The sequence below is a fragment of the Phyllobates terribilis genome, unplaced genomic scaffold (assembly GCF_046119375.1).
Source record: "Phyllobates terribilis strain yellow unplaced genomic scaffold, ASM4611937v1 Scaffold_247__1_contigs__length_2908721, whole genome shotgun sequence".
In the NCBI taxonomy this organism is placed as follows: domain Eukaryota; kingdom Metazoa; phylum Chordata; class Amphibia; order Anura; family Dendrobatidae; genus Phyllobates; species Phyllobates terribilis.
This window is the reverse complement of record NW_027363007.1, coordinates 306,853-378,941: the sequence shown is the minus strand read 5'-3', so window position 1 is coordinate 378,941 and position 72,089 is coordinate 306,853.

Here is a 72,089-nt window from a genome sequence, read left to right as displayed (position 1 = left end):
TTGTAATAGCTACAAAAAGTTTGTGATACTATCGTTATTACATCTTCAGGCACATCCAGTGTCTTTTTGTGACAAAAAAAACCTAAATAAAGTTCACCAAACACTCCACTTTACAGTTGTGTAGGCCACATTAGCTCATATTAAAGTCTAGTCCACACTTTATAAAATTAGTGTTTCTTATACCTGTTAGCAGCTGTTCAGGAATAAGCACACTAAGCCCTTAGTACTTTTCTGCCTATTTTTATCAGTCTACCAAGATGAAGAAGGCAGGGAGTAAGGCATGTGATCGTGGGCGTGGGCGTGGAGTTTCTGCAGGGAGAGGACGTGAGGATTCTGTGCCTGCAGGGAGAGGACGTGGGGATTCTGTGCCTGCAGCGGGCACCAGTGACTCAGCATCCCCCAGTTTTACCAGGGAACAGTCCTTTATGCGCAGCTTTGTAGGAGCTAGCCGTACCCCACTGCTGCGGGAGGACCAAATTGAAGCCGTTGTCGGATGGATGGCAGCTAATGCATCGACTTCAATTAGTTCCAGATCCTCTCAGGTCCTGAGCACTGAAGAGCACCCATCTGTCTCTTCACCACCTGCCAAATTGCCCAGGCAGTCAAAGAGCCCTGGACAGGAGCCATCTCTACTTCTGTTCTCTGAATCTCTTGGCTTGGAAAGAGGGGGCCAGCCAAGCAGAATTCGAGAATTTGAAGAAGAGGTAGTATGCAGTGATGCACAACCGTTTTGTCTCTCTGAATGTGAAGAGGCGGGTGGGCCAGTGCCTATGGTCAGCAGCACACCTCAGTACGCATCTGATGATGAGACTCTTTCTGGTGCGTACTGTGCTGTCGAGACTACCCAGGAGAAGCAGTTGTTTGAAGAGGGTGGTGTAGATGATGAGGTCCTTGACCCATCATGGCGTGAGGGACAGGAAGGTGGTGGGAGCAGCTCTGAGGAAGAGATTCCCCGAACAGCCCAAAAAGGAGGGAGAGGGAGGGGGCAGACTTGGTTGCCTGTAGCCTCCACTTCGGCACCTATTAGGAGCATGGCTCTTCCAAAATCCAAAGCGGGCGCTCCCAAGACTTGCAGTGCCTGGTCCTTTTTTGACACAGTTGCAGATGACATTTGCTTTGTCAAATGCAAGCTGTGTAATCAGAAGGTGAAAAGAGGGAAAAGTGTCAGCAACCTCAATACCACAAATATGTGGAAACATGTGCGGACCAAGCATGTGGTGGAGTTACAAAAACACACTGAAGACCTAGGCCAACCTACAGCGCCACCTACCACCTCTTCAGCTCGTGTTGTAGCCTCTTCCTCCAGCTCACACACAGCTGGTTCGGCTTCCTCACAGGATCGCCATGGAAGAATCTCTGGCACTGTTGTACAGAGACACAGTGTAATTCCACCCACAGCACCACTTTCCCAGTCATCCTCACACTCCCAGGCCAGTCTACAGCCATCGTTAGCACAGGCATGGGAGAAAAGGCGCCCATACTCGGCAAACCACCCCCGAGCACAGGCTCTGAATGCTGGCATTGCTAAACTACTGGCCCTTGAAATGCTATCATTCAGGCTGGTGGAGACTGACACATTCCGTAACTTTATGGCATTGGCAGTCCCACAATACAACGTGCCCAGCCGATTTTATTTCAGCAGGCAAGCCGTCCCTGCCCTGCAACATCATGTGGAGGGAAAAATTAAACATGCGCTACAAAACGCCGTCAGTAGCAAGGTCCACCTGACCACCGATGCGTGGACCAGTAAGCATGAACAGGGACGATACCTTTCCCTCACTGCCCATTGGGTAAATGTTGTGGAGCCGGGTACAGATCTTGAGAGTGGCACTGTACGTGTTCTGCCAACTCCAAGGATTGCAGGAATCCAGTCTGTACACATTGACTCCTCCTCATACTCCAGTTCCTCTGAATCAGCGCTGCAGGAGCCGTCACGGTCTACCTCCACATCGACCCGTGAACGGTTACCTGTTATGGTGACCAATATGAGCACAGCCGTGGCCAAACGTCAACAGGCCGTATTAAAATTAGTTTCTTTGGGAAATCGAAGCCACACAGCGCAGGAGCTCTGGAATGCCATCAAGCAGCAGAGCGACGTGTGGTTTGTGCCAGCGAATCTCCAGCCAGGCATGGTAGTGTGTGACAATGGCCGAAATCTGGTGGCAGCTCTGGGCCTAGGCAACCTCACTCACATCCCATGTCTGGCACATGTGCTCAACTTGGTCGTGCAGAGTTATTTGAGGGACTATCCGGATCTTGATGCACTGCTTCACAAGGTCCGCATAGAGTGCGCTCACTTGCGGCGTTCCAGCAATGCAAGATCACGCATTGCAGCTCTGCAGCGCCGATTACGTCTTCCGGAACATCGCATCATATGTGACCTACCCACCAGGTGGAATTCAACGTTACATATGTTGGAGAGGTTGTGTGAGCAGCAGGCAGCAGTAATGGAGTACCAGCTGCAGCAGGCGCAAACAAGTCGCAGTGACACTTCACCACCACTGAGTGGGCCTCTATGAAGGACATTTGCCACGTTTTGCGTGCCTTCGATTATTCCACGCGGATGGCGAATGCAGATGATGCACTAGTCAGCATGACTATCCCCCTTATCTGCCTGCTTGAAAAAACACTGCAAGCACTAAGGGACGAGGTTTTGGAAGAGGTGGAGGATGAGGAGTCACAAATGCAATCTGCTTCTCTACAGTCTGCGCAACGTGGTTCCTCACAAAGGCCTAGGCAGGGGACACTTTGTGAGGAGGATGAGGAGGAGTCAATGGATGAGGAAGACATCTGTCCAGAGGAGGGAGGTACACAATGCTCTAGTAGTCAGTATCTAGAGCAGGGGTCTCAAACTCGGCTGGGTATATGGGCCGCACATGGAAAAAATTTGAATTTGGGGGGCCGCATTCTTTGTTCAATGTGACATTTTTAGTGATACCATTTTTTTTTGTATACACCTTTTGAACATTTTTTCCGTGTTTATTTTTTTATGGCTTGGGTCGTTATGGATGTGGCGATAATAAACATGCACTTTTTTGTGTTTACTTTAGTTTACATATAAAACAGCATTTTTAGTGCACAATATTTTTTCATGCTTTATTTTTATTTTTTTGATTTTTACAATTTTGTTTCCCCCAATTGGCCACATTCAGTAATATTGTCTTACAATTAGCATCATATAGTAATAATGGCAAACATCTTGTAGTAATGTTCCCCATCCAAGTCCCCATCTTGTACTAATGTGCCCCATCCAGGTCCCCATCCTGTGGCTATGTGCCCCATCCAGGTCCCCATCTTGTGGCTATGTGCCCCATCCAGGTCCCCATCTTGTGGCTATGTGCCCCATCCAGGTCCCCTCTTGTGGCTATGTGCCCCATCCAGGTCCCCATCCTGTGGCTATGTGCCCCATCCAGGTCCCCTCTTGTGGCTATGTGCCCCATCCAGGTCCCCATCCTGTGGCTATGTGCCCCATCCAGGTCCCCTCTTGTGGCTATGTGCCCCCTGTGCTGTTCTTCACACACATAAAAAAAAAAAAAAGATGATTCTCACCTGTCCTCCGTTCCCTCGGCGGCCTTCCTGCAGATGTGGCCCGCAGGCACCACAGAGTCCGACCCCTTGACGATCCCGACCTGGTCCAGGAGGAGCCGCCGACAGCAGCGCTGCATTGCCGCACAGAGACTGTCTCCCAGCACAGCATTTTCAATGTCAGCCGTCGGCCAATCAGAGGCCAGCAGCTGACATCTGCATATGGCAATGACGTCATACTCGCTGTGCCGACACGCAGATATCAGCTGCTGGCCTCTGATTGGCCGGCGGCTGGCATTGGAAATGCAGTGCTGGGAGACAGTCTCTGTGCGGCAATGCAGCGCTGCTGTCGGCGGCTCCTCCTGGACCTGGTCGGGATCATCAAGGGGTCTGTGCCTGCGGGCTGCATAAAGCAGCCTCAGGGGCCGCATGCGGCCCGCGGGCCGCGTGTTTGAGACCCCTGATCTAGAGCGAGGGTGGGGTGATGCAGAGCAGGCAGAGATCACGCCTCAAGCAGGGGACAGCGTTTCTTGGCCAGTTGCCAGTCTGCAGCACATGGTTGATTTCATGCTGCAGTGCCTGAGAAACGACCGCCGCATCGCCCACATTCTCAACACGGCTGATTATTGGGTGTCCACCCTCCTAGATCCTCGCTACCGGGACAACTTACAAAGCCTCATAACACCGTTGAACCGGGAGCGTAAAATGCTGGAGTACCAAGACGCACTGGTGCATTCCATCATGTTCTCCATTCCAACCGAGAGCAGTGCTGCTAGTGCTTTACAAAGCAGCTCAGTGCGTCGAGGCAGTGGAGGAAGCTCTGCACAAAGAGGGAGCAGAAGCAGCGCCTCAGCACAAGGCAAGACCAGTATGGCCGAAATGTGGCAAAGTTTTGTGTCCCCGCCGCCACAAATGTCTACACCATCACAGACGGCTCCAGTCAGCAGGAGGCAACGTTTCCGTCAGATGGTGACAGACTACATGTCTTGCCCTCTTAGTATACTCCCAGACGGCTCTTCTCCCTTCAAGTTTTGGGTCTGTAAGCTGGATACATGGCCAGAGCTTAGTCAGTATGCATTGGAGGTGCTAGCTTGCCCTGCTGCTAGTGTATTATCGGAACGCGTCTTTAGTGCCGCAGGTGGTGTACTAACAGACCGTCGCATGCGACTATCCTCCGATAACGTTGACCGGCTTACTTTTCTCAAAATGAACAAGGCCTGGATCTCTCATGAATTTGCCAGTCCTCTTCCAGAATAAATAATTGGTTGGCAACAGTATCCAGGTCTCCTGTTGTGTTCATGTTTCTACCACCTGAACTGTAATCCCTGAGCTCCAACACCGCCAGTTGGCGCTTGGAAGTGCCGTCTGCACAGTCAACACTTGCTGCCGTGTTATTGGGGTTCAGTAACGTCAGCTGTTCCCCTGCTGTGCGGACGGCAATTTCTCCTGCTCTGTCCACATTCTCACTACTACAGATTTTAAAGTTGCTCCAATTACACCTCTGACTCCTCTGTTTTCAGTATTATCCCTGAGCTCCAGCACCGCCAGTTGGCGCTCGGAAGTGCCGTCTGCACAGTCAACACTTGCTGCCGTGTTATTGGGGTTCAGTAACGTCAGCTGTTCCCCTGCTGTGAGGACGGCAATTTCTCCTGCTCTGTCCACATTCTCACTACTACTGATTTTAAAGTTGCTCCAATTACACCTCTGGCTCCTCTGTTTTCAGTATTATCCCTGAGCTCCAACACCGCCAGTTGGCGCTCGGAAGTGCCATCTGCACAGTCAACACTTGCTGCCGTGTTATTGGGGTTCAGTAACGTCAGCTGTTCCCCTGCTGTGCGGACGGCAATTTCTCCTGCTCTGTCCACATTCTCACTACTACAGATTTTAAAGTTGCTCCAATTACACCTCTGGCTCCTCTGTTTTCAGTATTATCCCTGAGCTCCAACACCGCCAGTTGGCGCTCGGAAGTGCCGTCTGCACAGTCAACACTTGCTGCCGTGTTATTGGGGTTCAGTAACGTCAGCTGTTCCCCTGCTGTGCGGACGGCAATTTCTCCTGCTCTGTCCAAATTCTCACTACTAGTGATTTTAAAGTTGCTCCAATTACACCTCTGGCTCCTCTGTTTTCAGTATTATCCCTGAGCTCCAACACCGCCAGTTGGCGCTCGGAAGTGCCGTCTGCACAGTCAACACTTGCTGCCGTGTTATTGGGGTTCAGTAACGTCAGCTGTTCCCCTGCTGTGCGGACGGCAATTTCTCCTGCTCTGTCCACATTCTCACTACTACAGATTTTAAAGTTGCTCGAATTACACCTCTGGCTCCTCTGTTTTCAGTATTATCCCTGAGCTCCAACACCACCAGTTGGCGCTCGGAAGTGCCGTCTGCACAGTCAACACTTGCTGCCGTGTTATTGGGGTTCAGTAACGTCAGCTGATCCCCAGCTGTGTGTCCGGCAAATTCTCCTGCTTTGTCCACATCCACTGTACTACGGATTTAAAACCTCCTCCAAATACACCTCTGGCTCCTCTGTTTTTAGTATTTACCCTGGGCTCCAATACCGCTAGTTGCTGCTCAGAAGTGCCGTCTGCACAGTCAACACTTGCTCCAGTGTTATTGGGGTTCAGTAACGTCAGCTGATCCCCAGCTGTGTGTCCGGCAAATTTTCCTGCTTTGTCCACATCCACTGTACTACGGATTTAAAACCTCCTCCAAATACACCTCTGGCTCCTCTGTTTTTAGTATTTACCCTGGGCTCCAATACCGCTAGTTGCTGCTCAGAAGTGCCATCTGCACAGTCAACGCTTGCTCCAGTGTTATTGGGGTTCAGTAACGTCAGCTGATCCCCAGCTGTGTGTCCGGCAAATTCTCCTGCTTTGTCCACATCCACTGTACTACGGATTTAAAACTTGCTCCAATTACACCTCTGGCTCCACTCTGTTTTTAGTATTTACCCTGGGTTCCAGCACCGCCAGCTGGTTCTCGGTAGTTCCATTTGCTCTTGTACCTTCTACTACCCATCCGGGTTCCAGTACCGTCAGCTGGTTCTCGGCAGTGACTTTGGCACGGGTACTACCTCCTGCCCAGCCTGGTTCCAGCACGCCAGCTGTTTCCGGGTAGTGTCAACGTCACTTTGCCTCCAATGCGTTGTCCTGTCGTGTTGCGGTCGGGTTAGCCGACTCTATGGTGCCTGCAGTTTAGGTGACTCCTATGTGGGCTGCGGGATCTGGCAATGAAGGCTGTTTCCATAGTGCCAATAGGACAAGCACCCCCTGTAGGACTGTGGGTTTTGGTAACTGCGGCCGGCTCGCGGCCTTGAACTTTTTTTTACATGGGTACCTTCTGCTACCCATCCGGGTTCCAGTACCGTCAGCTGGTTCTCGGCAGTGCCTTTGGATTAGGTGCCTCCTTCTCGGTATCCAAGTTCCACCAACGTCTGCTGGTCCTTGGTAGTGCTTTCTGGCACAGGTACCTCCTGCTTAGTAACCGAGTTCCAGTACCGTCAGCTGGTCTTCGGCAGTTCCATTGGCTCTTGTACCTTCTGCTACCCATCCGGGTTCCAGTACCGTCAGCTGGTCCTCGGTAGTTCCATTTGCTCTTGTACCTTCTACTACCCATCCGGGTTCCAGTACCGTCAGCTGGTTCTCGGCAGTGACTTTGGCACGGGTACTCCCTCCTGCCCAGCCTGGTTCCAGCACGCCAGCTGTTTCCGAGTAGTGTCAACGTCACTTTGCCTCCAATGCGTTGTCCTGTCGTGTTGCGGTCAGGTTAGCCGACTCTATGGTGCCTGCAGTTTAGGTGACTCCTTTGTGGGCTGCGGGATCTGGCAATGAAGGCTGGTTCCATAGTGCCAATAGGACAAGCACCCCCTGTAGGACTGTGGGTTTTGGTAACTGCGGCCGGCTCGCGGCCTTGAACTTTTTTTACATGGGTACCTTCTGCTACCCATCCGGGTTCCAGTACCGTCAGCTGGTTCTCGGCAGTGCCTTTGGATTAGGTGACTCCTTCTCGGTATCCAAGTTCCACCAACGTCTGCTGGTCCTTGGTAGTGCTTTCTGGCACAGGTACCTCCTGCTTAGTAACCGAGTTCCAGTACCGTCAGCTGGTCTTCGGCAGTTCCATTGGCTCTTGTACCTTCTGCTACCCATCCGGGTTCCAGTACCGTCAGCTGGTCCTCGGTAGTTCCTCAGCTTTCTTGTACCTTCTGCTACATTTCCAAGTTCAAGCTTTTTGAAATGGTTCTTGGTAATCACTCTAGATCTCCCTGACGAGGACCCTGAAGACGAGGACCCTGAAGACGAACCCTAAGAAGACGAGGACCCCGAAGACGACGACCCTGAAGATGAGGACCCTGAAGACCACCCCGAAGAAGACGAGGACCCTGAAGACCACCCCGAAGAAGACGAGGACCCCGAAGACGAGGACCCAGAAGACCAACCCGAAGAAGACGAGGACCCCGAAGACGAGGACCCCCGAAGACGACGACCCTGAAGACCACCCCGAAGAAGACCAAGAAGATGACCCTGAAGAAGTTGACCAAGAGGACAAAGAAGAGAAGACAAGCACCAAGATACAGAAGAACAAGAGACAGAAAACCAAGAAGCAGAAATACAAGAAGCTGCAGAACAAAAAGCGGAAGAACATTAAGCATAAGACTAAAAATCAGAGCAAAAGATAATATCTAAATTATAAGCAGAAGATGACTAAGCAGTGTATGGGGGTGAGTCCGTTCCTCCTCGTGGTGCCCCTGGAAAAGACCTGCTGCTGCAGGCCAAACTGAACGCGGACAAATCCTGTTGTAAATCTTTTGTGACGGGCAGAACGAAAGGTGTAATGTCCAACCTTTTATAGATAACAACTACAGGAATGCCTGCCACAAATAAGAATATGATGAAGAAGAAGAAGATGAAGAAGATGAAGAAGTAGAATATGAAGAATGTAAAAAAAAAGAATAATACGAAGAAGGTGAAGAAGAAGAAAATGAAGAAGGTGAAGAAGAAGTGGATGAAAAAGATGCTGAGGATGATGAAGGAGAAAGTGTGGGAGAAGTAAAAAAGAAGGTGAAGAGCATGGAAGTAGTGAAACATAAATATCTGACAAAATATAAAAATACTTAACATAGTCAATATTTCCGTAACTCAGAACGTCTTAAAAAAAAATATTAATTCCTGCTATTCCATTTGATTGGGCTAAACCTCTATGCCTTTATTGTCTCCCCCACCTCCCCCAATACATTCTACATTATTCTTCGTTGTTTTCCTCCATGTAGAATTAACCTACAAGGAAAGAAAGGGTTTATTTTCATTCCGATATTTCTGTCCCATTGACTTGCATTGGTTTCCGGTATCGGAATCGGCGATATCCGATACTTTTTCGGTATCGGTCCGATCCAATCCGATCCGATATTTCCCGATATCGGAAGGTATCGCTCAACACTAGCTGTGACTGATCCTCACCCATCCAGTTGTAAGAGTTACATTATTGTATTGTTAAGGAAGGGGTGGCGGTAGGGGGGCTGAGCGTCGGGGTTTCGTTGGGGGTCCCCACAGTCTAATTTATTCACCTCGTATCACATCAGGTACATGTCAGGCAGGTCTTACAGATACTCAAAGATAATACATTTCTCTGGTTTGACAAATAATTTATGTTCTCCATCAGGAGGTCCCTTTTTTGGGTTATTTCTTATCATTCACTGTTTTTGCATGGATCTGGCAAAAGTCCGGATGGTACTGGATTGGTATAATATTCAGGACTTAAAGGCGTTACAAAGTTTTTTGGGTTTTGCCAGCTGCTACTGTAAGTTCATCAAAAACTTTTTGGTAGTGGCCAAACCTCTGATGGACGATTTTGCCAAATAATAAACTCTTCATTTTTTTTTTTCTATTTTTCTTTCCATTCTTGTAGCTAAACACAATCCAGCTAAGTTTTAAAATTGAAATGAAGCCCCTGTACCCTCCTCTCTAGGTGCTTCTGTACCAACTCCTCCCTGGTCCAGGACAGTCTCTGTATCACGGCCTCCATCAATAACCTATTGACACATGATTGTGGCAGCCCTCACGTGCTGGTATATCACGCTGCCAATAGAAATGGGAAGCGGCACAGAAATCACAAAATAAAGGCAGTGTTTGTGGTAATGCAAGAATCCAACAAGCAGAGTAGTCCACACGTCGTACAACAGCCCAACATGGATGATGAAAAGCAGTGACCAGCCCAGGGGATGGGGATGACTCGGTACCCGGGCCTTTGCCTGGCCTTGGGGATGTCGCGGTGGTCGGCTCCCAGGCCCGTACCCTGGGGTCACTCTTTAAAAGGGTGGTTGTTTGTTAATTTTATGAACGTTCGTGACGCCACCTGTGGTTTCTGATGATAATCACCAGCGCTGCAGCAGTCCACTGAGGCCGGTGATAAGGTTGCTCGATGGTATAGCTCCCCACAGGCGGAGCTAGGCCTCAGGGCAGCGTATGCAAGGGGAATGCAGGACAGGCGAGACCCAGCCGGGTCAGAGCAAGAACGGGGACGGACACTGTAGTCACTTCAGTACCTTTTACTGATGGAAAGTCAGGCACATCCCGGAGCACTGTAGGGTGAAGGGTGCATATCAGGATCCTCCCCCATGAGCGGGTGTAGGGCTTCCTGTTTCTTGCCTCTGCGTAGTAAGTTTCTGACCTGCCTGGAGCTAGGCCTAACTTTGTCTCTGTCTTGCGCTGGCTGACCTTGTGGTAGGGCCTTTTCTTGGAGTACACGCTCCTCAGCTTGCGGGGCCTATGTGTCTCCCGGCTCTGTTACGTATCAGCACTCTAGCGATCCTGGGACCTGTAGTTCTCCAGGGATTCCGGTTATGCCTTACTAGGTCGTAGAGATCCCGCTAAGCTTCGGACCTGGTGTCCGGTAAATTCTTCGGGGTGAGCTAATTAAGCTCCTCTGCCCCCTATGTACTCACTCTCCACTCACCTTTGGTCCCGCTCGGGCCCTCACTAGGCAACACACACTGCAGCCGGGACACTGCTCTTCTTCGCCGCTCTCAGAGCGTCGGCACACTCCTAGCTCTCTATCCTGAGCTGAGTTCTAGTCTGGAATCACTCTACAGACTGTACTGAACTCTTTCTGCAGGAACTGCTAGGCTCTGGCTCGACTGCACTGAGTCCTTCTGTGTCTGAGCAGGAAACTGCTGAATCACTTTCTGGGCTGCCTGGCTCCACCTTCCCTTTATATATCCCTAGCGGGCTCCCTCTGGTGGTCTGAGGTGGAAGGTGGAGGTGTGTGAATGCTTATGAGGGCGTCTTGTGGAGGAATCCATCAATGCACACTTCTAGGATCTGTGATACCAAGCTCAGCTGGGCGTCACAGCAGCGAACGTCGCGTCTTCAGGCGTCTGTGTAAGAACATCACATTTTTGTTTTCCTCCCTGAATAAGCACCAAATGGAATAGCTGAATGCCAGGATACAGAGACCGGCGGGGGGCAGGGAGGCGCTGTCCGCTGGATTTTGTGCTGGTTTCACAAGCGGTCACCCTGCAGTTTTCTCTGAATTTGCTGTGGAGACTTTTCACAACACATCTAATAATTGTGAACCTTCCACCTCACATGTTTATTATCTTGTCAGCTGGGCGGAATGAAAGCCGGACAAGAATGATCCTTATTACATATAATGGCTGCACTGAGCGATGGGGAAAAGCCGCAGAGGACTGAGAACAGAAGGGCAGAGGGGTTTCCTCTTCCTCATAGGAGAAAGTCCACAGGGACCAGTACAGAAGCCGGTGAGAAAGGGAGACAAGGGCTGAGCCACTTACACAGACAGAAAGCTGAGGAGAGGAGGACATGTTATTACTCCAGGATCTGCTCCATTCCTTCCCTATGTGGCATTCAAGCCCTGAGCTCAGCTTTTCTGGAGCCCCATAGAGAATGAATGGAGCTGCAGTTGATCCCTGACTTTCCACTCCTTCCCGATCAGACAATGGTTCGCAGCGGTCAGACCCCACAATCAGTAAGTGATTACCGAGCCTGTGGATAAGTGATAACTTGTTTTCTTCAGACATCCCCTTTAAGCAATGGAGCATGCCAGCAGAGAAGGTGGGAGAAGGCGCTGGTTACAGGGGAGACTTTACCTCTGGAGGCCGCATATAGGACATGTGAGGGGCGGACACTTCCCGTATTCATCATTACTGAGCCCCCGCTCTGTACGGCTCTTATCTGAGCTGCAGGAGACGCAGCAGTTACTAATCAGCCGCTCTCCATTCACTTGCAGCCGTCCGAGCTCTGCTGTGCCTGTTAGGGGTGAAGTTCGGGTCCTAGGAGGCATCGTCTATGCAGCCTGCACAGCAGATCACAGCCCGGGCACCACATCTCCGGGTTAATCTCCACCTTTTGAGTTACTTCTTGTGCAGCAGCCCCATGCAAGTTGCTCTGCTCTCCTCGGCCAGCTCCTGCTGAAGACTGAGCTCCTCTGCCCAATCTAGGAGCTCAATAATAACCTGCTATCTTATTACGGTATTATTATTCTTTCCTATTGCTACTAATACTACCCTATACCTAGAGTGTTGATCCAAAAGAAGGCAAAAACCTCAGGACACCTTCAGCCAATTTGTGTCACAGCGGAAAAATTCCTTCTTGACCCCGAGAAAAGGCGATCAGTCCTAGAACCCTGGATCACACTGCTATTCTACCTACTACTATTACTACTGTTATTTTATTACTTTCTTACTATTATCACTAGTATTATTACTCAAATTACACTAATACTGATATACTGCCACTATATTACTACTATCCTGCTATTATTACTTTGGTGGATTTATACTTACCAGCCGGTATTGCCGTATGATGTTATCGGCAGAGAGGTCCCAGCAGGATGGTCCACATGATGTTCCTCTTTCCTCTCAAATACCGGTTGATGTAATGGCGGACTTTGTTCTGGTTCTGCTTCTTCCTTTTTGTTGTAGGATCGATTGTTGTCTTTTCTGGCCTTTGGCCATCCCTTTCCCCCTAGGGATCTTAAGGTGCAGTTCTGTCCTCTTCGGTCTCCTCTTCGGTTTCCTCTTCAGTGGGTCTCCTCTTCGGTGGTTCTCCTCTTCGGTGGGTCTCCTCTTTGGTGGGTCTCCTCTTCGGAGGGTCTCCTCTTCGGAGGGTCTCCTCTTCGGTAGGTCTCCTCTTGGGTCTCCTCTTCGGTGGGTCTCCTCTTCGGTGGGGTCTCCTCTTCGGTGGGTCTCCTCTTCGGTGGAGTCTCCTCTTCGGTGGGGTCTCCTCTTCGGTGGGGTCTCCTCTTCGGTGGGGTCTCCTCTTCGGTGGGTCTCCTCTTCGGTGGGTCTCCTCTCGCCCTGTACCTGTATGCCTGCCCTGTGTGCTGCACAAAAGTATATAACAAAGTGTGTGTGTACACAGATATCTATCTCCTGAATGGAATTACTGCTAGATCTCCTGTACATAGAAATATGAGGTTCTTAGCGCACATTTTGAGCAAATTGTGCGAGCCCATCTGCCAACGTCAAGGCGACCTCTTCAGATGGGTCCCTACACTAACACTACACTAACTTAGTAACTGGGACTATTTTTTTTTATTATTACCACCATTTTTACTATTTATTATTTTTGCATTAATCCAATTAATTATAACTGTTATAAAACTAATTAAAAAAAATAAATTCTAATTTTTTTATTAATCTTGTGATTCTAATAATGGTATTACTAAAATCCCTATGCCTAAAGCTGTTGATCCAGAAGAAGGCAAAAACCCCAGGACACCTAACGCCAATTTGTGTCACGGGAAAAATTCCTTCTTGACCCCGGGAAAAGGCGATCAGTCCTAGGACCCTGGATCAAACCTAATAATGTTATTACAAGTTAAATATTACACTAATTATTGTATTACTGGAGTTATTTTAATTTGTTTGTATAAATCTAACTATTTGATATGGTTATTATTAACATTGTGCTATCTTATTACGGTATTATTCTTCTTTCCTATTGCTACTAATACTACCCTATACCTAGAGTGTTGATCCAAAAGAAGGCAAAAACCTCAGGACACCTTCAGCCAATTTGTGTCACAGCGGAAAAATTCCTTCTTGACCCCGAGAAAAGGCGATCAGTCCTAGAACCCTGGATCACACTGCTATTCTACCTACTACTATTACTACTGTTATTTTATTACTTTCTTACTATTATCACTAGTATTATTACTCAAATTACACTAATACTGACATACTGCCACTATATTCCTACAATCCTGCTATTATTACTTTGTTGGATTTATACTTACCAGCCGGTATTGCCGTATGATGTTATCGGCAGAGAGGTCCCAGCAGGATGGTCCACATGATGTTCCTCTTTCCTCTCAAATACCGGTTGATGTAATGGCGGACTTTGTTCTGGTTCTGCTTCTTCTTTTTTGTTGTAGGATCGATTGATGTCTTTTCTGGCCTTGGGCCATCCCTTTCCCCCTAGGGATCTTAAGGTGCAGGTCTGTCCTCTTCGGTCTCCTCTTAGGTTTCCTCTTCGGTGGGTCTCCCCTTCGGTCTCCTCTTCGGTGGTTCTCCTCTTCGGTGGTTCTCCTCTTCGGTGGGGCTCCTCTTCGGTGGGGCTCCTCTTGGGTTTCCTCTTCGGTGGGTCTCCTCTTCGGTGGGTCTCCTCTTCGGTAGGTATCCTCTTCGGTGGGTCACCTCTTCGGTGGGTCTCCTCTTCGGTGGGTCTCCTCTTCGGTGGGTCTCCGCTTCGGTGGGTCTCCTCTTCGGTGGGCCTCCTCTTCGGTCTCCTTCGTGGGTCTCCTCTTCGGTGGGTCTCCTGTTCGGTGGGTCTCCTCTTCGGTGGGGTCTCCTCTTCGGTGGGGTCTCCTCTTCGGTGGGTCTCCTCTTCGGTGGGGTCTCCTCTTCGGTGGGGTCTCCCCTTCGGTGGGTCTCCTCTTGGGTCTCCTCTTCGGTGGGTCTCCTCTTCGGTGGGGTCTCCTCTTCGGTGGGTCTCCTCTTCGGTGGGGTCTCCTCTTCGGTGGGTCTCCTCTTCGGTGGGGTCTCCTCTTCGGTGGGGTCTCCTCTTCGGTGGGTCTCCTCTTGGGTCTCCTCTTCGGTGGGTCTCCTCTTTGGTGGGATCTCCTCTTCGGTGTGGTCTCCTCTTCGGTGGGTCTCCTCTTGGGTCTCCTCTTTGGTGGGTCTCCTCTTTGGTATCCTCTTTGGTGGGTCTCCTCTTGGGTCTCCTCTTCGGTGGGTCTCCTCTTGGGTTTCCTCTTCGGTGGGTCTCCTCTTCGGTGGGTCTCCTCTTCGGTGGGGTCTCCTCTTCGGTGGGTCTCCTCTTGGGTCTCCTCTTCAGTGGGTCTCCTCTTGGGTATCCTCTTTGGTGGGCCTCCTCTTGGGTCTCCACTTCGGTGGGGTCTCCTCTTCGGTGGGGTCTCCCCTTCGGTGGGTCTCCTCTTCGGTGGGGTCTCCTCTTCGGTGGGGTCTCCTCTTTGGTGGGGTCTCCTCTTCGGTGGGTCTCCTCTTCGGTGGGGTCTCCTCTTCGGTGGGTCTCCTCTTGGGTCTCCTCTTCGGTGGGGTCTCCTCTTCGGTGGGTCTCCTCTTGGGTCTCCTCTTCGGTGGGGTCTCCTCTTCGGTGGTGTCTCCTCTTCGGTGGGTCTCCTCTTCGGTGGGGTCTCCTCTTCGGTGGGGTCTCCTCTTCGTTGAGGTCTCCTCTTGGGTCTCCTCTTCGGTGGGGTCTCCTCTTCGGTGGGTCTCCTCTTGGGTCTCCTGTTCGGTGGGTCTCCTCTTCGGTGGGGTCTCCTCTTGGGTCTCCTCTTTGGTGGGGTCTCCTCTTCGGTGGGTCTCCTCTTCGGTGGGGTCTCCTCTTCGGTGGGGTCTCCTCTTGGGTCTCCTCTTCGGTGGGGCTTCCTCTTCGGTGGGTCTCCTCTTCGGTGGGGTCTCCTCTTCGGTGGGTCTCCTCTTCGGTGGGTCTCCTCTTCGGTGGGGTCTCCTTTTGGGTCTCCTCTTTGGTGGGGTCTCCTCTTGGGTCTCCTCTTCGGTGGGGTCTCCTCTTCGGTGGGGTCTCCTCTTTGGGTCTCCTCTTTGGTGGGTCTCCTCTTCGGTGGGGTCTCCTCTTGGGTCTCCTCTTCGGTGGGGTCTCCTCTTCGGTGGGGTCTCCTCTTGGGTCTACTCTTCGGTGGGGTCTCCTCTTCGGTGGGTCTCCTCTTCGGTGGGGTCTCCTCTTGGGTCTCCTCTTCGGTGGGGTCTCCTCTTGGGTCTCCTCTTCGGTGGGGTCTCCTCTTCGGTGGGTCTCCTCTTCGGTGGGGTCTTCTCTTCGGTGGGGTCTCCTCTTCGGTGGGGTCTCCTCCTGGGTCTCCTCTTCGGTGGGGTCTCCTCTTCGGTGGTTCTCCTCTTCGGTGGGGTCTCTTCTTCGGTGGGGTTTCCTCTTCGGTGGGGTCTCCTCTTGGGTCTCCTCTTCGGTGGGTCTCCTCTTCGGTGGGGTCTCCTCTTCGGTGGGGTCTCCTCTTCGGTGGGTCTCCTCTTCGGTGGGGTCTCCTCTTGGGTCTCCTCTTCGGTGGGGTCTCCTCTTTGGTGGGGTCTCCTCTTCGGTGGATCTCCTCTTCGGTGGGGTCTCCTCTTCGGTGGGGTCTCCTCTTGGGTGGGGTCTCCTCTTGGGTGGGTCTCCTCTTGGGTGGGGTCTCCTCTTGGGTGGGGTCTCCTCTTGGGTGGGGTCTCCTCTTGGGTCTCCTCTTCGGTGGGTCTCCTCTTCGGTGGGGTTTCCTCTTCGGTGGGGTCTCCTCTTCGGTGGTGTCTCCTCTTCGGTGGGGTCTCCTCTTGGGTCTCCTCTTCGGTGGGGTCTCCTCTTCGGTGGGGTCTCCTCTTCGGTGGGGTCTCCTCTTCGGTGGGTCTCCTCTTGGGTCTCCTCTTCGGTGGGTCTCCTCTTTGGTGGGATCTCCTCTTCGGTGTGGTCTCCTCTTCGGTGGGTCTCCTCTTGGGTCTCCTCTTCGGTGGGTCTCCTCTTGGGTATCCTCTTTGGTGGGTCTCCTCTTGGGTCTCCTCTTCGGTGGGTCTCCTCTTGGGTTTCCTCTTCGGTGGGTCTCCTCTTCGGTGGGTCTCCTCTTCGGTGGGGTCTCCTCTTCGGTGGGTCTCCTCTTCAGTGGGTCTCCTCTTGGGTATCCTCTTTGGTGGGCCTCCTCTTGGGTCTCCACTTCGGTCGGGTCTCCTCTTCGGTGGGGTCTCCCCTTCGGTGGGTCTCCTCTTGGGTCTCCTCTTCGGTGGGGTCTCCTCTTCGGTGGGTCTCCTCTTCGGTGAGGTCTCCTCTTCGGTGGGGTCTCCTCTTCGGTGGGGTCTCCTCTTCGGTGGGGTCTCCTCTTCGGTGGGTCTCCTCTTGGGTCTCCTCTTCGGTGGGGTCTCCTCTTCGGTGGGTCTCCTCTTCGGTGGGGTCTCCTCTTCGTTGAGGTCTCCTCTTGGGTCTCCTCTTCGGTGGGGTTTCCTCTTCGGTGGGTCTCCTCTTGGGTCTCCTGTTCGGTGGGTCTCCTCTTCGGTGGGGTCTCCTCATGGGTCTCCTCTTTGGTGGGGTCTCCTCTTCGGTGGGTCTCCTCTTCGGTGCGGTCTCCTCTTGGGTCTCCTCTTCGGTGGGGCTTCCTCTTCGGTGGGTCTCCTCTTCGGTGGGGTCTCCTCTTCGGTGGGTCTCCTCTTCGGTGGGTCTCCTCTTCGGTGGGGTCTCCTCTTCGGTGGGGTCTCCTCTTCGGTGGGGTCTCCTTTTGGGTCTCCTCTTCGGTGGGGTCTCCTCTTGGGTCTCCTCTTCGGTGGGGTCTCCTCTTCGGTGGGGTCTCCTCTTTGGTGGGTCTCCTCTTTGGTGGGTCTCCTCTTTGGTGGGTCTCCTCTTTGGTGGGCCTCCTCTTTGGTGGGTCTCCTCTTCGGTGGGGTCTCCTCTTGGGTCTCCTCTTCGGTGGGGTCTCCTCTTCAGTGGGGTCTCCTCTTCGGTGGGGTCTCCTCTTGGGTCTCCTCTTCGGTGGGGTCTCCTCTTCGGTGGGTCTCCTCTTCGGTGGGGTCTCCTCTTGGGTCTCCTCTTCGGTGGGGTCTCCTCTTGGGTCTCCTCTTCGGTGGGGTCTCCTCTTCGGTGGATCTCCTCTTCGGTGGGGTCTTCTCTTCGGTGGGGTCTCCTCTTCGGTGGGGTCTCCTCCTGGGTCTCCTCTTCGGTGGGGTCTCCTCTTCGGTGGGGTCTCCTCTTCGGTGGTTCTCCTCTTCGGTGGGGTCTCTTCTTCGGTGGGGTTTCCTCTTCGGTGGGGTCTCCTCTTGGGTCTCCTCTTCGGTGGGTCTCCTCTTCGGTGGGGTCTCCTCTTCGGTGGGGTCTCCTCTTCGGTGGGTCTCCTCTTCGGTGGGGTCTCCTCTTCGGTGGGGTCTCCTCTTCGGTGGGTCTCCTCTTCGGTGGGGTCTCCTCTTCGGTGGGTCTCCTCTTGGGTCTCTTCTTCGGTGGGGTCTCCTCTTCGGTGCGGTCTCCTCTTCGGTGGATCTCCTCTTCGGTGGGGTCTCCTCTTTGGTGGGGTCTCCTCTTGGGTGGGGTCTCCTCTTGGGTGGGTCTCCTCTTGGGTGGGGTCTCCTCTTGGGTGGGGTCTCCTCTTGGGTCTCCTCTTCGGTGGGTCTCCTCTTCGGTGGGTCTCCTCTTCGGTGGGGTCTCCTCTTCGGTGGGGTTTCCTCTTCGGTGGGGTCTCCTCTTCGGTGGGGTCTCCTCTTCGGTGGGTCTCCTCTTCGGTGGGGTCTCCTCTTCGGTGGGGTTTCCTCTTTGGTGGGGTCTCCTCTTCGGTGGGTGTCCTCTTCAGTGGGGTCTCCTCTTCGGTGGGGTCTCCTCTTGGGTCTCCACTTCGGTGGGTCTCCTCTTCGGTGGGGTCTCCTCTTCGGTTTGGTCTCCTCTTCGGTGGGGTCTCCTCTTCGGTGGGGTCTCCTCTTCGGTGGGGTCTCCTCTTCAGTGGGTCTCCTCTTCGGTGGGGTCTCCTCTTCGGTGGGGTCTCCTCTTCGGTGGGTCTCCTCTTCGGTGGGGTCTCCTCTTCGGTGGGGTCTCCTCTTCGGTGGGGTCTCCTCTTCGGTGGGTCTCCTCTTCGGTGGGGTCTCCTCTTCGGTGGGGTCTCCTCTTCGGTGGGGTCTCCTCTTGGGTCTCCTCTTCGGTGGGTCTCCTCTTCGGTGGGGTCTCCTCTTCGGTTGGGTCTCCTCTTCGGTGGGGTCTCCTCTTCGGTGGGGTCTCCTCTTCGGTGGGGTCTCCTCTTGGGTGGATCTCCTCTTGGGTGGGGTCTCCTCTTCTCAGGAAACACAACCAGATATTAGGAGCAATCCTCAACTGACAGAGTGCTACTACTGACCACCGCGCTGCCCTCATCCCTCTAAGAAAGTGTTTTTTCCTGTTTTACACAGAATGCAGACTACTGTGCAGCAACCTATACTCCCGAGGGGCCGCAGGAAACTGGAGTGAATAATGTCCTCCTCTTCCTTTAAATTACGCTTATGCCATGTTCTCACTAGTGCTATCGGCTTCCATTGGCGATTTAAGCTTTTTGGTATTTTTGATGCTGTATAGTTAGTCACAAAATTACCTGAGACGTAATAAATAGCATTAAAGCTGCAGTAATTTTTTTATATACACTGCTCAAAAAAATAAAGGGAACACTTAAGCAACAGAATATAACTCCAAATAAATCAAACTTCTCTGAAATCAAACTGTCCACTTAGGAAACAACACTGATTAACAATCAATTTCACATGCTGTTGTGCAAATGGAATAGACAATAGATGGAAATTATTGGCAATTATCAAGACACCCTCAATAAAGGAGTGGTTCTGCAGGTGGGGATCACAGACCACATCTCAGTACCAGTGCTTTCTGGCTGATGTTTTGGTCACTTTTCAATGTTGGTTGTGCTTTCACACTCGTGGTAGCATGAGACGGACTCTACAACCCACAGAAGATGCTTAGGTAGTGCAGTTCATCCAGGATGGCACATCAGTGAGAGCTGTGGCAAGGAGGTTTGTTGTGTCTGTCAGTGTAGTGTCCAGAGGCTGGAGACGCTACCAGGAGACAGGCCAGTACACCAGGAGAGATGGAGTGGGCCTTAGGAGGGCAACAACCCAGCAGCAGGACCGCTACCTCCGCTTTTGTGCAAGAAGCAACAGGAGGAGCACTGCCAGAGCCCTGCAAAATGACCTCCAGCAGGCCACAAATGTGCATGTCTGCACAAACGGTTAGAACTGACTCCATGAGGGTGGTATGAGGGCCCGACGTCCACAGATGGGGGTTGTGCTCACAGCCTAACACTGTGCAGGATGCTTGGCATTTGCCACAGAACACCAGAATTGGCAAACTCGCCACTGGAAAGCAGGTTCACACTGAGCACATGTGACAGACGTGACAGTGTCTGGAGACACCGTGGAGAGCGATCTGCTGCCTGCAACATCCTTCAGCACGACCGGTTTGGCAGTGGGTCAGTAATGGTGTGGGGTGGCATTTCTTTGAAGGGCCGCACAGCCCTCCATGTGCTTGCCAGAGGTAGCCTGACTGCCATTAGGTACCGAGATAAGATGCTCAGGCCCCTTGTGAGACAATATGCTGGTGCAGTGGGCCCTGGGTTCCTCCTAATGCAGGACAATGCCAGACCTCATGTGGCTGGAGTGTGTCAGCAGTTCCTGCAAGATGAAGTCTTTGAAGCTATGGACTGGCCCGCCTGTTCCCCAGATCTGAGTCCGATTGAGCACATCTGGGACATCATGTCTCGCTCCATCCACCAACATCACATTGCACCACAGACTGTCCAGGAGTTGGCGGATGCTTTAGTCCAGGTCTGGGAGGAGATCCCACAGGACACCATCCGCAACCTCATCAGGAGCATGCCCAGGTGGTGTAGGGAGGTCATACAGGCACGTGGAGGCCACACAATACTGAGCCTCATTTTGACTTGTTTTTAGGACATTACATCAATGTTGGATCAGCCTGTAGTGTGTTTTTTCACTTTAATTTTGGGGGTGACTCCAAATCCAGGCCTCCATTGGTTAATAAATTTGATTTCCATGGATGACTTTTGTGTGATTTTGTTGTCAGCACATTCAACTTTGTACAGAACAAAGTATTCAATGAGAAAATGTAATAGTGGGGAAGGTCGTAGCCTTCCCTTGAGACTGAGAGAGTAAAAGGAAGAGTTCCTGAAGACAGACCTCCCCAACTGTGGTAGGCCAAGCTAAGGGGGTTAGCTTTAGTGGTCCAGTTGGTAGAGCAGAGGGGGAACTTAGTGCCCTTATCAAGCCTAGAGAGATATAGAGCTTGTTCCTGGTATAGTTCCTTCTGGGCTGTAGTACCTGAAAACAGCCACAAGATGCCACTGTTCGGGGTGCAGATGTCAGGTTGAGTCTGCTAGCCGAGCTATAGACAGTGATGGGTTAAGGTTCTGTGATGACAGCTCACTGAGGGTGGGCATATTAGGAAAGTCTCTGTTTTAATTTCCTGTATCAGGAAGTGATTGAGTAGTACAAGAAGGGATTGCGACCTGATGAGACAGCCTTACTATAGTGGCTGCTAGGGTAGACGGGAGCTCCGAACCCTCAGACAGTGAGATCCCAGTGCGCAGTTCTCCCCACGCATGAGCACGAGTCCTGTTCGCTCGCCGTAGAAACTCACCAAAGCGTAGTGAGGACACGGGGCACTTCTGGTCTGCAGGCAGCAGAGGAAGCTAAACAGTACTCCAAGCCAAGACGTGGGGAGAGATATCGGATCCGTTCACTGTTAATACAGAGGAGTCTCTAGGGCCAGGAATTATAGCCACAGAGATGCTCCGCCTAAAGAGGGAACCAGGGCTGAAGCAGTTAACAGCGCCTGTGAGGGAGATGATTGCCTGTCGGGCCTTATCCATTATATCTGACTGTAAATACTGTAAATATTCCTCTTCCCGAAGTAAAGTCCAAGTTCTGGTTAAGATCCTCGTGTCCTCTGAAATTATTGCTGCCCTGGTCCCAGAAGAAAATTGCCTGGAGACAGCCGCGATCGGATGGCGTGAAGTAAGTGAAGAGCACTACATACACAGCCACGCTTCAGAGAGAGGACACGTATTGTCTGTAGGGTGCCATAGCGAGAGGGGGCTACAGCTCGCCCACGACTACCTCGCTGGGGCACCTTACAAATATTTCATTCATTCAGATCTAGGATGTGTTATTTGAGTGTTCCCTTTATTTTTTTGAGCAGTGTATTTTAACCCAGCTAAAAAGTGAACTGGCCCCCTCCTGGGGGGAAACTTGAAAAAATGTCTGAAGTCAGATCAAGTCCATTCTCTTCCTTCAGCTTGGCTCCGCTGGGCGCAGTTCTTCTTTAGCAAATGTTCATACAAAATCATCAATGGAAATAAAATTTATTAACCAATGGAGGCCTGGATTTGGAGTCACCCCCAAAATTAAATTGGAAAAACACACTACAGGCTGATCCAACTTTGATGTAATGTACTTAAAACAAGTCAAAATGAGGCTGACACACTCCAGCCACATGAGGTCTGGCATTGTTCTGCATTAGGATGAACCCAGTGCCAACCGCTCCAGCATATGGTCTCACAAGGGGTCTGAGGATCTCATCTCTGTACCTAATGACAGTCAGGCTACCTCTGGCGAGCACATGGAGGGCTTTGCAGCCCTCCAAAGAAATGCCACCCCACACTATTAGTGACCCACTGCCAAACCGGTCATGCTGAAGGATGTTGCAGGCAGCAGATCGTTCTCCACGGCGTCTCCAGACTCTGTCACGTCTGTCACATGTGCTCAGTGTGACCCTGCTTTCATCTGTGAAGAGCACAGGGAGCCAGTGGTCGACTTTGCCAATCCTGGTGTTCTGTGGCAAATGCCAAACGTCCTGCACGGTGTTGGATTGTGAGCACAACCCCCATGTGTGGACGTCGGGCCCTCATACCACCCTCATGGAGTCGGTTTCTAACCATTTGTGCAGACATATGCTCATTTGTGGCCTGCTGAAGGTCATTTTGCAGGGCTCTGGCAGTGCTCCTCCTGTTCCTCCTTGTACAAAGGCGGGGGTAGCGGTCCTGCTGCTGGGTTGTTGCCATCCTACGGCCCCCTCCACGTCTCCTGGTGTACTGGCCTGTCTCCTGGTAGCGCCTCCAGCCTCTGGACACTACGCTGACAGACACAGCAAACCTCCTTGCACAGCTCGCATTGATGTGCCATCCTGGATGAGCTGCACTACCTGAGCAACTTCTGTGGGTTGTAGAGTCCTTCTCATGCTACCACGAGTGTGAAAGCACAACCACCATTCAAAAGTGACCAAAACATCAGCCAGAAAGCACTGGTACTGAGATGTGGTCTGTGGTCCCCACCTGCAGAACCACTCCTTTATTGAGGGTGTCTTGATAATTGCCAATAATTTCCATCTATTGTCTATTCCATTTGCACAACAGCATGTGAAATTGATTGTCAATCAGTGTTGTTTCCTAAGTGGACAGTTTGATTTCACAGAAGTTTGATTTACTTGGAGTTATATTCTGTTGTTTAAGTGTTCCCTTTAGTTTTTTGAGCAGTGTGTATTTTCTTATGTCCATGTATTTACTACTAAAAGTAATTTTTTACATTTAGATTTCATTTTTCACTGGTTATTACAGACTTATTGCTTCCCTGCACATTCAAGTTTCATGTTTTCTTTGGGCATAGATCAGTTAAAAGGCACTCAGGAAAAAAAACAGATGAAAGATCTACAAACTCTCCCTTAAGACTGCCAGAAGGAGCTCACTGATAGATTCTCAGTTAGCTAATTTTGCAGCCAGGAATAGACAGTGCAGCGCAGATGCTACAGAAGGCAACATTTTTAATGAAACTCAATAACGGAAATCAATTTTAGCCCCAAATACTTGCATTAAAGTAAAAAAAACAAATGGCCCCAAAGCAGGACAACCGCTTTAACTCCTTACCAACATCTGCCGTACGTGTCTGGTATAAGTCAGTAGCGGGTGTACAGTCATGGCCAAAAGTATTGAGAATGAGACAAATAGTAATTTTTCCAAAGTTTACTGCTTCATTTTTTGTAATGGCAATTTGCATATACTCCTGAATGTCAAGGAGTGATCAGCTTAACAGCAATTACTGTACTTGCAAAGTCAATATTTGCCCAGAAAATGAACTTTAACCCCCAAGACACATTTCAACATCATAGCAGTCCTGCCTTAAAAGGAGCAGCTAATATCGTTTTAGTGATTGATCCATTAACACAGGTGTGGGTGTTGATGAGGACAGGGCTGGCGATCAATCAGTCATGATTAAGTAAGAATGACATCACTGGACACTTTAAAAGGAGGCTGGCTCTTGGTATCATTGTTTCTCTTCAGTTAACCATGGTTATCTCTAAAGAAACACGTGCAGCCACCATTGCACTGCACAAAAATGGCCTAACAGGGAAGAGTATTGCAGCTACAAAGATTGCACCTCAGTCAACAATCTATCGCATCATCAAGAACTTCAAGGAGAGAGCTTCCATTGTTGTCAAAAAGGCTCCAGGGCGCCCAAGAAAGACAAGCAAGCGCCAGGACCAGATCTTAAAACTGTTTCAGCTGCGGGATCGGACTACCAGCAGTGCCGAGCTTGCTCAGGAATGGCAGCAGGCTGGTGTGAGTGCTTCTGCAGGCACTGTGAGGCGGAGACTCTTTGAGCAAGGGCTAGTTTCAAGGAGGGCAGCAAAGAAGCCACTTCTCTCCAGAAAAAACATCAGGGACCGACTGATATTCTGCAAAAGGTACAGGGAGTGGACTGCTGAGGACTGGGGCAAAGTCATTTTCTCTGATGAATCCCCTTTTCGATTGTTTGGGACATCTGGAAAACAGCTTATTCGGAGAAGAAGAGGTGAGCGCTACCACCAGTCTTGTCTCATGCCAACTGTAAAGCATCCTGAAACCATTCATGTGTGGGGTTGCTTCTCAGCCAAGGGAATCGGCTCACTCACAGTCTTGCCTAAAAACACTGCCATGAATAAAGAATGGTACCAGAATGTCCTCCAAGAGCAACTTCTCCCAACCGTCCAAGAGCAGTTTGGCGCCCAACAATGCCTTTTCCAGCATGATGGAGCACCTTGCCATAAAGCAAAGGTGATAACTAAATGGCTCATGGAACAAAACATAGAGATTTTGGGTCCATGGCCTGGAAACTCCCCAGATCTTAATCCCATTGAGAACTTGTGGTTAATCATCAAGAGACGGGTGGACAAACAAAAACCAACAAATTCTGGCAAAATGCAAGCATTGATTATGCAAGAATGGACTGCTATCAGTCAGGATTTGGTCCAAAAGTTGATTGAGAGCATGCCAGGGAGAATTACAGAGGTCTTGAAGAAGGGGCAACACTGCAAATATTGACTTGCTGCATTAACTCTTTCTAACTGTCAATATAACCTATTGGTACTCATAATATGATTGCAATTATATTTCTGTATGTGATATAAACATCAGACAAACACTAATAAAAACCAGAGGCCAGCAGATCATGTGAAAATATAATTTTGGTGTCATTCTCAAAACTTTTGGCCATGACTGTATGGAGCAGAGTCAGCTCGCCCCGTACATGGCAGATAATGGCTGTGACAAACAACCAGGACCTGCCTCTAAGAGCTGCGAGTGGAGCGAAGATCTGCCCACCACTGTTAACCTGTTCAGTGCTGCTGTCAATCACTAACAGCAGCATTAACAGCGCGCCGGCATTGGGACGCATCGTTCCATGCGCCCACCGGTGCTCCTGTGACGCGATCACAGGGTGCAGATGGACTGCTATGACATCCGGGGGTCTGCTGAAGCCTCCGTGCCTGTCATCATAAAGCTTCATTTGGGCTGTAAAGAAGACCGTGATTTTGCTATATGGAGCATTACTGTGGTATCGCTGTATATAGCACAAGCAATCAGATAATGTATACAAATGCAGTGAAAATTAAAAAAAAAAAAGTGTAAAATATTAAAACCCCACAAGTTCAACTCACCTCCCACTAAAAATAAAGATAATAAAAATATACACATTTGTGGTATGGTCTCTTTCAGAGAAATACAATCTATCCAAATATAAAAAACAAACGATCAGTGAACACAGAAAAAAATTCAAAAAGCCAAAATTGCATTTTTTTCGTTCGGCACAATACTACAGAAAATCCTGTAAGAAGCGATGACCATGTCATATGTGTCCCAAAATGTTATCAATAAAGTCCTCTTGCCCTTCAAAAAATAAGCCCCACACAGCTCCATCAACCCGAAAAACGAAAATGTTACGGGTCTCAGAAAAAATGAAGTTTTTTTCTTTTGCCAAAACTCTTGGAGAAGTTTGGTCTTGCTGTGATCACACTGAGGAGTAGGATCCTATTACCAGGTCATTTTTACCACACTATGTACGCCGTTAAAACCCTTCCCAGAAAAACAGTGTCAGGCTTTTTTTTTCCTCGCACTTTTACTGCACTTGGTCTTTTTTTCCCGTTTTCTAGTACTATGTGGTAAATGAATGGTGGGATTTATAAGTACCGCTCATCCTGCAAAATAACAAGACCTCACATATGTGGACAGACATGAAAAAGTTATAGCCCTTGGAAAAAGCCAAGGAAAAAACAGAAAAAAAACATCAATTGGTTCTGTTGGGAAGGGGTAAAGCTGAAGAAACGCATGTAACAGCAGAATATGGAGGAAGGTGAGATATCACCGGCTGGTGGATACTACCTGCTCCATCGCTGGCAGAGTAACCCATCCCCATGGAGGCCGCTGATATCTTCTCTTGTAGAAACGGATCCAAAATCTATAAAACATGGGGAACAGTCAGCAGAGGGTTTGGTGATTGGCTCATATTGGCGATATACCCAGGGGCATTACTGGGCACAGGGAAGATTGGGAATGAATAGGATTGGCTGTTAGATATGTGATCTCTTCCATTAAAGGGGATGTCTAGTTGGAACAAGTTCTCACTGATCTCTGGATAGGTGATGACTCTTAGATCGGTGGGTTTGGCCGCTATGACCCAATCAGCAGAACAGCACTTATAGATAGAAGTGAGCGAAGTGCAAATGTTCAACCGCCGGTCCGTTCATTCTCTATGGGGGGCGCTGTACTCAGCTTTCTCCTGCATAGAGAATGAATGGAGCGGTGGCCGGGGAGGTACTAGCAGGGATTAGTTGGGTTCCCAGCAGATCTAGAAGTTGTCACTTATCATGTGTTGGGGAATAATGACTTCTCCTCTGATAAATGTGCTGATTCCTGTCAGTTGTGGTCGCTGAGTGCGTGTGATGGGATGTGGCTCCGTCCGTTATATTATATCACGTCTTATACCTATAATCTCGCTGATCGCAGGTGTCTGTCTTCACACTCAGATGAGATGGAACAAACTGACCATATAGGACTTTTTTTTTTTTTTTTCTTCTAATTCAAACCGAGCAATCCTATTGGCTGAGTATGAATGCAGTTACCATGGTGACAGAAGTAGCAGCAGATTTAAAGGGACAAGATACTAATATTGTACTAAAGTGTATTTTATTATATACTTCACATAACTGACTGGGTACACCTTGGTGCTGGTGGGATGGCTTTTTTTTTTTTTAATCAAACAACATGTTTACTAAGTACCCTATATTATATATATTTCCTATTGCTTTTTACTTACTTATAGCAGGGTATATGTTCATATTGTTTCTATCCTAAGTTTGTTGATTTTCTAATAGATGGTGGCAAACTTCTTCCTGGCCTGTGAAGCACAGCTTTCAATTATTCCTATCGTAAACCAGGTAAAAAGCTTCGAGCTGAGCGCGATCAGACTCCTTCAGTCCCGCAGCAGGTAAATCTGTGAACATCGCCGGCACTCCTGCTGTTCCTAGTACCGATCCCTCTGAGCGGCTGTGCAGTAATGAAGGCAGGATTCACCCCAAACTTGCTCGTCTTTTTTTTCGATTTCCAGTTCTGGTAATTAGTGATACACATGTGTATATCCAGTGGTCAACTCAAAACCTATGTATGGAAAATCAATTGTTTGCTGTATGCATCTCATTTGTAGGATGCACACTATTCATTTCAATATGGAGCGGAGTAGGAGGAGACTTTCATTACTGTTCCCTTTACTTCCTCCCTGCTGATAGGAAATGCCATGCTGTTTGCTTGTGTCCTGTGATTACAGCAGCCTGCAACAGTTTTCAGCGTGCACTCCCCGGCTCAGGCATCAAGCTGTAAATGATAACATTAAAACGCTGCTACCCCTTTGTTAGTCACTTTTTTATCTTCTTCCCCTTCTACGAATGCTATAGTCCGTTATTCTAGAACTGCTCTGAAAATGGTTCTCTCTGGAGTGTTGGGATTTGGGTTTAGGGTGGGTTATGGGAATTGAAGTTCAGATACTTTGTTCATATTTTTACTATGGAATTACTATGTCATGTATGTTATTTGAAAGATGGAATATTTGTAGTTGCAGTTTTTCAATAAAAATGGTTTGATTAAAAATAAATATGAAATTAAAATTCCTCTGTTCTTGAGAAAGCATAGGATTTTACTAAGAGGTAAATTGCACGTTCCTTGTTTTCCAGGCGCTTTACATTTTTGCTAGTTTTGTACGATTACACAATCCCTTTTATAGGCCAGTGCCAGTTGTACATCTCTCCCTAAACTCTTGTTCACACTATATTTTAAGCCAGTTTTCTTATATGGTTTCTAGATGTTGTCCAGCTTTGATAAATAATTAGTATTTATACTTTTGCTTTTAGATAGACTTGAAGAAAGCAGATCCGGAAAGGGTGGAGAAACAAATTGAGAAGATGTTTGACGTTCCCGCTAGTGACTGTATCCGGGTACGATGCACTCCAGATCAAAATCATTCCTGTAGGCAAATTTAACTCCGCTGTCTGTACCTTGTCTTTTTATTTTTTTCTACAAAATGTGGCTGGAAAAGGGGCAATGTAGCGAGGAATTTACATCAATTTTTGGTGTTAAAAAAAAAACTTTTGTGACGCATCATTTTTGCGCAGAAATGTGCAGCTTCCTATTTTACACCGCTCTTGCAACTTTTAGAAATTGGGCTTGGTAAGCCACACAGGTCTAAGAACGACCCATTGGGGTTTCAGGTGTTAAAAAAATGATCATATGAAAGATTTTGTGATCTGCGGTTACATGATTGTAATAACAACATTAAAGCCCCATTCAGATGTACAGGTTTTATCCGTGAGAAACTGAGCAGAACGATATATAGGTTTGTGGGAGAAGATTCAGTATAAATTGTAATTTATTCATTAGATTTGAGAGTCTTCAGTGGTTGATACCTTTAATGGCTAACTGAAAAGATGGTAACAAATTGCAAGCTTTCCAGACTACTCCGGCTTCTTCATCAGGCAGACCTGAGACCTGAGTAGTCTGGAAAGCCTGCAATTTGTTACCTTTTAATGGCTAACGGAAAAGATGGTATCAACCACTGAGGACTCTCAAATCTAAATACTCTTCTATCTACTGGCTAATACGGTACAAAGATAGATGTTTTTCCTGTATCAATTTATTCAGTGGAATCCTGCTGTTTGTACAGATGAGTCCAGTGGGCGGTCCTACTAGTGATTGACAGCTATCTTTGCCTGCATGGTCATACAGGGAACTGTCAATCACTTAGTAGGACCGCCCACTGGACTAGTGTACATACGGCAGGACTTTTCACTGCATAAAATGCCAGTTTTGCTGACTCTCTTCCCACAGATATGTCTATCAGTCTGATCAACTTCTCTGCTCTACAACACCCCCCTACAGATCTTATACCATTTCAACATGACAGGTTCCTTTAATCACCTGCAGATGACATAAGTAGCCATGTTCTGTGTGGCTTACGGAGGGGCTTGATTGCTTGTCAGCTTCAAACAGGTTTCATTTCTTCTGATTCGTTGTAGCCGAGTTCTAAACTGTATTAAGAAATTCATTTCTCTGTTTATTTCTATTAGATGTCGGGGAAGCTTGGAACAAATGTGGAAAGTGTTCTTCAAGAAGTTGTCAGGAGGCTTCCACCGTGAGTACGGACTAATGCGGCTCTATCCATCTTCTGTTTATTAAAGGGAACCTGTCACCCTGGAAAATGCTATGTACCTGCAGGTATAGGGTTAATCTGCAGATAAATATTGTTACAATGCTGCCCGGCCGCCTTATTGATAGTCCAGGTACCGGGAGAAAATTAACTTCTTTCCTCCCTGCAGCCGCCGGCCTTCACTCATCGTTGTGCACGGAGCGGCTACAGTCTTGGATCACAGCACCGCTCGCTATATCAGGGGCGACGGCTGTAAACCCGGCCTGGATTTTGATTGACAGCTTGCTCTGCACAGATGCGCTGCAGAACCACTTAGAATCTGAGTGAAGGAGTAGTATGTTCACAGATAGAGAATATGGCTCATCCACGTGCAGATCTGCTCCACGTCCGATTACATATTTGTGGGAGAAACCCTAGTGGCAGCCTCATATTTCTGACATGGATCCTCTAGCACTATTTGTGAAACTGCGGCTCCCAGCATAACTTGATGAGAGACCGTCAGTCTGCTGGGACCTGTAGTTTCACTACAGCAGGAGTGTCACAAGCTGCGGACCTCCGCTCACTCCAGCACTGGTCGGCATTTTCAGCACGTGAACGTACGCCATGCTTTCTAGAGACACAAGGGTGTAGATCATTTTATCAAACCCTTGACTGTAAGTTTGCTGAACCCTAAGTGGATTATATTGTTCCCACAGTTTCAGTTTTGGACCATTTAAGGGGAATTTAAAGGGTTCTGGCCACTGATTTTCCTTAAAGGGGATCAGTATCCCTGTATGTCTTTGTATATACTTGATAAAGACCTATAACAGGTCGAAACGTTATGTGATGGCGGAATAAACTTTGTCTTTGGAATTCATCACTCTGGACTGAACGCTGTTTACTTACCTTTATCCCCTTTAACAGGATGTCTTATTTTTGTGTTTTAGTCCCAAGATTGAAAAGGGCAGCCCTCTTAAAGCCCTGCTGTTTGACTCAACGTTTGATCACTACAGAGGCGTCGTAGCAGCATCGCCCTGTGTGGAGGTGACGTGTGTAAAGGCAATAAATCGTGTCTGCCCACTCTGGCAAGTGCTATGAAGTCAATGAGGTTGGCATACTGACCCCAGAGGAAGTGCCAGCCGAAAAACTAAGTTTTTTTTTAATAATTTTATTAGCCTTTCCCTCTGTCTTCACCAATCAGCCCTCTGTATTGATGATCAGATCAAAGATGTAGACAGGGATTGTCTCACGCTGCATCTCCTTCCTGATTGTATCACTGAGAAGACAGAAGCTGCCCCATCCCATTCTCCAAGAAATGCAGAACCCAATGCATCTGCTGTCCGTGACCCGCTTATTGTCAGAGGACATCATTAGGGACTGCATTTTCTCATTGCTTAAGAAATTGTTGGAGGATCCTGCTAATCCGGTTGCATGGATTTATATAGTGTGACTAAGTTGTCAAGCACTTTTCCATGTGATGCTAAAATCTTTTGGAAAGCGCTTGACCACCCGCATGCGAAATCGCATGTGCAAAACGCGTGACAAACGCTTGTCCCTGGCTGAAAAAAACGCATATAAAATCCACATGCCAGGGAGATACAGAAATGTTCAGGAAAAAACCGGAGCATTTCTGCATCGTGGGCACATAGCCTTAGGGGGCCGCTGTGCAGGCAAAGACAGCATCCCCCTCTTTCTGAGAATCAGTGGGCTTGAAGGGGTACGGCTCCCCATCAGTTATAAAGCCATGTCATGTCATCAATCATATGAGTGTTATGTGGCAATGGCATTGTCTTGACAGCCAAGGATCCTACTGAAGGCCTCCATGTCTTCCATGATTGTACAACTATGAAGCCCGTCCCATAACTGGGATTAATATCAGATTGGTCATTTTACTCTACACTGTAGCGGTAAAGCCATTGGATGTTTTCGGTGACCTGAGCCTGCAAAGTTAAATTCTCCCGTTACATAATTTTTGGCTTCACCACATCTGTTCGTGTTAAAACTAAAAAAAATATCTTCTAGAAATCCTATCGAGTGGATGATGGAATGAAAAAGAAAAAAAAGATGAAGCGGCAGAATCTCTGGAGTTTATTTTGTTCACTTTGCCTCACCAAGAAAAGTAATAAAAAGATCAGAAAACATTTATAAAAACTACAGCTCTAACTGCAAAAAAAGCCCAGATACAACGAATCTACTGGAAAAAAAGCCCAGATACAACGAATCTACTGGAAAAAGCCCAGATACAACGAATCTACTGGAAAAAAAGCCCAGATACAATGAATCTACTGGGAAAAAAGCCCAGATACAACGAATCTACTGGAAAAAAAGCCCAGATACAACGAATCTACTGGGAAAAAAGCCCAGATACAACGAATCTACTGGAAAAAAAGCCCAGATACAACGAATCTACTGGAAAAAAAGCCCAGATACAACGAATCTACTGGGAAAAAAGCCCAGATACAACGAATCTACTGGAAAAAAAGCCCAGATACAACGAATCTACTGGGAAAAAAGCCCAGATACAACGAATCTACTGGAAAAAAAGCCCAGATACAACGAATCTACTGGAAAAAAGCCCAGATACAACGAATCTACTGGGAAAAAAGCCCAGATACAACGAATCTACTGGGAAAAAAAGCCCAGATACAATGAATCTACTGGGAAAAAAGCCCAGATACAACGAATCTACTGGGAAAAAAGCCCAGATACAACGAATCTACTGGGAAAAAAAGCCCAGATACAACGAATCTACTGGAAAAAAAAGCCCAGATACAACGAATCTACTGGGAAAAAAAGCCCAGATACAACGAATCTACTGAAAAAAAAGCCCAGATACAACGAATCTACTGGGAAAAAAAGCCCAGATACAACGAATCTACTGGAAAAAAGCCCAGATACAACGAATCTACTGGGAAAAAAGCCCAGATACAACGAATCTACTGGAAAAAAAGCCCAGATACAACGAATCTACTGAAAAAAAAAGCCCAGATACAACGAATCTACTGGGAAAAAAGCCCAGATACAACGAATCTACTGGAAAAAAGCCCAGATACAACGAATCTACTGGGAAAAAAAGCCCAGATACAACGAATCTACTGGGAAAAAAAGCCCAGATACAACGAATCTACTGGAAAAAAAGCCCAGATACAACGAATCTACTGGGAAAAAAGCCCAGATACAACGAATCTACTGGAAAAAAAGCCCAGATACAACGAATCTACTGGGAAAAAAGCCCAGATACAACGAATCTACTGGAAAAAAGCCCAGATACAACGAATCTACTGGAAAAAAAGCCCAGATACAACGAATCTACTGGAAAAAAAGCCCAGATACAACGAATCTACTGGAAAAAAGCCCAGATACAACGAATCTACTGGGAAAAAAAGCCCAGATACAACGAATCTACTGGAAAAAAGCCCAGATACAACGAATCTACTGGAAAAAAGCCCAGATACAACGAATCTACTGGGAAAAAAGCCCAGATACAACGAATCTACTGGAAAAAAGCCCAGATACAACGAATCTACTGGGAAAAAAGCCCAGATACAACGAATCTACTGGAAAAAAAGCCCAGATACAACGAATCTACTGGAAAAAAGCCCAGATACAACGAATCTACTGGGAAAAAAGCCCAGATACAACGAATCTACTGGAAAAAAGCCCAGATACAACGAATCTACTGGGAAAAAAGCCCAGATACAACGAATCTACTGGAAAAAAAGCCCAGATACAACGAATCTACTGGAAAAAAGCCCAGATACAACGAATCTACTGGAAAAAAAGCCCAGATACAACGAATCTACTGGAAAAAAGCCCAGATACAACGAATCTACTGGGAAAAAAGCCCAGATACAACGAATCTACTGGAAAAAAAGCCCAGATACAACGAATCTACTGGAAAAAAAGCCCAGATACAACGAATCTACTGGAAAAAAAGCCCAGATACAACGAATCTACTGGAAAAAAGCCCAGATACAACGAATCTACTGAAAAAAAGCCCAGATACAACGAATCTACTGGAAAAAAAGCCCAGATACAACGAATCTACTGGGAAAAAAGCCCAGATACAACGAATCTACTGGAAAAAAGCCCAGATACAACGAATCTACTGGAAAAAAGCCCAGATACAACGAATCTACTGGAAAAAAAGCCCAGATACAACGAATCTACTGGAAAAAAAGCCCAGATACAACGAATCTACTGGGAAAAAAAGCCCAGATACAACGAATCTACTGGGAAAAAAGCCCAGATACAACGAATCTACTGGAAAAAAGCCCAGATACAACGAATCTACTGGAAAAAAAGCCCAGATACAACGAATCTACTGGGAAAAAAGCCCAGATACAACGAATCTACTGGGAAAAAAGCCCAGATACAACGAATCTACTGGGAAAAAAGCCCAGATACAACGAATCTACTGGAAAAAAGCCCAGATACAACGAATCTACTGGAAAAAAGCCCAGATACAACGAATCTACTGGAAAAAAAGCCCAGATACAACGAATCTACTGGGAAAAAAGCCCAGATACAACGAATCTACTGGAAAAAAGCCCAGATACAACGAATCTACTGGAAAAAAAGCCCAGATACAACGAATCTACTGTAAAAAAAGCCCAGATACAACGAATCTACTGGAAAAAAAGCCCAGATACAACGAATCTACTGGAAAAAAAGCCCAGATACAACGAATCTACTGGAAAAAAGCCCAGATACAACGAATCTACTGGAAAAAAAGCCCAGATACAACGAATCTACTGGGAAAAAAAGCCCAGATACAACGAATCTACTGGAAAAAAGCCCAGATACAACGAATCTACTGGAAAAAAAGCCCAGATACAACGAATCTACTGGAAAAAAAGCCCAGATACAACGAATCTACTGGGAAAAAAGCCCAGATACAACGAATCTACTGGAAAAAAGCCCAGATACAACGAATCTACTGGAAAAAAGCCCAGATACAACGAATCTACTGGAAAAAAAGCCCAGATACAACGAATCTACTGGGAAAAAAGCCCAGATACAACGAATCTACTGGGAAAAAGCCCAGATACAACGAATCTACTGGAAAAAAGCCCAGATACAACGAATCTACTGGAAAAAAGCCCAGATACAACGAATCTACTGGGAAAAAAGCCCAGATACAACGAATCTACTGGAAAAAAGCCCAGATACAACGAATCTACTGGGAAAAAAAGCCCAGATACAACGAATCTACTGGGAAAAAAGCCCAGATACAACGAATCTACTGGGAAAAAAGCCCAGATACAACGAATCTACTGGAAAAAAAGCCCAGATACAACGAATCTACTGGAAAAAAAGCCCAGATACAACGAATCTACTGGAAAAAAGCCCAGATACAACGAATCTACTGGAAAAAAAGCCCAGATACAACGAATCTACTGGGAAAAAAGCCCAGATACAACAAATCTACTGGGAAAAAAGCCCAGATACAACTAATCTACTGGGAAAAAAGCCCAGATACAACGAATCTACTGGAAAAAAAGCCCAGATACAACGAATCTACTGGAAAAAAAGCCCAGATACAACGAATCTACTGGGAAAAAAAGTTTTATAGCTTTTAGAAGGCAAGGATAAAAAACAAATTGTAAAAGTGAAGATTATCCCACATGCACTTTGTCACCCAAGGATCTGCATAAACTGCAGCCGGCCCATCTCAGCACCACTTCTTTTGTTTGTGCTTTTTCCTTATTGCTTTCTGTGTCTTTTTAAAAGGGTTTTTCCATCATTTTTTTAAAGTAATTTTTTCCGATATCCAAAGCATTTAAAATTGTGTACGACCCTGTGCCGGATATAATAGAGCGACATTTTAGCACACTAGGAATATTCTTATAGTGCCACTAGATGGCGCTCTAATCCTGCATGCAGTACTGATGCTCCTGTCGGTGCTGCTTTCTATGAATATACATGGATGTTTGATGCCCAGGAGAGAGCAGAGCTGAAAGGGGATTCTGTTATTAAAGCAAATAAAATGCCAATATTGTGTTATGGAAAGTTACAAATCTGTTATGGCCGTATGATGGTTCTCAGCTGGTTACAGTGCGATTAGCAGAGCTCTCTGATGTGGTATTTAGTCTCTGGGAAGTTATAACATATATGTTGATAGATCCAAAATAGTTTTACATCCAAAATTCAGTGCTGACTAATGTCACAGCATTTCTGACTTAAATGAATGTAACTAGATGAAACACTATTTTTGCTGCATGCAGCCACCACCAGGGGGAGCTGTTGACATGTGATTATGTACAGCTAGTATTGGACCCAACCGCAGCAGTAGAAGTCTGTCTCCAGTGAGCGCCCTCTAGTGCCAGCTGTATGTAGCTGTAGTGAACTCATGCAGTGCTGGGTCTCAGAGCCGTTGCTACCTTCTTTTATGGTAGATTTGTACCTGATATTCAATGTAGAATTTGATGAATCTGCACTAATTGTGAATATATATTGCTCTCATTGCTTCTAAGATATGCTGGGCAAGTAGGTTATCTAATCGCTGGGATGAAGGACGCACAGGAAGCACAAATAGGAGACACTCTGCATTTACTGAAGCAGCCAGTGGCTCTGCCCGGCTTTAAGCCTGCGAAACCCATGGTGTTTGCAGGTGAGTTGAACCCTAATACAAATTAAATGGTCGCTGTACTTGATCTAATTCGATAGATAATGTGCAAAATCCCTTTATAAAGTTCAATTAAGTTGGAGTTACTTTTCAGGGGTTAGATAACCTAAAAGTGTCGGCCGGTAGGGTCTCCCTTTTGTCTAAGTGTAATTTGTCTCTAGCAGCAGAAACCCCCCTATATGGATTACCGGAAGTGGGGCTTGGCCTTTGTCTCTTTGTTCCTGCCTGTCAAACTGTATATGCAGGCTTAACAGAGATTCAGTCTTTCAGTTAATTGCAGGCATCTCATTAAGCAATGGCGGAAGCAATACGTGCTGAGTAATGAGAGAAGGGATGTCCTGGGACCTATAGTGCTGACAGAATGCTGATAATGAGGAATCGTCCACTTCAAAAGAGTGGATGGCAAGTTACAGAGCATGTGTATTGGTACTGTTCCAGGACATACTGTTTTATCTACAGTCCATTTAGAATCAAAACTCTGTTCTACATAATATTGTACATGGAACAGAGTATTATGCCAATGTAACTGCAACACGCATCGAAGTCAAAATCTCAGCAGAATTACACCTATAGCCCCCTCAGACTATGCAAAACACCAATTGAGCTTTAACAACTTCAGCTCAAGTGCTCAAAAACTGTGTAATGGGGTCGGAAAGCTATTGTACAGTATACAGTATATATTTTATTAGCGTAATATTAAAACCTGTATTACAAGAGCACTTAGTTCAAGATTCAGCCTCCAGATGGCGTGACATCAGAGATTAGACACATCTGCAAGAGCGTCCTCAACAATGAATATATAGTCAATCACAGGGACTAGACGTGTAATGTATTAGTACAACAGTATAACGAGTGTTGTGTAGAGATGAGCGAACCCGAACTGTAAAGTTTGGGGTTCATACCGGACACCTAGTGTCCAATGCTGAACTCCGAACACTGACAAGTCCGTTTTAAGAGTGAGAGACCTCCTAGCCCTTACTACGACCATTTTACAGCATCAAAGTTTGTGTCTCCATTGTCTTCTATGGGGTTCGGGTTCAAGTTCTGGTACCCGAACCAAACTTTGGACTAAAGTTTGGTCGAAACCGAACATCCACGGGGTTCGCTCATCCCTAGTGTAGTGTAAATTCTACATATTTTGCGCCTGAGTACCAGTAATGAGGAGATCCTTACCCATTATGTGCCTGCCACTCTCCTAAACACGCGTTTCACTTTTTTAGCTTCTTCAGAGGGACACAGAGTTAACCAAACACTGCCCCCCGGGCACCAGATGTAACCCACTGTATCAATTCCTTTAAGGCTAAAGTTACAGCTATAGAATAGATTGACCTTGGCAATTCAAGTGCTTTCTTGTGGGAAGTATGTGCACCTCCCGATCATTTCAGTGGAGAGCGACCATTCCCAGCCACCTCTATTGAGAATCCATGACAGGCACAGGCGCTGTACCCTCGCCTGTCACACTTTAGTAATCCTACTAATTCCTTGTAACAGCCAGGAACGCCTCCATGATTGGATTAGGAACGGTGATCACAGAGTAGATAAATGCCAGAGAACCTTTATTCTGCAGCCGCATCTTTCATCCCATTAGACTCGGCCTATTTTACAGAAGCCGAGATAATTGAGGAGAGATGTAAGGAAGGAACCTCACGATCCTCCAGGACTAGTCAGCTCAGAGCCGTGACGTGTGGACAAGGTTTTTCTACATTGTCGGGAATTTAGGGAGCGCTGCAGCAAGGGGGTTGGTAATGACACGCCACCGTGACACATAATGCATGGACTGTCTCCTCTCATTTGTTCTTTGAAGCTTGTTTTCCTCGTGAGTGATGCTCGGCGCATGAGAAAAGCCCAAACAATTAACATCAAATGGGTTTTCTGCGATTTGTAAAATCCTGTGCCCCGCTGATCCCCCGCTGCGGCTCCCCATAGGTGGATTATAATGAGGGCAATCCGGGCTACCGCCCGGGGCCTCGGGTCTCTATGACCGGATTGCCCTCATTATATGTGCAGCCCCGCGGCACATACCGGCAGACAGTGGCAGGGGGGGCCCCGGACCACTCCCCCAGCAGCGGTGCACAGCCGCTGCTTCTTCTTTGGACGGGCCAGCACTGCAGCAGTTAACTTCCCTCTGCTGGCCCGGCCTGCACTGCTACTTACCACCGGATAGGAGCAGGAGCCAGGAGGACTGGAGCCAAGCCGGGGGATGGTGTGTGTGTGTGTGTGTGTGTGTCTGTCTGTGTGTGTGTGAGTGTGAGTCTGTCTGTGTGTATGTATGTATGTGTGTGCAGGCAGATATCATTGTGTGATGTCTGTTTATATGTATTTTTGTGTTTCAAATGTGTTTATGCGTGTATGTATATGTCTGTATATGTTTGTGTGTGTGCGTGACTGCGTGCGGCCTCCTGCTGAGTATAGATGGCGATGTGTGGCCTCCTGCTGTCTCTGGGGGGGGGGCGCCGTGCGGCCTCCCGCTGTGTATAGGTGGCTCCGTGCTGCCTCACGCTGTGTATAGATGGCTACGTGCGGCCTCCCGCTGTGTATAGATGGCACCGTGCGGCCTCCCGCTGTGTATAGATGGCACCGTGCGGCCTCCCGCTGTGTATAGATGGCTACGTGCGGCCTCCCGCTGTGTATAGATGGCTACATGCGGCTTCCTGCCGTGTATAGATGGCTCCGTGCTGCCTCCCGCTGTGTATAGATGGCTACGTGCGGCCTCCCGCTGTGTATAGATGGCTACATGCGGCTTCCTGCCGTGTATAGATGGCTCCGTGCTGCCTCACGCTGTGTATAGATGGCTCCGTGCGGCCTCACGCTGTGTATAGGTGGCTCCGTGCGGCCTCCCGCTGTGTATAGATGGCTCCGTGCTGCCTCACGCTGTGTATAGATGGCTCCGTGCGGCCTCCCGCTGTGTATAGATGGCACCGTGCGGCCTCCCGCTGTGTATAGATGGCACCGTGCGGCCTCCCGCTGTGTATAGATGGCACCGTGCGGCCTCCCGCTGTGTATAGATGGCACCGTGCGGCCTCCTGCTGTGTATAGATGCCAGCGTGCGGTCTCCTGCTGTGTATAGATGGCACCGTGTGGCCTCCTGCTGTGTATAGATGGCACCGTGCGGCTCCCTGCTGTGTATAGATAGCTACGTGCGGCCTCCCGCTGTGTATAGATGGCTACATGCAGCCTCCCGTTGTGTATAGATGGCTACGTGCGGCCTCCCGCTGTGTATAGATGGCTACGTGCGGCCTCCTGCCGTGTATAGATGGCTACGTGTGGCCTCCTGCTGTGTATAGATGGCTACGTGCGGCCTCCTGCTGTGTATAGATGGCTACGTGCGGCCTCCCGCTGTGTATAGATGGCTACGTGCGGCCTCCCGCTGTGTATAGATGGCTACATGCGGCTTCCTGCCGTGTATAGATGGCTCCGTGCTGCCTCCCGCTGTGTATAGATGGCTACGTGCGGCCTCCCGCTGTGTATAGATGGCTACATGCGGCTTCCTGCCGTGTATAGATGGCTCCGTGCTGCCTCACGCTGTGTATAGATGGCTCCGTGCGGCCTCACGCTGTGTATAGGTGGCTCCGTGCGGCCTCCCGCTGTGTATAGATGGCTCCGTGCTGCCTCACGCTGTGTATAGATGGCTCCGTGCGGCCTCCCGCTGTGTATAGATGGCACCGTGCGGCCTCCCGCTGTGTATAGATGGCACCGTGCGGCCTCCCGCTGTGTATAGATGGCACCGTGCGGCCTCCCGCTGTGTATAGATGGCACCGTGCGGCCTCCTGCTGTGTATAGATGCCAGCGTGCGGTCTCCTGCTGTGTATAGATGGCACCGTGTGGCCTCCTGCTGTGTATAGATGGCACCGTGCGGCTCCCTGCTGTGTATAGATAGCTACGTGCGGCCTCCCGCTGTGTATAGATGGCTACATGCAGCCTCCCGTTGTGTATAGATGGCTACGTGCGGCCTCCCGCTGTGTATAGATGGCTACGTGCGGCCTCCTGCCGTGTATAGATGGCTACGTGTGGCCTCCTGCTGTGTATAGATGGCTACGTGCGGCCTCCTGCTGTGTATAGATGGCTACGTGCGGCCTCCCGCTGTGTATAGATGGCGCAGTGCGGCCTCCTGCTGTGTATAGATGGTTACGTGTGCTCAATATTGAGTCATAAAATTACCTGCCAGGGACATGCGGATGTGAAGCGTTCTTCACATGCATTTCCGCATGCGGGTTGACAAGCGCTTTCCAAGCGATTTTAGCATCACTTGGAAAGTACTTGACAACTTGGTCACACTATATAAATCCATGCAACCGGCATGGATTTATATAGTGTGACCATAAAAGAATGGTAAAAAATAAATATATACTTACCTTCTGATGGCCTGTCGACGTCAGCGGTCGCGTGACCCGTCACATGACTAAATGACGTCACGGCAGGTCCTTTTCAGACCATCGCGAGCTGCCGGCAAGCCAGGACGCATCGGATAAAGACACCGGGGGCCATCAGAAGGTAAGTATAATATTTATTTTTTATTTTATTCTTTTTTTACAGGTTCTATGGTACCCGGGTCCGGAGGAGAGTCTCCTTTTCTCCAAACCCAGGTACCATCCGCACATTGAAGCGCATGGAATCTGCATGTACAGATGCAGTGATGCGGATTCCATGTGTTCCAATGCAAGTCAATGGCGGCGAAAGCGCCACGCTTCCGCAAAATAATTGTTATTGCTGCGGATTTTTCCGCAATGATAATCCGCAGCGGAAATTTACACAGCATGTGAACAGCACATGCGGATTATCATTGGGGAACATGGCAGACCTTCTACCAAGCGTTTTTTAAGCGTTTCTGCAGCGGAATTGCCGCTGCGGAAAAGCTTAAAAAACGCGTAGTGGGCACAGCATAAAAAAAATTATTATAATTAATATTGTGCCAAATTAATTTCACGTGAACTATCACATGATCTATCACAGGGGATCATGTGACATGTCATACATACAGGTATGTGTGCATGTGTGTGTGTGTGTGTGGGGGGGAAGGGGCCGCGCCTTCTAAACTGCCCGGGGCACTTGCTACTCTTAATCCACCCCTGTGGCTCCCCCACACCCACCACCATGCGGCCATACAATAATATAGTATTCGGACTATAAGACGCACCCCCCACTTTCCTCCAAAATTTTGGAGGAAAAAAGTGCATCTTATAGTCCGAAAAATACGGTTATTATTAAGAATAGGAGATTTATTTTTTTTTTAAATGTAGGTACGATTCAATTATTCCCAAGATCTCGCCCCATGGATGGATCCTTTGTATTTGCAATTGGTGGAGGAAGGGCATTGCTAACAATAGGAATTCCAGAGAATGGAGGACTTAACTACAACTCCCAGTATGTCCTTAGCAATGGTAAGGAGATACTGGGAGTTGTTACCAGTCATCATCAGACTGTGGACCGTATAGGAACCAATGTACTGATTAGATGCAAAAAAAAGTAACTTACATTTTGGGATATATATTACATGATTTAGGTCCTATAATTTTGAGCAGATTAGTGCGAATCTGAGACCCTGATCACTCAGAAGATCTCTTAGAAGTGAAGAGGTGAGGAGACATGACTATGACTTTCTGCTGCATTTGCTCCGCTCAGTGTACTCTCCTATCTACTGAGCTGCGCTCTTCTAGGAGGTCTTTTAAGCAAAGGAACAAAAGATTGGGGTCCCCACAAATCTGCTCAGAATTAATGACCCTAAATCACATTAAAAACGTCCCAAAAGTTGATTTACTCTTTAAGGTTAATTTACTTACACACACACACACTGTATACGCCGTACGCACCACACACACACACACACACACACACACACTGTATACTCCGTACGCACCACACACACTGTATACGCCGTACATACCACACACACACTGTATACGCCGTACACGCCACACACACTGTATACGCTGTACATACCACATACACAGTATACGCCGTACACGCCACACACACACTGTATACGCTGTACATACCACATACACTGTATACGGCGTACGCACCACACACACACACACACTGTATACTCCATACGCAACACACACACACACACACTGAATACGGCATACGCACCACATACACTGTATACGCCGTACGCACCACACACACACACTGTATACGGCGTACGCACCACACACACACTGTATACGCCGTACGCACCACACACACACACACTGTATACGCCGTACATACCACATGCACTGTATACGCCGTACGCACCACACACACACACACTGTATACGCCGTACACACCACACACACTGTATACGCTGTACATACCACATACACTGTATACGCCGTACACACCACACACACACACACACTGTATACGCCGTACACACCACATACACTGTATACGCCGTACACACCACACACACACACACTGTATACGCCGTATGCAACACACACACACACACACACACACACTGTATATGCTGTACATACCACATACACTGTATACGCTGTACGCACCACCACACACACTGTATACGCCGTACACACCACACACACACTGTATACGCCGTACACACCACACACACTGTATACGCCGTACACACCACATACACTGTATATGCCGTACACACCACATACACTGTATACGCCGTACATACCACATACACTGTATACGCCGTACGCACCACACACACACACACACACACACTGTATACGCTGTACATACCACATACACTGTATATGCCGTATGCACCACCACACACACTGTATACGCCGTACACACCACACACACACACACTGTATACGCTGTACATACCACATACAGTGTATACACCATATGCACCACCACATACACTGTATACGCCGTACACACCACACACACACTGTATATGACGCGCCCCCTGGGCCAGTGCTGTTTGGGATACCCGGAGCCGGATCAGATGGGGGTTGTAGTCTCCGAGTGGCGGCGACCCGGTCCGTGCCCAGGGTGTCAAACTCAGTGTGCGGCAGTCTTTACAGATGTTGTTAGATGTTCTTAGTGTCGACTACGCCACCCGTTGATTTGCGGTCAAAAGGCCGCCGCTGCAGAAGGGTCCGCTGAGGCTGGTGGTGTGTGTGCAGCTGTGGTAGTATAACCCCCAACGGGAGGGGTATAGCCTCAGGGGGTCAGATGTAGAGGATGGTGGTTGTGAAGGTGCAGTAGAGTTTAGTAAGAAGACTCAGAGTCGGGCTGTGCAGTTCAGGGGTTTTACTTACTGATGTTCTTTTGGTCACTCTGGCCTTGAGTGACCACCCGAGCCGTGCTGCGTCCACCAGGTCCTGGACTCGGCCAACCCCCAAGCAATTCTGGAGCGTGGTCCTGAGCTCTTTTCTGACTTTCCCTTCTACTGGCCGTTCCCACCAGGGATCCACTTATGTCCGGCTCCCTCGGGCCTCTTGTTGGTTGTCCCTCTTCTGGGTTCCCTGACCCTATGCTTGGTGTGCCTTTCTAGTGGATTTGGTGAGGGTCGTGGCAGATCCTGACCACGACCTCTGGTTCCTGGCTAAGGTGTGCTTTGGCCTCTGCCAGCTTGGGATCCGGTACCCTTGTTCGCCAACCCTTCACCCTTTTGTCTGTATTCTGGGATCTTGGGGTTCTTTCTTCTTTCCTCTCTGGGCCTTCCTTTCTCCTCTCTCTCTCTCTCAGACTTGGCCTTGGAGCTGGGCCCAGCCGGAACCACAGCTCCCTGTCAGCCCTTCTGGCTGAGCTTCTCTGCTCTGCTCCTCTGGCTCTACAAAAGACCCTGTTCTAAGATGGTGCCCACCTTATATACTCCCTCTATGTGTGAGCTCAGGTGACCAGCACCCAATGAGCTCCTAGCCTTACCCAGACTGCTCCCCCTATCTGCCCCTACACTACTGGGATGTTCCACCCCCCTCCCACTCCAGCCAGGGACAGACGCTGTCGTACCTGCACATATCTCTGGTGGGAGTACAGTAGTTCTGTCCCCCGGAAATGGGATGTATGTAGTGTATGCAGCCTACTGAGCTCAGTTCCACACTCCATCCTTACCCGGGAGTGGAATACCACACCTCTGGCTTGAGGTGTAATACCCCTGTAGCAGCCGAGTCCTCAGGGTGCTACATTCCCCCCTGGTAAATCACAGCACGTCCTCGGGCTGTAAAAGAATAAAAACATCCACAAACATACAATTCTTTTCATAAAACATAAACATATAAAACATATAAAAACATCATATATATTATCAACAGCATATTAAACTTTTTCATATAAATATTCTTGTTCCTCCGGCCACGGTGCAACTTGTGACCGGGTAAAGTGCGACAGTCTCTTGTAGTTTCCTATAAAACCAGTAGGGGGCGCCTTAGAAAGCGCAACTATATACAGGGGAAATGTGGCCGCTCTCAGTCCTCGGCCAGGTATTAGGAAAGGATGACCGCTCTCAGTCCTCGGTCAGTGGGAATAGGGACATACGGGTACAGTTCACACTTGTCCCAACGGGGAACATATTTAAATCAGCAACAGTTCTTATATCCCGACGGGTAACTATGTACAGTTTCACGATACCGTACTCTAATGACGGCGTCCTCCTGCTCCTCCTTGCAAGTAGGCTTCAGACCCGTCCGGGTCCTCTTGCTCCTCCTCACACCGCAGCTCCTTCTCCGTCAGCCGGTGTACATGGAGAGCGTAGGGTCCTTTGGCACACTTGTGCCGGGTGAATGTGACCTCATCCCCAACGTATAGGTCACGACCTCTGTGTCCCTCCGGCAGATGGCTTTCTACGTCTCTGCGGGTGACAAAGACGTCGCCGGGGGTGTGATGATCCCTGATGAAACCCCAACCGTGCTGCAGTTGGAATTTAATCACAGTCCCGGTGGCACGGGGACCGTGTGCTGCACGGGGGTTCCTCCTGGTCCGGCTCTTCTGCTCTGCGCTTTGTATTTGCAGCCGCTGCTCACGGACCCGCCTCTCTCTCCGTTCTCGCTCGAAGACCTCTAGCTGCTGGCGGCAGCACTCCGCACGTTCAGCTGCGGCCGCCCGAGTTTCCTGGGTGAACCCCATGAGGTCTCCTCCAGTGGGGTCCCACTCAAACTGTGCCTCCTCCAGCGGGGGCGGGGTCCTCTTGACGAGCTTCGGAGCCGGAATCAGGGGCTCGCACAGGGGCCTTGCTTTTTGGAGTTCCAGTTGATAATACTCCGGTGGCCATATAAAGGGCTGCCCATCCGGGCAAGTGTGCTGGGCAAATAAGTCTTCACCCAGGTGCGGCACTCTAGATGTTGAGGGCGCAGTGGTGGTAGCGGCGCCCGGGTTTACCAGGCCTTGCGACCAGGCTTGGGGCACCCTAAAGGTAAAGGGCACCGTAAGGACGGCGGCGCCCGGGGTTACTCGGCCCTGCGACCAGGCCGGTGGCTCGGTGGAGGTAGAAGGCGCTGTTGGCTCTGCAGCGCCCGGGGGCACTCGACCTTGCGACCAGGCCGATGGTGTTTCCTGCTTGGCCGCGCTCAGGGTTGGGGCGCGTGACGTCACAGAGGTCGCAGCCGCGGCTTCTGCTTGAGGCCTAGTCTGGAGCGGTGACGGTGCAACGACGGGCACGGCAGGGGGAATTTCGGGCTCTGCGACGGGTAGCTGGGGCAGGCTCACGGTTTCTCGGCTCGGGGTAGTGACGTCCCCTTTACCTGCCTCCGTCTCTTCAGCTCCTTCCTCGGCGTCGTCTCCGGCCTTGATTCCTCCTGCACCATCCTCAGAGGCGGTCTGACTCCTCGTCTCGGGTGGCGTGCTCCGCTGGCGGGTTCCAGCCTGCTGGGCCATCTCTCTGCTCCACTCCGTCAGCGTTTCTCGCTGCACCTGGGCCATCCTCCGTGCGAGGCGCTCCAGCGCGGTCTGTGCACACTCCCGGTCTCGGGGGAGCTGTGCCAGTATCTCCACCAGGCCTAGTGGGGTGGTCGCTTGCAGCAGGCTCCTGACCACAGGGTCGGTGCTGCCTGACTCTCCCTCCATCTCCGGGTGCGACTTCTCTGGACTCCTCTCCAGACTCCTCATCTCCGGGTGCGCTCTCTCCAGACTCCTCCAGGCTGCACCCATCTTCTCTCTTTTGTTCTGTCCCCGCCCACATTGAGGATGGTCCCGGGACAACTTGGTGATTGTCAGTTCCAGGGGCAGTTCCCTCACGCTGATGGACACTTCTATCATCACAGTCTCTGTTGGTGGGGGAGGTTTCCGCTTTTGGCGCCATTCTTCGACCTGGCCCACGATGGGAGGTGGCCTCTTGCCACCCTCTGGCACGCCCATAATGGCGTCCGCTCTTCCAAGGCGGGAAATCTTCTTCTGATGGCGGGAAACGTCTCCCAGTGGCGGGAAACTCCGTGGATGGCGGGAAAAAGCTGCAAATGGCGGGCAACCAGCGGGAAACGACCTGTGATGGGGTCCGATGGCGGGGACCCTCTAGAACCGGCGGGAGACTTCTTTTTGAGGTAAAGGTGAACTTTTCTTCAGGCACGCAGTACCCGGTTGTTGCGGGCACGTTATCCTGCCGACTACGCCAATGTTGACGCGCCCCCTGGGCCAGTGCTGTTTGGGATACCCGGAGCCGGATCAGATGGGGGTTGTAGTCTCCGAGTGGCGGCGACCCGGTCCGTGCCCAGGGTGTCAAACTCAGTGTGCGGCAGTCTTTACAGATGTTGTTAGATGTTCTTAGTGTCGACTACGCCACCCGTTGATTTGCGGTCAAAAGGCCGCCGCTGCAGAAGGGTCCGCTGAGGCTGGTGGTGTGTGTGCAGCTGTGGTAGTATAACCCCCAACGGGAGGGGTATAGCCTCAGGGGGTCAGATGTAGAGGATGGTGGTTGTGAAGGTGCAGTAGAGTTTAGTAAGAAGACTCAGAGTCGGGCTGTGCAGTTCAGGGGTTTTGGCCTCTGCCAGCTTGGGATCCGGTACCCTTGTTCGCTAACCCTTCACCCTTTTGTCTGTATTCTGGGATCTTGGGGTTCTTTCTTCTTTCCTCTCTGGGCCTTCCTTTCTCCTCTCTCTCTCTCTCAGACTTGGCCTTGGAGCTGGGCCCAGCCGGAACCACAGCTCCCTGTCAGCCCTTCTGGCTGAGCTTCTCTGCTCTGCTCCTCTGGCTCTACAAAAGACCCTGCTCTAAGATGGTGCCCACCTTATATACTCCCTCTATGTGTGAGCTCAGGTGACCAGCACCCAATGAGCTCCTAGCCTTACCCAGACTGCTCCCCCTATCTGCCCCTACACTACTGGGATGTTCCACCCCCCTCCCACTCCAGCCAGGGACAGACGCTGTCGTACCTGCACATATCTCTGGTGGGAGTACAGTAGTTCTGTCCCCCGGAAATTGGATGTATGTAGTGTATGCAGCCTACTGAGCTCAGTTCCACACTCCATCCTTACCCGGGAGTGGAATACCACACCTCTGGCTTGAGGTGTAATACCCCTGTAGCAGCCGAGTCCTCAGGGTGCTACATATACGCCGTACGCACCACCACACACACGCAGTCTGTATACATCGTATGCACCACACACACGCACTCTGTATACACCGTACGCACCACACACACTGTATACGCCGTACGCACCACACATCCACTGTATACGCCATACTCACCACACACACTCTGTATACGCCGTACACACCACACACACACACACACTGTATACGCCGTACGCACCACCACACACACAAGCACTCTGTATACACCGTACGCACCACACTCACGCACTCTGTATACACCATACACACCACACACACACTGTATATGCCGTACACAGTGGCGTACTGCCAATGGCGGCAGACCAGGCGACTGCTATGGGGCCCGTGAGCCGAGGGGGCCCCATAGCAGTCCAGGGGTGGATATACCGCGACCGGTGCAGCTGCGCCGGGTCCCCACCATGCAGCTGCACAAAGGGGCCCACAAGGTGCAGCTGCTCCCTGCACGCGGCGGTCAGGGAGTGATCCCTACAGCTCCGCTGCTGTCAGGAGGAGAATAGCAGCGGAGCTGGAGGGTTCATCCTCTACTTCCTCCCTGACCCAGGCGCGCGCAGCTTGATGACGTCATCATGCAGCGCGCGCCTGGGTCAGGAAGAAAGCTGCCGGCAACCAGGAGGATGCTGCTGCAGGGGAGCGAGCTGAGGTAAGTTTTTTTTTTTTTTACTGAAATGCTGGGGAGGGGATGGGGCTGGGAAGAGCAATAATGGGGCGGATAGAGCTGGGGAGAGCAATGATGGGGATGGTGGGAGAGAGCAATGATGGGGGTGCTGGGAGAGAGCAATGATGGGGTGCTGGGAGAGAGCAATGATGGGGGTGCTGGGACAGAGCAATGATGGGGGGCTGGGAGAGAGCAATGATGGAGGTGCTGGGACAGAGTAATGATGGGGGTGCTGAGAGGAAATGATGGGGGTGCTGGGAGAGAGCAATGATGGGAGTGCTGGGAGAAGCAATGATGGAGGTGCTGGGACAGAGCAATGATGGGGGGCTGGGACAGCGCAATGATGGAGGTGCTGGGACAGCGCAATGATGGGGGTGCTGGACAGAGCAATGATGGGGGTTGGGAGAGAGCAATGATGGGGGTGGTGGGACAGAGCAATGATGCAGGTGCTAAGAGAGAGAGCAATGATGGGGGTGCTGGGAGAGAGCAATGATGGGGGTGCTGGGAGAGAGCAATGGTGGGGGTGCTGGGAGAGAGCAATGGTGGGGGTGCTGGGACAGAGCAATGGTGGGGGGCTGGGAGAGAGAAATGATGTGGGGCTGGGAGAGAGCAATGATGGAGGTGCTGGGACAGAGAAATGATGGGGGTGCTGGGAGAGAGCAATGATGGGAGTGCTGGGAGAAGCAATGATGGAGGTGCTGGGACAGAGCAATGATGGGGGGTTGGGAGAGAGCAATGATGGGGGGCTGGGACAGAGCAATGATGGAGATGCTGGGACAGAGCAATGATGGGGGGCTGGGACAGAGCAATGATGGAGGTGCTGAGACAGCGCAATGATGGGGGTGCTGGACAGAGCAATGATGGGGGTTGGGAGAGAGCAATGATGGGGGTGGTGGGACAGAGCAATGATGCAGGTGCTAAGAGAGAGAGCAATGATGGGGGTGCTGGGAGAGAGCAAAGATGGGGGTGCTGGGAGAGAGCAACGATGAGGGTGCTGGGACAGCAATGACGTGGGTGCTGGGAGAGAGCAATGATGGGGTGCTGGGAGAGAGCAATGATGGGGGTGCTGGGAGAGAGCAATGATGGGGGTGCTGGGAGAGAGCAATGGTGGGGGTGCTGGGACAGAGCAATGGTGGGGGGCTGGGAGAGAGCAATGGTGGGGGGCTGGGAGAGAGCAATGGTGGGGGGCTGGGAGAGAGCAATGATGTGAGGCTGGGAGAGAGCAATGATGGAGGTGCTGGGACAGAGAAATGATGGGGGTGCTGGGAGAGAGCAATGATGGGAGTGCTGGGAGAAGCAATGATGGAGGTGCTGGGACAGAGCAATGATGGAGGTGCTGAGACAGCGCAATGATGGGGGTGCTGGACAGAGCAATGATGGGGGTTGGAAGAGAGCAATGATGGGGGTGGTGGGACAGAGCAATGATGCAGGTGCTAAGAGAGAGAGCAATGATGGGGGTGCTGGGGGAGAGCAAAGATGGGGGTGCTGGGAGAGAGCAACGATGAGGGTCCTGGGACAGAGCAATGACGTGGGTGCTGGGACAGAGCAATGATGGGGGTGCTGGGAGAGAGTAATGATGGGGGTGCTGGGAGAGAGTAATGATGGGGGTGCTGGGAGAGAGCAATGACAAGGGTGCTGGGAGAGAGCAATGATGGGGGTGCTGGGAGAGAGCAATTATGGGGGTTTCACTTTGCTTGTACTGTGAAGCCTTGTATGTTTTCCGTGTGCACATAGCCTTACAGTTAATTGGGGAGAGTCACAGAGACTGAATAATTTATATTATTGGCCTGTGCAGATTATAGTTAATGGGGGGCACAGTGCTGCTTATCACTTTATATTTTGATTACTAGGTGGTTAATAGTATATTAATGGGGGGGGGGGTTACATATCTGTATTCGAGGACGCAGAGCGGGGGAGACACATGTATACATACAATATGTGACCTTGTTATTTTCTAGGCTGGAGATCATCGTGACAAGACGAGTCGTGGCTGGGAGATGTCGACATGAAGGTCTGACCAGATGGAGAAGAAGCAGCAGAAACCGACTCTGATCAGATGTGACGACAGCGGTAAGTGCCTGGATGTAAATATTATTCTGTATCTGCACTGTGTGACTTGGAGTGATAATGTTATCTGTAAAATCCCTTAGGCTGCATTCTCACATTTGTGTGAAATGTCCGTGTGCTGCCAGATCTTTTTATCGGATGGTCCACGGACTCGTACAGTTTTATAGATCCATTCACACATCCATGAAAATCACGGATCTGAGAATGAGATCTAAGAGGGTCAGAGAATGTCCTGTTCTGATCCGATATTGAATAGGACATGCTCAATGCAGGGCAGCACACCGACACTGCACACAGATCCAGGAATGTAGCCTTATTATGTATAGGACAGTCCCTTAGTATATAGTGTACTCACTTACTATGTATAGCGCCATCCTTAGTTATATAGTTTCCTCTTTTATTATGTATAACACCCTCCCTTATTATGTACCATCCTCTCTAGCGGCTCACAGTTGGGGGATCATACTATGTTGGGGTCAGCATACTTTACCCTGGGAGTTGAGGTGGGGTACAGTAGGGTCATTATACTGTGCATGTGGAGGAATTCACCATGGGGGTATTATACTGTGTTTGGGGGGCCCTTTTATTGGCATCACACTTTATGGGGCAATGAAAGAGATCTAGGACGTCAGCAGGAGGAAAATTACTATGTAAAGATGGAAAGTTGTGAGATCTGATCTTTGGTGACCCCGACAATTATTTAATTATTTTTTTTGGGGGGGGGGGCAATTAGAGCTTCTGCTATGGGGCCCCATGATTCCTATGTATGCCCCTGGCCGTACATACCACATACACTGTATACGCCGTATACACCACCACACACACACACTGTATACGCCGTATGCACCACACACACACACACACACTGTATACGCCGTACGCACCACCACACACACGCACTCTGTATACACCCTGCGCACCACACACACACACACACACACACACACACACACACACTGTATATGCCGTAAGCACCACACACACACTATATACGCCGTATTCACCACACATACCCTGTATACGCCGTATGCAACACCACACACACTGTATACGCCATACGCACCCCCCCCACACACACTGTATACACCGTACGCACCCCCCCACACACACTGTATACGCTGTATGCACCACCACACACGCTCTGTATACGCCGTACGCACCACCACACACACTCTGTATACGCTGTACGCACCACACACACAATGTATACGGCGTATGCACCACACACATTGTATACACCGTACACACCACACACACACACACTGTATACGCCATACGCACCACACACACTGTATACGCCGTACGCACCACACACTGTATACGCCGTACGCACCACACACTGTATACGCCGTACGCACCACACACACACTGTATACGCCATACGCACAACACACACACTGTATACGCCGTATGCAACACACACTGTATACGCCGCACGCACCACACACACACTGTATACGCCATACGCACAACACACACACTGTATAAGCTGCACACACCACACACACAGTATACGCCGTATGCACAACACACACACTGTATATGCTGTACACACCACACACACTGTATATGCCGTACGCACCACCACACACACACACACTCTGTATACGCTATATGCACCACCACACACACACACACACACACACGCTCTGTATACGCCGTACGCACCACCACACACACACACACACTCTGTATACGCCGTACGCACCACACACACGGTATACGCCGTACGCAGCCTCTTGCGTGGTACCACCAGCGGAACACTGTCGCAAACACGCCGCCGCCGGGATCAGCCGAATGATTCACTGACTGCCGCCATCTTTGTACAGGAGGAGCGCATGCAGAGATTTAATGTGACCGCCGCTATCTGCCTGCACAAAGATGGCGGCGATCTGATTTACTGCGTGGGGAGACAGCTCAAACGAGAGAACACATGAGGGAAGAAGACAGCACAGGGGTGGAGAGAGAGAGCAGACAAGGGGGAGAGCACATGGGGTACACAGGTCAAAGAAGAGATCACATAAGAGGAGAAGACAGCAGATGGGGAGAGAGAAAGCGCACAGAGGGAGAGAGGCAGAGCACAGGGGGGAGACAGCTCAAACGGGACAGCACATGAAGGGAGAACACAGCACAGGAAGGAGAGAGACCGCAGACAAGGGGGAGAGCACATGGGGTAGACAGGTCAAAGAAGAGATCACATAAGAGGAGAAGACAGCAGATGGGAGAGAGAGAAAGTGCACAGGGGGAGAGAGACAGAGCACAGGGGGGAGACAGCTCAAACGGGACAGCACATGAAGGGAGAACACAGCACAGGAAGGAGAGAGACCGCAGACAAGGGGGAGAGCACATGGGGTACACAGGTCAAAGAAGAGAGCACATGAGAGGAGAAGACAGCAGATGGGGGAGAGAGAAAGTGCACAGAGGGAGAGAGACAGAGCACAGGGGGGAGACAGCTCAAACGGGACAGCACATGAGGGGAGAACACAGCACATGAAGGAGAGAGACAGCAGACAAGGGGGAGAGCACATGGGGTAGACAGGTCAAAGAAGAGAGCCCAGACGGGAGAAGACAGCAGATGGGGGAGAGAGAAAGTGCACGGAGGGGAAAGAGACAGAGCACAGGGGGGAGACAGCTCAAACGGGACAGCACATGAAGGGAGAACACAGCACAGGAAGGAGAGAGACCGCAGACAAGGGGGAGAGCACATGGGGTAGACAGGTCAAAGAAGAGAGCACATGAGAGGAGAAGACAGCAGATGGGGGAGAGAGAAAGTGCACAGGGGGAGAGAGACAGAGCACAGGGGGGAGACAGCTCAAACGGGACAGCACATGAGGGGAGAACACAGCACAGGAAGGAGAGAGACAGCAGACAAGGGGGAGAGCACATGGGGTAGACAGGTCAAAGAAGAGATCACAGACGGGAGAAGTCAGCACATGGGGGAAAGAGAGAGTGAATAGGTGAGTGAGCACATGGGGGGGAGAGATTCTCAGCACTGCAAAGCCTGCCCCCATCGTGACATTACTGACCTCCCGATGCGATAGCATCGGGCCTCCATCTAGTATATACAGTACAGACCAAAAGTTTGGACACACCTTCTCATTTAAAGATTTTTCTGTATTTTCATGACTATGAAAATTGTACATTCACACTGAAGGCATCAAAACTATGAATTAACACATGTGGAATTATATACTTAACAAAAAAGTGTGAAACAACTGAAAATATGTCTTATATTCTAGGTTCTTCAAAGTAGCCACCTTTTGCTTTGATGACTGCTTTGCACACTCCAGGCATTCTCTTGATGAGCTTCAAGAGGTAGTCACCGGAAATGGTCTTCCAACAATCTTGACGGAGTTCCCAGAGATGCTTAGCACTTGTTGGCCCTTTTGCCTTCACTCTGCGGTCCAGCTCACCCCAAACCATCTCGATTGGGTTCAGGTCTGGTGACTGTGGAGGCCAGGTCATCTGGCGTAGCACCCCATCACTCTCCTTCTTGGTCAAATAGCCCTTACACAGCCTGGAGGTGTGTTTGGGGTCATTGTCCTGTTGAAAAATAAATGATGGTCCAACTAAACGCAAACCGGATGGAATAGCATGCCGCTGCAAGATGCTGTGGTAGCCATGCTGGTTCACTATGCCTTCAATTATGAATAAATCCCCAACAGTGTCACCAGCAAAGCACCCCCACACCATCACACCTCCTCCTCCATGCTTCACGGTGGGAACCAGGCATGTAGAGTCCATCCGTTCACCTTTTCTGCGTCGCAGAAAGACACGGTGGTTGGAACCAAAGATCTCAAATTTGGACTCATCAGACCAAAGCACAGATTTCCACTGGTCTAATGTCCATTCATTGTGTTCTTTAGCCCAAACAAGTCTCTTCTGCTTGTTGCCTGTCCTTAGCAGTGGTTTTCTAGCAGCTATTTTACCATGAAGGCCTGCTGCACAAAGTCTCCTCTTAACAGTTGTTGAAGAGATGTGTCTGCTGCTAGAACTCTGTGTGGCATTGACCTGGTCTCTAATCTGAGCTGCTGTTAACCTGCGATTTCTGAGGCTGGTGACTCAGATAAACTTATCCTCAGAAGCAGAGGTGACTCTTGGTCTTCCTTTCCTGGGGCGGTCCTCATGTGAGCCCGGTTCTTTGTAGCGCTTGATGGTTTTTGCAACTGTACTTGGGGACACTTTCAAAGTTTTCCCAATTTTTCGCACTGGCTGACCTTCATTACTTAAAGTAATGATGGCCACTCGTTTTTCTTTACTTAGCTGCTTTTTTCTTGCCATAATACAAATTCTAAGTCTATTCAGTAGGACTATCAGCTGTGTATCCACCAGGCTTCTGCACAACACAACTGATGTTCCCAACTCCATTTATAAGGCAAGAAATCCCACTTATTAAACCTGACAGGACACACCTGTGAAGTGAAAACCATTTCTGGTGACTACCTCTTGAAGCTCATCAAGAGAATGCCAAGAGTGTGCATAGCAGTCATCAAAGCAAAAGGTGGCTACTATGAAGAACCTAGAATATAAGACATATTTTCAGTTGTTTCACACTTTTTTGTTAAGTATATAATTCCACATGTGTTAATTCATAGTTTTGATGCCTTCAGTGTGAATGTACAATTTTCATAGTCATGAAAATACAGAAAAATCTTTAAATGAGAAGGTATGTCCAAACTTTTGGTCTGTACTGTATATATATTACATATTCTACAAGCAGGGCTTGTGGATTGTCCATTATTCTAATATACAACATATAAAGTGCAGTGCAGGAGGGGAAGGCGAAGGACATGACTAATCCCCCCAAATATTAATGATAGTGTGTAAAATAATCACAGGCTGCAATTACCCACAATGTTTTTTAGTTTTGTTTTTTTAAACAATTAATATCAACTTTTTCTTGTGGTTGTAAATGTGAAATAACAGTGAGAGCCATGATGACATCACAATGCACATGACATCATAGACATGACAGCTGGAGTAGAATGTATGAAGCTCTGCACCAGAGCCATCTTGTGTCACTAGGATCTGACAGCTGGAAGGGGACGAGTCCAGGTAGGGGGCACATTACTTTTAAGCTTTGGTATACTTATAGCGTATCCACCGGATTTATCATGGATCGCCAGAAACGCTCTGTAATAAGACATTTTCAGGACCACCCCTTACCTAAATGAGGAGTCACTGATGATCTGCTGATATGAACAAGTATGGCAGCTAAACCCCCAGCAATGAGCTGCTATATTGCTGGGGAAGCAGCGTTTTCCATGCCCCCTATAGTAGGAGGATGACAATGTGATGATACATATTTGTTGGGGGTCTTCCAGCTCTTTGCACTGGCTCCCCACTATGGCAGACTACAATGGCGCTCGCCCCCTATGTCACCCCTATGCTCTAGTAAGGCATGTAGATAGGGGGGCTCAAGTTGGGAGATCTTTATGTGGCTCCATTTTTGGATCGTTTTGCCATTGACGTGGTAGAATTACAGCACTTTGTAACAGAAATTTAGTAGCGTATGCCATCATTCTCTGTTGTCAGCTCTTTTGTTCCTGTTGAATTCGGGGGGACATTGGAGTTGTAGTTTGGGGGTCAGGAATGGCAGGATGGGGTCCTGGGTGTTATTTTAGTACATAGAGCAGTAGGTAATATAGATAAAATAAAAGGCTCCTTTTAAATGTGCCTCATAGAATTATAAAATGAGGTCGGGGTTTTGTCTTTTTATTGAATTAATTTTTTGTTGATGTTGTAAACTGGATCCATAAAAAAGCAGTGAGAGTTTTAATGACATCACCGGGCGCGTGACGTCATCGACATCCCATGACATCACAGATGAAATAGAATGTGCACATTTCTAAACCGGAATCATTTTATGTCTTTAACCCCGGACAGCTTGAAGGAGACTGGTCCAGGTAAGCGTCTCTTCACACAATCTTGGGGTCCTGTTTACACATTATGTAGCTGGGGGTGTTTGTGGTGAAGTTCAGCACTGCACCATTTTGCCCCCCAAAAAATCAGAGCCAACACATCTGTGTCATGTGCTTATTGCTGTGATTGTCAAGGTGATGCCTTTAGGGATGGCTGACACTGCTGAGTAGCCGGCATATAACTCGGATGAGTATAGCACTCACTCCAATGTTATACTATGGGGCAGTGCCAACTAGTGTTTATTTTCTCATGCCAAGTCGGCATGAGAAAAAAATTGCTGCATGCTGCAATTGGCAGAGTATATCAGACGATGCGCCCATACAAGTCTATGGATACGTGAAAAACATCGGACTGCACTCAGATGTCATCTGAGTGCAGTCCAATATACGCCGGCTGACTCACACAATTGAGAAGATGGAGAAATTAAATGCTCCATCTTGTCCACACCTGTGATCCGAATCTCGCATGCGAGAGAATTGGATCACAAACACAATATTGTTGATATTTTCCATTGAAGTAAGGCCCCCCTAAGGCGAAGGTCTGGACAGTAAGAAACCCTTCCAGTGTCAATGACCACCTAATGGTTCAAAAATATCTACCCCACTTTTTGCTATAAAGTGTAGATTGAGCATCCCAGAATGCCAAAGGGGATCCAGAAACCAGAATATTTAATACCTTATTTCAATCAGACTTCACCAATCTTTTTTTTTTTTGGTTTGTCCCACAGGGCGGAACGTTAAGTCGTCTGAAGAAACGCAGTGAGAAGGCATTCGTCTTGACTAGCGGAGAGGTTACTCCTTTGCTACAGGAGTCTGACAGGTAAGTGGACATTTTATCTCATCCATCAATTCCTCCCCTTGTAGATTTATTGCAGAATTGCCGTTTTAATCACCCAAAAAGCGCATTGACCGGATATTTAACCAACTCACCACTTAGTTCAATCTAGCAATTTTAGGACTTCAATCCTGAAATACTTATTGGGTATAATGGCTTCACTGACTTAATTTCTAATATGTCCATTTTCCAACTTCAACCAAGAGGATATGCTGGTCTTGGAATATTTTCACTAGAACCGGTATAACTATGTCCATCATGCTCCTCCAGTTAGGAGGATAGACTGGGATATTGATGGTTTATCAGCCCCACACTGGCGAATCCAGATCCAACTTCCATTAGGAGGGCAGACTGGTATACGGTGGGGAAAAGAAGTATTTAATACACTGCCGATTTTGCAAGTTTTCCCACCTACAATGAATGTAGAGGTCTGTAATTTTTATCGTAGGTCACTTCACCTGTGAGAGACCGAGTTTAAAAATAAAATCCAGAAAAATCACATTGTATGATTAACATTACATGATTCATTTGCATTTTATTGCATGAAATAAGTATTTGATACAATAGAAAAATAGAACTTAATATTTGGTACAGAAACCTTTGTTTGCAATTACAGAGGTCAGATATTTCCTGTAGTTCTTGACCAAGTTTGCACATAATAAAGCAGGGATTTTGGCCCTCTCCTCCATACGGATCTTCTCCAGATCTTTCAAGTTTCGGGGCTGTTGCTGGACAATATTGAGTTTCAGCTCCCTCCAAAGCTTTTCTACTGGGATCAGGTCTGGAGACTGGCTAGACCACTACAGGACCTTGAAATGCTTCTTATCGAGCCACGCCTTAGGTTGCCCTGGCTGTGTGTTTCGGATCATTGTCATGCTGGAAGACCCAACCACAACCCATCTTCAACGTGCTTACTGAGGGAAGGAAGATACATGACCCCATCCATCCTCCCTTCAATACATTGCAGTCGTCCTGTCCCCTTTGCAAAAAAAAGCACCTCCGAAGTATGAGGTTTCCCCCGCCATGCTTCATGGTTGGGAGAGTGTTCTTGGGGTTGTACTCATCCTTCTTCTTCCTCCAATCAAGGTGAGTGGAGTGGACACCAAAAGTTCTATTTTGATCTCATCTGACCACATGACCTTCTCCCATGCCTCCTCTGGATCATCCAGATGGTTATTGACAACTTCAAACAGGCCTGGATATGTGCTGGGGTGAGCACTGGACCTTGTGTGCCCTGCAGGATTTTAATCCATGATAGCGTAGTGTGTAACTAATGGTAATGTTTGAGACTGTGGTGCCAGCTCTATTTAGGTCATTGACCAGGTCCTCCCATGTAGTTCTGGGCTGATTCCTGACGTTTCTCAGAATCATCCTTACCCCACGAGGCGAGATCTTGCATGGAGCCCCAGACCGAGGAAGACTTAGTCATCTTGTGTTTCTTCCATTTTCTAATAATTGCGCCAACAGTTGTTGGCGTCTCGTGAAGCTGCTTGCTTATTGTCCTGTAGCCCATCCCAGCCTTGTGTCTTTTATACAGGTAATAAGTTCAAACAAGTGCAATTAATACAGGTAATGAGTGCAGAGTAGGAGGGCTTCTTAAAGAAAAACTAACAAGTGTGTGAGAGCCAGAATTCTTGCTGGTTGGTAGGTGATCAAATACTTATTTCATGCAATAAAATGCAATTTAATTATTTAAAAATCATATAATGTGATTTTCTGATTTTTAGATTTGGTCTCTCACAGATGAAGTGACCTACGATAAAAATGACAGACCTCTACGCTCTTTGTAGGTAGGAAAACTTGCAAAATCGGCAGTGTATCAAATACTTATTTTCTCCACTGTAGTGCTGTCCAACATGACACCATCAAGCTCATCTTACCACTCCATACCAGGAGGGTAGATTGGGGCATTAACAGTTTAATCACTTTGTGTCCACAAGGCCATCTCTTCCAACTAGGAGCCTTAACTGGACTTACAGTGGTTTTATTCAGCTTATTGCAGCCATGTCCAGCTTGCACCTCCAACAAGGAGAGTAAACTGAAATGTAGATGTTTATCAACTTAAATGCTGAGCAGTCCATCCTATGACACCGGACCAGGAGGAGCAGCTGGACTTACACTGGTTTTGCTCAGCTCAGCCATACCCAACTTACAAATCCAACTTAAAGGATAACCTGGAAACTAAATGGTTAACCAACTTAAACGCCAACCAGTCCAATTTATGACTCCAGACCCCGAATATTAATTGAACTTACAATGATTTCATGTGTCTTATGACCAGTGGCGTAACTAGAGTCTGAATATATATATCCCGAATATGTCCCCCATTCTGCCGCTGTTCTTTATTGTATAAAAAAAATCTAAGCCATTATACTCACCAGGGGTGTACATTCAAGTCATGGGGCTCCAGAGCTTAAGTATAACGCACTTCCCATAGTCCTTCATATAGTAGAATGCATCCCATAGTCCTCCATATAGTATAATGCATCCCATTCTCCTCTATATAATATACTGTACAGCCCATAGTCGTCCATAAAGTATAATGCACAGCTCCTAGTCATACATGTAGTATAATGCACCCCATAGTTTTCAATAAAGTATAAAGCACCTCCACAGTCATACATAGTAGTATAATGCACCACATCATAATATATAGCAGTATAATTCACCCCCATAGTCATATATGGTAATATAATGTACCTCCATAGTCATATAAAGTAGTGTAATGCACCCCATAGTCATATATAGTAGTATAATGCACCTCCATAGTCATATATAGCAGTATAATGCACCCCCATCGTCATATATAGCAGTATAATGCACCTCATCGTCATATATAGCAGTATAATGCAAGCCATAGTCCTATATAGCAGTATAATGCACCCCCAGTCATATATAGTAGTATAATGCACCTCCATAGTCATATATAGCAGTATAATGCACCCCCATCGTCATATATAGCAGTATAATGCACCTCATCGTCATATATAGCAGTATAATGCAAGCCATAGTCCTATATAGCAGTATAATGCACCCCCAGTCATATATAGTAGTATAATGCACCCCATAGACATGTACAGTAGTATAATTCACCCCCATAGTCATATATGGTAATATAATGTACCTCCATAGTCATATAAAGTAGTGTAATGCACCCCATAGTCATATATAGTAGTATAATGCACCTCCATAGTCATATATAGCAGTATAATGCACCCCCATCGTCATATATAGCAGTATAATGCACCCCATCGTCATATATAGCAGTATAATGCAAGCCATAGTCCTATATAGCAGTATAATGCACCCCCAGTCATATATAGTAGTATAATGCACCCCATAGACATGTACAGTAGTATAATGCATCCTCATAGTCATATATAGTAGTATAATACACTTCATAGTCATCCATAGAAGTATAATGCACCCCCATCGTCACATAAAGCAGTATAATGCACTCCATAGTCATATAAGGCAGTATAATGTACCCCCATATAGTTTATATAGTAGTATAATGCACCCCATAGTCATATATAGCAGTATATTGCACCTCCTGGTCATATATAGTTGTATAATGTACCCCCATAGTCATATATAATAGTATACTGCACCCCCATAGTCATATACACTAGTATAAAGCATCCCATAGTCATATACAGTAGTATAAAGCACCCCATAGTCATATATAGTAGTATAAAGCACCCCATAGTCATATATAGTAGTATAAAGCACCCCATAGTCATTTATAGCAGTATAATGTACCCCCATAGTCATATATAGTAGTATAACGCACCCCACTGTCATATCAGTATAATGCACCCCCATAGTCATATATAGTAGTATAATGCACCCACATAGTCATATATAGTAGTATAATACACCTTCATAGTCATATACAGAAGTATAATGCACCCCTATAGTCATCCGTAGTAGTATAATACAACCCCAATAGTCATCCGTAGTAGTATAATACAACCCCCATAGTCATATATAGTAGTGTAATGCACCTCCATAGTCATAAATAGTAGTATAATGCACCACCATAGTCATAAATAGTAGTAAAATGCACCCTATAGTCATATATAGCACTATATTGCACTTCAGTCATATATAGCAGTATAATGTACCCCCATAGTCATATATAGCAGTATAATGTACATCATAGTCATATATAGCAGTATAATGCACCCTTATAGCCATATATAGTAGTATAGTATACCCCATATTCATATATAGTAGTATAATGTACCCCATAGTCATATAGCAGTATAATGCACCCCGTAGTCATATATAGTAGTATAAAGCACCTCATAGTCATATATAGTGTTACGGGTCCGGGGGGTAGAACCTCTGTGCTATGGTGCAAGGAGGGACCCAGAGGGGCGTAACTAAGTATCAACCCGGACCGACCCTGGTCGTACGGCAGTTAACGACTCCGTGACCAGGGAGGGACCGAGCCGAGGGACCAGGTGCTACTCTGGGGATGACCTTGTAAGGGAGCAGGTGACCTTCACGGTACAGATGGCAGGGACTGACCGGAATAGCAGGTAGGCACAGCAGGCAGGCTGGCGAGCAGGAGTCTCTAGGTGGGCTGGCAGGTGGTCACGGCAAGTGACGGCAGGAGTCTCTAGGTGGTCACGGCAAGTGACGGCAGGAGTCTCTAGGTGGGCTGGCAAGTGGTCACGGCAAGTGACGGCAGGAGCCTCCAGGAAGGCACGGCAGGTAACAGGCAGGTCACAGGCAAGTGCTCCCAGGTGAGCAGGCTGACAGGCACGGCAGGTACCAGGCAGGCAACAGGCAAGTGCTCCCAGGTGAGCGGGCTGGCAGGCACGGCAGGTAACAGGCTGGTGGGCAAGACTGGTAGTCAGGCTAGCAGCGGGACCTGAGGGCTGAAGCAGAAGTCAGAAACACTGTGCAACAACTTTTGCTCGGGCACCTCCATTTTGGAGGAGGTGCCTTATATATGGAAGGACCCTCGGCTATTGGCCGAGGACTCCTTAGGACGGCGCACGCGGCCCCTTTAAGAGGGAGGGAGCGAGCGCGCCCTAAGCACAGTGCCCGGGGAGCTGCGCGCGCCGGCAACAGGAAGAGGAGCGCTGGTGAACACAGAGCGGGGAGCGAGGAGGTGAATGGGACGGCGTCTCTGCCTAGCAGGGGGCAGAGACGCCGATGCTACATATAGTAGTATGGCAACTTATTTAAAATAAATATTTAAATACTCTACCCACCTTCCCTTCACTCCCGCTCCGCAAGTCCTGTTGTGAAGCAGGCAGCTGACTTCGGCCTGTGACGGGAGTGCATGACGTTACTGCGATGCGCCCCGTCATGTGCTGGCCTATGATTGGCCAACAGAATGCATTGTCGCTAAAGGACCCAATGGGTATGTCCACAGCAATACACTTCAACTGGATGTGCGTAGGAGGACACACATCTAATTAAAGGTTCTGCTGGTGTCGGCGGGCCCCTGATCCTCCGGGCCTTTGTGACTTGCTGCGACCGCAGTCGTTACTCCCCTACTAATCACAACCATGACCAACTTCAACTAGAAGGATAACTGGGACATAAATATTTTGCTAAGTAAAATGTCGACCAGTCCATTCTGAGACTCCCGACATCAGACTTAAAATAGCTTCATTCTGTTTAAAGCAACCATTTACACCTCCTACCAACAAGAGGCCAAACTGGGACATGGATAGCATATTGAACAGGTCTGCCTTTAACATCTAAGTATGAGGGATGGACTGGAAATTTGTTGGCCTCACCAGCTACCCTCAGGACTGTACTTTATTAAGGCACCTCCTTGTTGTTTGATAGGATCAGCCGTTATCACCCGGAAGTCATTCTTACCAATATCAGCAGAATTGCTAGTTAATGAAGCATTGAGACAGTAAAGAAAACAAGCCTACAAACCACAATCGGCTGACATACCACTGAAAGTAGCCCGGGGCGGGCGGGCGGGCGGGCCCCACAGTCCGGACCCGGGGCGGGCGGGCCCCACAGTCCGGACCCGGGGCGGGCGGGCCCCACAGTCAGGACATGGGGCGGGCCCCACAGTCAGGACATGGGGCGGGCGGGCCCCACAGTCAGGACATGGGGCGGGCGGGCTCCACAGTCAGGACATGGGGCGGGCGGGCTGCACAGTCAGGACATGGGGCGGGCGGGCCCCACAGTCCAGACCTGGGGCTAGACCCGGGGCAGGCGGCCCATAGTCCAGACACTGGGTGGACGGGCCCCACAGTCCGGACACGGGGCGGGCATACCCCATAGTCCAGACCTGGGGAGGACGGGTCCCACGGTCCAGGCTCGGGGAGGACGGGCCGCACGGTCCAGGCTCGGGTGAACAGGCCCCAAAGGCCCCAAACAGGCCCCAAAGTCCAGGATCGGGGCGGACGGGGGGCCCCACAGTCCGGAGTCGGGGCGGGTGGGGGGCCCCACAGTCCGGACCCGGGGCAGGCGTGGGTCCCCACTGTCCAGACCTGGAGCTAGACCCGGGGTAGGCGGCCGCAAAGGCCGGACACGGGGCCGATGGGCCCCACAGTCAGGACACGGGGCTGGCTGGCCCCACAGTCAGGACACGGAGTGGGCGGGGGGCCCCACAGTCAGGACACGGGGTGGGCAGGGGGCCCCACAGTCCGGATGCGGGGCTAGTCCCGGGGCAGGCAGCCCCACAGTCCTGGCTCGGGGCTAGACCCGGGGCCAGCCGGCCCCACAGTCCAGACCCGGGGCGGGCGGGGGGCCCCACAGTCCAGGCTCGGGCGGACGGGCCCCACAGTCCAGGCTCGGGGTGGATAGGCCCCACAGTTCACGCTCGGGCCCCACAGTCCACGCTCGGGGCGGACGGGCCCCACAGTCCAGGCTCAGGGCGGACGGGCCCCACCGTCCAGTCCCGGGGCAGACAGGCTCCCCTTTCCCACTCGGGGCGGGCATGTCCCACAGTCCAGGCTCGGGGCGGGCATGCCCCACAGTCCAGACACAGGGCTAGTCCTGGGGCAGGTGGCCCCACAGTCCAGACCTGGGGCTAGACCCGGGGCAGGCGGCCCCAAGTACGGACACGGGGCGGATGGGCCCCACAGTCTGGACTCGGGGCGGGCGAGCCCCACAGTCAGAACACGGGGCGGGCGAGCCCCACAGTCAGAACACGGGGCGGGCGGGCCCCACAGTCAGGACACGGGGTGGACGGGCCCCACAGTCCGGACACGGGGCGGACGGGCCCCACAGTCCGGACACGGGGCGGACGGGCCCCACAGTCCGGACACGGGGCGGACGGGCCCCACAGTCCGGACACGGGGCGGACGGGCCCCACAATCCGGACACGGGGCGGACGGGCCCCACAGTCCAGGCTCTGGGCGGACGGGCCTCACAGTCCGGACACGGGGCTAGTCCCGGGGCAGGCGGCCCCAAAGTCTGGACACGGGGCGGGCGAGCCCCACAGTCAGGACACGGGGCGGGCGGGACCCACAGTCAGGACACAGGGCGGACGGGCCCCACAGTCAGGACACAGGGCGGGCCCCACAGTCAGGACACGGGGCGGGCGAGCCCCACAGTCAGGACACGGGGCGGGCGGGACCCACAGTCAGGACACGGGGCGGGCGGGCCCCACAGTCAGGACACGGGGCGGGCGGGCCCCACAGTCAGGACACGGGGTGGGCGGGCCCCACAGTCAGGACACGGGGCGGGCGGGCCCCACAGTCAGGACATGGGGTGGGCCCCACAGTCAGGACATGGGGCGGGCGGGCCCCACAGTCAGGACATGGGGCGGGCGGGCCCCACAGTCAGGACACGGGGCGGGCGGGCCCCACAGTCAGGACACGGGGCGGGCGGGCTCCACAGTCAGGACACGGGGCGGGCGGGCTCCACAGTCTGGACACGGGGCGGGCGAGCCCCACAGTCAGGACACGGGGCGGGCGGGACCCACAGTCAGGACACAGGGCGGACGGGCCCCACAGTCAGGATACAGGGCGGGCCCCACAGTCAGGACACGGGGCGGGCGAGCCCCACAGTCAGGACAGGGGGCGGGCGGGACCCACAGTCAGGACACGGGGCGGGCGGGCCCCACAGTCAGGACACGGGGCGGGCGGGCCCCACAGTCAGGACACGGGGCGGGCGGGCCCCACAGTCATGACACGGGGCGGGCGGGCCCCACAGTCAGGACATGGGGCGGGCGGGTGGGCCCCACAGTCAGGACATGGGGCGGGCGGGCCCCACAGTCAGGACATGGGGCGGGCGGGCTCCACAGTCAGAACATGGGGCGGGCGGGCTGCACAGTCAGGACATGGGGCGGGCGGGGCGGGCGGGCGGGCCCCACAGTCAGGACACGGGGCGGGCGGGCCCCACAGTCCAGACCTGGGGCTAGACCCGGGGCAGGCGGCCCATAGTCCAGACACGAGGTGGACGGGCCCCACAGTCCGGACACGGGGCGGGCATGCCCCATAGTCCAGACCTGGGGCTAGACCCGGGGCTGGCGGCCCCACAGTCCAGACCTGAGGCTAGACCCGGGGCAGGCGGTCCCATATTCAAGACACGGGGTGGACGGGCCTCACAGACCTGACATGGGGCGGACATGCCCCACAGTCCAGACCTGGGGCTAGACCCGGGGCAGGCGACCCACAGTCCGGACACGGGGTGGACGGGCCCCACAGTCCGGACACGAGGTGGACGGGCCCCACAGTCCGGACACGGGGCGGACGGACCTCACAGTCCGGACACGGGGCGGACGGGCCCCACAGTCCGGACACGGTGCGGACGGGCCCCACAGTCCAGGCTCGGGGCGGATGGGCCTCACAGTCCGGACACGGGCCTAGTCCCGGGGCAGGCGGCCCCAAAGTCCGGACACGGGGCGGATGAGCCCCACAGTCTGGACACGGGGCTGGCGAGCCCCACAGTCAGGACACGGGACGGGCGGGACCCACAGTCAGGACACAGGGCGGACGGGCCCCACAGTCAGAACACGGGGCGGGCGAGCCCCACAGTCAGGACACGGGGCGGGCGGGCCCCACAGTCAGGACACGGGGCGGGCGGGCCCCACAGTCAGGACACGGTGCGGGCGGGTCCCACAGTCAGGACACGGGGCGGGCGGGCCCCCCCACAGTCGGGCGGGCCCCCCCACAGTCAGGACATGGGGCGGGCGGGCCCCGGGCGGGCCCCACAGTCAGGACATGGGGCGGGCGGGCCCCACAGTCAGGACATGGGGCGGGCGGGCCCCACAGTCAGGACATGGGGCGGGCGGGCCCCACAGTCAGGACATGGGGCGGGCGGGCTCCACAGTCAGGACATGGGGCGGGCTGCACAGTCAGGACATGGGGCGGCAGTCAGGACACGGGGCGGGCGGGCCCCACAGTCCAGACCTGGGGCTAGACCCCGGGCAGGCGGCCCATAGTCCAGACACGGGGTGGACGGGCCCCACAGTCCGGACACGGGGCGGGCATGCCCCATAGTCCAGACCTGGGGCTAGACCCGGGGCTGGCGGCCCCACAGTCCAGACCTGAGGCTAGACCCGGGGCAGGCGGTCCCATATTCTAGACACGGGGTAGACGGGCCTCACAGACCTGACATGGGGCGGACATGCCCCACAGTCCAGACCTGGGGCTAGACCCGGGGCAGGCGACCCACAGTCCGGACACGGGGTGGACGGGCCCCACAGTCCGGACACGAGGTGGACGGGCCCCACAGTCCGGACACGGGGTGGACGGGCCCCACAGTCCGGACACGGGGCGGACGGGCCTCACAGTCCGGACACGGGGCGGACGGGCCCCACAGTCCGGACAGGGGGCGGACGGGCCCCACAGTCCAGGCTCGGGGCGGATGGGCCTCACAGTCCGGACACGGGCCTAGTCCCGGGGCAGGCGGCCCCAAAGTCCGGACACGGGGCGGATGAGCCACACAGTCTGGACACGGGGCGGGCGAGCCCCACAGTCAGGACACGGGGCGGGCGGGACCCACAGTCAGGACACAGGGCGGACGGGCCCCACAGTCAGAACACGGGGCGGGCGAGCCCCACAGTCAGGACACGGGGCGGGCGGGCCCCACAGTCAGGACACGGGGCGGGCGGGCCCCACAGTCAGGACACGGGGCGGGCGGGCCCCACAGTCAGGACACGGGGCGGGCGGGTCCCACAGTCCGGACACGGGGCGGACGGGCCCCACAGTCCAGGCTCGGGGCGGACGGGCCTCACAGTCCGGACACGGGACTAGTCCCGGGGCAGGCGGCCCCAAAGTCCGGACACGGGGAAGATGAGCCCCACAGTCTGGACACGGGGCGGGCGAGCCCCACAGTCAGGACATGGGGCGGGCAGGACCCACAGTCAGGACACAGGGCGGATGGGCCCCACAGTCAGGACACGGGGCGGGCAAGCCCCACAGTCAGGACACGGGGCGGGCGTGCCCCACAGTCAGGACACGGGGCGGGCGGGCTCCACAGTCAGGACACGGGGCGGGCGGGCTCCACAGTCAGGACACGGGGCGGGCGGGCCCCGGGCGGGCCCCGGGCGGGCCCCGCCCACGCCCACAGTACAGACCTGGGGCTAGACCCGGGGCAGGCGGCCCATAGTCCAGACACGGGGTGGACGGGCCCCACAGTCCGGACACGGGGCGGGCATGCCCCATAGTCCAGACCTGGGGCTAGACCCGAGGCAGGCGGCCCCACAGTCCAGACCTGAGGCTAGACCCGGGGCAGGCGGTCCCATATTCTAGACACGGGGTGGACGGGCCTCACAGACCTGACATGGGGCGGACATGCCCCACAGTCCAGACCTGGGGCTAGACCCGGGGCAGGCGACCCACAGTCCGGACACGGGGTGGACGGGCCCCACAGTCCGGACACGGGGTGGACGGGCCCCACTGTCCGGACACGGGGTGGACGGGCCCCACAGTCCGGACACGGGGTGGACGGGCCCCACAGTCCGGACACGGGGCGGACGGGCCCCACAGTCCGGACACGGGGCGGACGGGCCCCACAGTCCGGACACGGGGCGGACGGGCCCCACAGTCCGGACACGGGGCGGACGGGCCCCACAGTCCGGACACGGGGCGGACGGGCCCCACAGTCCAGGCTCGGGGCGGACGGGCCTCACAGTCCGGACACGGGGCTAGTCCCGGGGCAGGCGGCCCCAAAGTCCGGACACGGGGCGGATGAGCCCCACAGTCTGGACACGGGGCGGGCGAGCCCCACAGTCAGGACACGGGGCGGGCGGGACCCACAGTCAGGACACAGGGCGGACGGGCCCCACAGTCAGGACACAGGGCGGGCCCCACAGTCAGGACACGGGGCGGGCGAGCCCCACAGTCAGGACACGGGGCGGGCGGGACCCACAGTCAGGACACGGGGCGGGCGGGCCCCACAGTCAGGACACGGGGCGGGCGGGCCCCACAGTCAGGACACGGGGCGGGCGGGCCCCACAGTCATGACACGGGGCGGGCCCCACAGTCAGGACATGGGGCGGGCGGGTGGGCCCCACAGTCAGGACATGGGGCGGGCGGGCCCCACAGTCAGGACATGGGGCGGGCGGGCTCCACAGTCAGAACATGGGGCGGGCGGGCTGCACAGTCAGGACATGGGGCGGGCGGGCCCCACAGTCAGGACACGGGGCGGGCGGGCCCCACAGTCCAGACCTGGGGCTAGACCCGGGCAGGCGGCCCATAGTCCAGGGGCGGGCGGGCTCCACAGTCAGAACATGGGGCGGGCGGGCTGCACAGGCAGGACATGGGGCGGGCGGGCCCCACAGTCCAGACCTGGGGCTAGACCCGGGGCAGGCGGCCTATAGTCCAGACACGAGGTGGACGGGCCCCACAGTCCGGACACGGGGCGGGCATGCCCCATAGTCCAGACCTGGGGCTAGACCCGGGGCTGGCGGCCCCACAGTCCAGACCTGAGGCTAGACCCGGGGCAGGCGGTCCCATATTCTAGACACGGGGTGGACGGGCCTCACAGACCTGACATGGGGCGGACATGCCCCACAGTCCAGACCTGGGGCTAGACCCGGGGCAGGCGGTCCCATATTCTAGACACGGGGTGGACGGGCCCCACAGTCCGGACACGGGGCGGACGGGCCCCACAGTCCGGACACGGGGCGGACGGGCCCCACAGTCCGGACACGGGGCGGACGGGCCCCACAGTCCGGACACGGGGCGGACGGGCCCCACAGTCCAGGCTCGGGGCGGACGGGCCTCACAGTCCGGACACGGGGCTAGTCCCGGGGCAGGCGGCCCCAAAGTCCGGACACGGGGCGGATGAGCCCCACAGTCTGGACACGGGGCGGGCGAGCCCCACAGTCAGGACACGGGGCGGGCGGGACCCACAGTCAGGACACAGGGCGGACGGGCCCCACAGTCAGGACACAGGGCGGGCCCCACAGTCAGGACACGGGGCGGGCGAGCCCCACAGTCAGGACACGGGGCGGGCGGGACCCACAGTCAGGACACGGGGCGGGCGGGCCCCACAGTCAGGACACGGGGCGGGCGGGCCCCACAGTCAGGACACGGGGCGGGCGGGCCCCACAGTCATGACACGGGGCGGGCCCCACAGTCAGGACATGGGGCGGGCGGGTGGGCCCCACAGTCAGGACATGGGGCGGGCGGGCCCCACAGTCAGGACATGGGGCGGGCGGGCTCCACAGTCAGAACATGGGGCGGGCGGGCTGCACAGTCAGGACATGGGGCGGGCGGGCCCCACAGTCAGGACACGGGGCGGGCGGGCCCCACAGTCCAGACCTGGGGCTAGACCCGGGGCAGGCGGCCCATAGTCCAGGGGCGGGCGGGCTCCACAGTCAGAACATGGGGCGGGCGGGCTGCACAGTCAGGACATGGGGCGGGCGGGCCCCACAGTCCAGACCTGGGGCTAGACCCGGGGCAGGCGGCCTATAGTCCAGACACGAGGTGGACGGGCCCCACAGTCCGGACACGGGGCGGGCATGCCCCATAGTCCAGACCTGGGGCTAGACCCGGGGCTGGCGGCCCCACAGTCCAGACCTGAGGCTAGACCCGGGGCAGGCGGTCCCATATTCTAGACACGGGGTGGACGGGCCTCACAGACCTGACATGGGGCGGACATGCCCCACAGTCCAGACCTGGGGCTAGACCCGGGGCAGGCGACCCACAGTCCGGACACGGGGTGGACGGGCCCCACAGTCCGGACACGAGGTGGACGGGCCCCACAGTCAGGACACAGGGCGGACGGGCCCCACAGTCAGGACACAGGGCGGGCCCCACAGTCAGGACACGGGGCGGGCGAGCCCCACAGTCAGGACACGGGGCGGGCGGGACCCACAGTCAGGACACGGGGCGGGCGGGCCCCACAGTCAGGATACGGGGCGGGCGGGCCCCACAGTCAGGACACGGGGCGGGCGGGCCCCACAGTCATGACACGGGGCGGGCCCCACAGTCAGGACATGGGGCGTGCGGGTGGGCCCCACAGTCAGGACATGGGGCGGGCGGGCCCCACAGTCAGGACATGGGGCGGGCGGGCTCCACAGTCAGAACATGGGGCGGGCGGGCTGCACAGTCAGGACATGGGGCGGGCGGGCCCCACAGTCAGGACACGGGGCGGGCTGCACAGTCAGGACATGGGGCGGGCGGGCCCCACAGTCCAGACCTGGGGCTAGACCCGGGGCAGGCGGCCTATAGTCCAGACACGAGGTGGACGGGCCCCACAGTCCGGACACGGGGCGGGCATGCCCCATAGTCCAGACCTGGGGCTAGACCCGGGGCTGGCGGCCCCACAGTCCAGACCTGAGGCTAGACCCGGGGCAGGCGGTCCCATATTCTAGACACGGGGTGGACGGGCCTCACAGACCTGACATGGGGCGGACATGCCCCACAGTCCAGACCTGGGGCTAGACCCAGGGCAGGCGACCCACAGTCCGGACACGGGGTGGACGGGCCCCACAGTCCGGACACGAGGTGGACGGGCCCCACAGTCCGGACACGGGGTGGACGGGCCCCACAGTCCGGACACGGGGCGGACGGGCCTCACAGTCCGGACACGGGGCGGACGGGCCCCACAATCCGGACACGGGGCGGACGGGCCCCACAGTCCAGGCTCGGGGCGGATGGGCCTCACAGTCCGGACACGGGCCTAGTCCCGGGGCAGGCGGCCCCAAAGTCCGGACACGGGGCGGATGAGCCCCACAGTCTGGACACAGGGCGGGCGAGCCCCACAGTCAGGACACGGGGCGGGCGAGCCCCACAGTCAGGACACGGGGCGGGCGGGACCCACAGTCAGGACACGGGGCGGGCGGGCCCCACAGTCAGGACACGGGGCGGGCGGGCCCCACAGTCAGGACATGGGGCGGGCGGGCCCCACAGTCAGGACATGGGGCGGGCCCCACAGTCAGGACATGGGGCGGGCGGGCCCCACAGTCAGGACATGGGGCGGGCGGGCTCCACAGTCAGGACATGGGGCGGGCGGGCTGCACAGTCAGGACATGGGGCGGGCGGGGCGGGCCCCACAGTCAGGACACGGGGCAGGCCCCACAGTCCAGACCTGGGGCTAGACTCGGGGCAGGCGGCCCATAGTCCAGACACGGGGTGGACGGGCCCCACAGTCCGGACACGGGGCGGGCATGCCCCATAGTCCAGACCTGGGGCTAGACCCGGGGCTGGCGGCCCCACAGTCCAGACCTGAGGCTAGACCCGGGGCAGGCGGTCCCATATTCTAGACACGGGGTAGACGGGCCTCACAGACCTGACATGGGGCGGACATGCCCCACAGTCCAGACCTGGGGCTAGACCCGGGGCAGGCGACCCACAGTCCGGACACGGGGTGGACGGGCCCCACAGTCCGGACACGAGGTGGACGGGCCCCACAGTCCGGACACGGGGTGGACGGGCCCCACAGTCCGGACACGGGGCGGACGGGCCTCACAGTCCGGACACGGGGCGGACGGGCCCCACAGTCCGGACAGGGGGCGGACGGGCCCCACAGTCCAGGCTCGGGGCGGATGGGCCTCACAGTCCGGACACGGGCCTAGTCCCGGGGCAGGCGGCCCCAAAGTCCGGACACGGGGCGGATGAGCCCCACAGTCTGGACACGGGGCGGGCGAGCCCCACAGTCAGGACACGGGGCGGGCGGGACCC